The sequence below is a fragment of the Natrix helvetica genome (assembly GCF_964273705.1).
Source record: "Natrix helvetica genome assembly, chromosome: 3".
Lineage (NCBI taxonomy): Eukaryota > Metazoa > Chordata > Lepidosauria > Squamata > Natricidae > Natrix > Natrix helvetica.
The window spans coordinates 158,197,736-158,269,824 of record NC_138549.1 but is presented as its reverse complement, the minus strand read 5'-3'; the positions used below and the strand labels follow the sequence as shown (position 1 = coordinate 158,269,824).

Here is a 72,089-nt window from a genome sequence, read left to right as displayed (position 1 = left end):
CTCCAGGATCTTCCATGAATATTTATATTGTTTTATATTGTATTGTGTTGTGTTGTGTTGCATTGTACTATGGTGTGGTATACCATAGCATTGCATAATATAGCATAGCATAGCATAGTATTGAATTATTGTATTGTATTCTACTGTACTGTATTGTATTATTAAAAGGATTTAATTACAGGTAAGCAGATAGTTGCTGAAAATATTTAAGATTTCTTCAGACCCTAAAGGGGTTCTGAGTTTGCAACCACCTAAGCAGGAATGGAGGTTTGCAGTTGTGGATAACTCAGGGAAAACAAGCTAGAGATTAAAATATACGCAAATTTCACCTGGTCTAGTTTGAGAATTCAATATTCAGGCATGAGTTTCTCTGAAGGTCACCTAACCAAGTTAATTGCCTGGAATAAGAGAAGAAATAGATTAACAAAGCTTAGTTTTCCTACCATTTAGTCAGTGATTTACAATAGCTATAGTTGCAATGTTTTTACAGCAGTAGGCATGATGTACTTTGAATCACTTTGGCCAAGTACTTTAAGCAAGAATGAAGTTAAAATTTTATTGAAATTGGCACAGGGCTTTTCCAGCTAAACAGTTGGATTTTGCTTTTTTATTTATTTATGTAAGCAAGTGCCTCTACTTTTGTTGTCAGTGAACCAATACAGCATGCCAAATTTCAGATATGTGGGTTAATGGGCTGGGTTGATAAATAAGGACAAGCTGTTCTGATGGAATGGTAGTGTCATTTCTTAAGGATAGAGGAATTGATTCTAATGGGGTGAAGTGGAAACATAAAGAATTAATTTTCTAGTTTTATCAATCACTCAGCGGATCCTAGAGCTTCTTTCCCCGAATTCTCTTCATGGTGACTTACTTCCTTATCTATCTCCTTTTGTCTCTTTCTCTTTTTCCTTTCCTCCCTCTCTCTTTCTCTCTCACACATACCTAGGTCATTTAGCAATGCCATCTGTGTATTTGTAATTGAGACTCATCCAATGACTGCTGATGAAAAAAAAGCAGAACTACCAGTTCCACCCTCACTATGTTTCTGTTCCAGTTATTTCACATCTTCTGGTTTAGCTCTTTCCTTTAATTTCTAAGTAATATTAAGCAAGTTTGGCCAGGGCTGAATAAAGCCATTCGCAGTGAAATGGGGCAGAACACATGGTGGAAAAGATGCCACTAAGATAAACTTAGAAAGAGATCTATTGAAAATGGATGAATTGCTTAATAGCAAAATATATTGTATCTCATAGCACAGAATAAAATAACAGAATAACAGAATTTGAAGGAACCATTGAGGTCTTCTACTCCAACCCCCCCCCCCCCCCCGCTCAGGCAGGAAGCCCTATACCATTTCAGACAAATGGGTGTCCAATCTCTACTTAAAAACTTCCAGTGCTGGATCACCCACAACTTCTGGAAGCAAGTTGTTCCACTGATTAATTGTTCTCACTGTCAGGAAATTTCTCCTTAGTTCTAAGTTGCTTCTCTCCTTGATCAGTTTCCATCTATTGCTTCTTGTCCTACCCTCTCAGGTGATTTGGAGAATAGTTTGACTCCTTCTTCTTTGTGGCAGCCCCTGAGATATTGGAACACTGCTATCATGTCTCCCCCAGTCCTTCTTTTCATTAAACTAGACATATCTAATCCCAGCAACTGTTTTTTTTTTTAAATGTTTTAGCCTCTGCGTCCTTCAGTACTTTTCAGTTTCAGGCACATATCTAGGATTAAACTCTGCACAAATGCACAAATATTGAACTCTGCACAAATGTACAAATATTGAAAATCCTGATCTAGATTTCTTGGTTTGTTTTTCACATGCGTAAAGGTATGGTCTGCTCTGGAGTGCTGACAGCAGGCAGAGAAAATTAGGAGAGAAGAATAGCTTAAATTAGAATGGCAGGATTTTGAAATGCTGACAGACATGAGTAATACTCTGCATGACATGAATAAAACTCAAATGCCCTTGTTCCACCTTCAAGATTCCTCTTGGTTGTTCTTTTCCTCTAGTGCCACACCTTGTCCAAGAGCTGGGTAAATAATGATGATGGGCTGGACACTTGTGTAACATTTACCTGCTTGTTTTATATTGTTCTTTGTGATATCTTTTTTTTTTTAATTTAAAAAGTCCATATCTGTTAATCTAAAAACCCTAGCCCTGCATTCACACAATGCAGTCACTGACTTTCATGGGAACTTATGATCTTATATGTTTTGGTTAGTTGTATTTTCAATTCGTCTTCCCCTTCCCATTTCCTGTCTTTTAAAGTTGTTTTTCATCTCTCTCTGTAGAGGGAGAAAAATAGTGTAAAATCCAGCGTTTTGCCACCAAAGTATTGTGGCAAGCAAATTTTGGAGGAGAAAGACTGGTAAGCTAAAAATCTTATCCTGGCCTAGAAACTCGTATCTCATCATGGAACAACTAGACATTGGTAGGAAACATGAAATCCAGCAGCACAAATTTAACGGAAGGACTAGATCAGGAGTGGGGAACGATGGCCATTTTATTCCTGGCACAGGAATTCTGGGAGTTGAAGTCCACAAGTCATAAAAGCACCATCGTTTCCTAGCTTTGGACTAGACAATCAGATATGTCTTTAGTTGGTACTAACCATCTCAAGATGTGCCAAAAACTTTAACTGAAAAAAGAGGAAAAGGGGATTCAACAATTAAGCATTTATCCTGAAAATGCTTTTTCTGAGGTCATAGGACAGGCAGTCCTTAGTAATGTGGTCAGAACATTCAGGCAGATCTTTATGAGATATTTATTCGAAGGCAGCTAGTATTAGAATTAGAAGCATAATAGAAATACTGAAACCTTTTTTTAAAAAAACTAAAAAGCAGAAATGGAAATAGAGCATTAAATACCAAATTGCAGAATAAGGAAGAGCATTGTCAAATGTCTGCCAGATATAGACTGCTAATAGCCCAGTGACCACTAGAGGGCAGCAAAGAATACAAGAAAATCCTTTGATTCTTTGCTGCCATCCAGTGGTAACACAGGATAAGTAGACGTGATGTTGCATTACAGTCTAATTCTATAATACTGTCACAAATACTTACATCAAAGCTGCACTTTCTTTGCCTATTTATAACAAGCAGGATTTTAAAAGTATATTAAAACTTTCATATTTTTAATTTAAAAATTTAAAATTATGTTCATTAACTGAATATAAATGAAATCGATCTGGTGCTTCTGCTGGGATAGAATAAATGCAGTCTCAGTTTCTTTAACATTACTGCCTGTAGTAGAAGTTTCTAGGGTCTAATAATCTGATTCATTATATGGCAAATATATATACAGGTAGTTCTCACTTAACAGCCACTTGTTCAGCTATGTTCAAACTTACAATGAAACAAGAGATACTTATGATGGGTCCTTTTGGTTGTAATCCATGGCCCTATGATCACAATTTGGAATGACAATTCAAACACCTTCACGGTTCACTTCCAACAAGTAAAGTCAATGGGGGAGCCAGCAGGAGCCCACAAAGGGCGGTCATGGGACCCTAGAATGCTGCAACTACAACAGAATTTGCCAAAAACTATGACAACTGTGTCAGCTTCAACTGCTTTTCCTGGTTGGTTGGATGTTGCACCTTATGATCACGTGGCTTAGCGACAGAGTTGCTGGTTCCAATTATTGTCAGTAAGTGAGGAATGTTTGTGTAACCACATCTTCCAAATTATGAAAAGCAATCACACAATGCAAGTAGTCCCCAACTTGTAACAGTTCATTTAGGGACCATTTGAAGTTACAACCTCACTGAAAAAAAGTGACTTATGACCATTTTCCACACTTATGACCATTGCCACACCCCTGTAGTCATGTGATTTACATTCAGATGTTTGACAACGGGTTCATATTTATGACGGTTGCAGTGTCCCGGGTTCATGTGATCCCCTCTTGCCACCTTCTGACAAAGTCAAAGGGGAAGCCAGATTCACTTAACAACTGTGTTACCAACTTAACAACTGCTGCGATTCACTCAGGGGTGAAATCCAGCAGGTTCTGACAGGTTCTGGGGAACCGGTAGCAGAAATTTTGAGTAGTTCGGAGGACCGGCAAATGCCACCTCTGGCTGGCCCCAGGAGTGGGGAGGGAATTGAGATTTTGCAGTATCCTTGCCCCACCACACCCACCAAGCCATGCCACACCCATAGAACCGGTAGGGGAAAAAAAATTAATTTCACCACTGAATTCACTTAACAAATGTGGCAAGAAAAATCGTAAAGTGGGGCAATATTCATGAATTTTCTCTCACTTAGCAACATAAATTTTGGCTCTATTGTGGTCATAAGTGGAGGACTGCCTGTACAACTCCATGGCTTCCCATCCTGGTAAAGATGAGCCTGTAGAAATCTGCTTATGCATCATGCAGCATCTGTCTCTCATGCAGGATAATTTTTAGTTAGAGAGAAACCTTCTCTTCTCTTAAAATTCTCGCCTGCTTTTCCTTTGCCCCGAGTTTAGCCGAAAAGCTTTGCTTACAATCGTCATGGCTTCCTTCTGGCAACTAGAAAACAGCTTTTCATTCTGATGCCCCAATTCTTTGAAATGCACCCCCTACTGAGTTGAAACCCCATCCTTCTTCTTTTGCTTTTCAAATACTTATTTTGGGGGGATGGCGGGGCAGACTTTTAACATCCATCATTTGATATATCTTTTTAATATTGTTGTTTTTAAGGTGGCTTTCCTCCTTTATCTTTAATATTGTTAAGTACAGAGAGACTTAGGTGGTTGCTGTACCCGAAAATCTGATCAGTAAACAAATAAATATGTAATAAAACTTAACAAGGTTAGGATTTTTTTAAAAAGCAAGTACAATAAGGGTGACAGGCAAGTGTATCCCTCACACTATATCTGACTGGGGTGAGTAAACTTCTGCAAAGGACAGAAGTAGCAACCCAAAGTAAATAAATCCATTAGATAAGAGGGAAAAAAAGGTAGCTTAAATTACTTACATGGACACTATTCTCAAGAACTTTACATTGTTGGAAGTCATTCTTGCTTTCATCCTGTGTATATCAGGCTTCATACATTGTCTTTCACCATTTAGGCAGTATAGCAAAAAGACCAATATAGGTGAATATCCATTGTTCTGTGTAAGATGTTCAAAATATTTACATTGCTATAACAGGCTAGAAGGCAAATAGAATTGCTGAGTCATTACATGTTCAGATGCATTTGGACTCCAGTATTCAGGAAATAGCTACAGTGCATGTTTTTCCCTAAGCCTTTAACTGTGAAATTGTTTTAACAATACTGACTTCAGTTTTGATTTTCAACGTATTGATTTTGCTGTCGTGTTCTATACATTGCATTGTGCTTTAATTGTTGTCAATCTTCTAGAGTGCTTATAGAAGCAGAAAAAGTGGAGTGTGTTTTTTGTTAAGAAAAATAAGACTTTATTGAATTTCAAAAACTGATAAAATATTTTTTTTAAATATAGAAAAAGAATAACTTCCAACTTTCTTCAGTTCAGATACAAATATATAATAAAATAACCTTGTACTCTGAATAAAGGCATACTTCGCAAAACATACATAGAAAACAAAAGAAATAACAATACATATTATTTCTATAATTAAAACAGATTTAGTCATCAAAAAATCAAAATCTAATTTTTATGTTTTTCAAGCAAGGTCCAAAAGTGGTTTCTAAACATAAACAAAGCTGAAAGGTTTTTTTTTCCATCAGAAAGATGGGCTATGAATTTTAATATATTTTTTTAAAGTAAGACATTTTAAGGTATTTCCCAAAAGTTTATTTTAAGAACAAGATACTGCAGTGTCTTTGTATTTCTCCCTCCCCCACCTCAACAAAAAACCCCCGCTGTCTGACGGTTTTACATTTACCAGATAGAATTAATAATCTTACATGTACATGTGGCCAGACGAAAATGTAGCATTTTTTTTTTCAGGAAGACACTGGCATTCACACTTCACTGCCTATCTGAAAAGTCAATAGAAGAGACCTTCAAATTTCTAGGTTCTATCATATCTCAAAACCTAAAATGGACACCTAACATCAAAAACGTCATCAAAAAAGCACAACAAAGAATGTTCTTTCTGCGCCAACTCAGGAAGCTCAAACAGCCTAAGGAGCTGCTGATTAAGTTCTACAGAGGAATTATTGAGTCTCTCATCTGCACCTCTATAATTGTCTGGTTTGGTTTTGCAACCAACAAGACAGACACAGACTTCACAGGATAATTAGAACTGCAGAAAAGAAACAATTAATGCCAACCTGTCTTCCATTGAGGAACTGTACACTGAACGAGTCAAAAAGAGGGCCGTGAAAATTTATGTCTGCATCCTGGACATAAATTGTTTCAATTCCTACCCTCAAAATGAGGCTCTAGAGCACTGCACACCAAGACAACTAGATACAAGAACAGTTTCCCCCCGAACGCCATCTCTCTGCTAAACAAAAAATCCTTCACCACTGTCAAACAATACAATAGTAGAGTTGAATGGGACCTTGGAGGTCTTCTAGTCCAACCCCCTGCCTAGGCAGGAAACCCTATACCGTTTCAGACAGATGGCTATTCAACATCTTCTTAAAGACTTCCAGTGTTGGGGCATTCACAACGTCTGGAGGCAAGCTGTTCCACTGATTAATTGTTCTAACTGTCAGGAAATTTCTCCTCAGTTCTAAGTTGCTTCTCTCCTTGATTAGTTTCCACCCATTGCTTCTTGTTCTACCTTCAGGTGCCTTGGATAATAGTTTGACTCCATCTTCTTTGTGGCAACCCCTGAGATATTGGAACACTGCTATCATGTCTCCCCTAGTCCTTTCTCTTAAGCTAAACATACCCAGTTCCTGCAACCGTTCTTCATATGTTTTAGTCTCCAGTCCCCTAATCATCTTTGTTGCTCTTCTCTGCACTCTTTCTAGATTCTCCACATCTTTTTTACATCGTGGCGACCAGAACTGAATGCAGTATTCCAAGTGTGGCCTTACTGAGGCATTATAAAGTGGTATTAACACTTCACATGCTCTTGATTCTACCCTCTATTTATGCAGCCTAGAACTGTGTTGGTTTTTTTGGCAGTTGCTGCACACTGCTGGCTCATATTTAAATGGTTGTCCACTAGGACTCCAAGATCCCTTTCACAGTTACTACTACTGAGCAAGGTATCATCTATACTGTACCTGTGCATTCCGTTTTTGTTGCCTAAATGTAGAACCTTACTCTTTTCACCATTGAATTTCATTTTATTAGATAGTGCCCAATGTTCAAGTTTGTCAAGATCCTTCTGTATCTTAAGCCTATCTTCTGGAGTGTTGGCTATTCCTGCCAGCTTGGTGTCATCTGCAAATTTGATGAGTTTCCCATTTATTCCCTCATCCAAATCATTGATGAAGATGTTGAAGAGTACTGGGCCTAAAACAGAGCCTTGGGGTACTCCACTGCATACTTCCCTCCATGTAGATGCAGTTCCATTGAGGACTACACGTTGAGTATGGTTGGTCAGCCAGTTATGAATCCATCTGGTGCTGATGCTGTCTAACCCACATTCTTCTACTTTATCTAGTAGTAGGTTATGGTCTACCTAAACTATTCACTAAGGCTGTATTACTATTAGTATTAGTCTTCTCATCGTTCCTATCACCCATCTCCTCCCACTTATGACTGCAGGACTGTAACTTTGTTGCTTGTATCCTTATGATTTATATTGATATTGATTGTTTCCTGATTGCTTATTTGCACCTTATGACTATCATTAAGTGTTGTACCTTAGGATTCTTGACGAATGTAACTTGTCTTTTTAAGTACACTGAGAGCATCTGCACCAAAGACAAATTCCTTGGCCAATAAAGAATTCTATTCTATTCTATTCTAAGTACGAGAAAGGAAAAGACTGTAAGAAAAAAGTCATCTTAATGTATAGTGGCAAAAAGGGGATATTTTCTTCTTCTTTTATTATTGTTGGATTTCTCCTAACAGTAATAAAATATTATGAGCATGCAGGGTTGTGATCCCACATCAGCACCATGTCAGAAGTGTACAGTAGAAGCCAATTATCTACATCGGCTATTTCAGAGAAGAAAAGATGAGCTTAGCTACCTCTTTAAAGGGATCCATCCTTCAGTGAATATAGATCTGCTTTGGAAGAACAAGTCAAACAACTAGATATCATCATCAATGCTCAGGGTTGATGATGAAAAGAGAAGAGTTCTACTTCTGGAATAAGAACAAGACAGATCCCCATTTAACGGTCCCAGGGAAAGAAAGGATATAAATTAACACATTTATATAAATAAAAGGCAGATCAGTAATATGGAATGATGCCGATGACTTTTCAGAAAATACTAGAGTGTGAGAATATCAAATTATGTCTTACGGTCTGTAAAACATTTTGTCCAAAGTAAAATACATATCAATTAACTCCTAGCAAAATGTTAGCCATGTGTATGCTAAGAGAGAAGAGATTTTAAACAGTGGTTGTCATTTAAACTTCATATTCATTTGTTCAATTCAGCATTCATAATCCATATTACCAAATGAGATGTATGGCAGCTGACAAATAACGATAGGTTGACAAATTTTGGTTTCTGATATGACACAACTGTTCTTCCTGAAGCATTTATAAATTGACCCCATGCTGAGAGACTTGAATAGATGGAATTCATCTTTTGTTTCCCCCCCAAAAAAATGCTTCTCCTGGCATCATCTTTCTTATACAATAGCACAACTGGAAAAAAAAACCACTACTTTGTGCCTTTATTGCTCCACCAGAATTCATTAAGAAGGTGGATTTAGCTAATAAATAATTTCTGATTTGCTAGCTAGACTTCTGAGACAGAAAATTAGGAAGGACTTTGGAAAACAACGGTTTCTCCAAGGGTGTTACAATTAAAACAAAAAATTCCAAACCAAACAAATCCTAAGGGTAGGAATGGACAAAACCAAAGAAGCCTGCATAACATCTCCAAGAGAGACTCAGACAAGATCTCTTGACTGTCCTCTCTAAGATGCTAGGGGAACAAATCTTGATATAATCAATAACTTACAGGTAAACCAAATATTCAAATTCTGCCTACAGAGGCGTTGCTTTCTTTTATTTTTTTCTTATACTTCCTCCCCCCCCCCCCCAATTAACTATTTTGTGGGTCACAGTTTAGAAGTTCATGGAATCACAGGACTGGAAGGGACCTTGGAGGTGTTCTAGTTGAATCCCTCACCCAACACTGGAGACCTTATACCATCCAGGTCAACTGGTTGTCCAGTCTATTATCAAAAACCTCCAGCAATAGAGCTCCCATAACTCTTGAGAGGCAAACTATTCCATTGATTAATTCATCTTGCTGTAAGGAAATTTCTCCTTAGTTCCAGATCGGATCTTTCTTTAATGAGCTTCCATCCATTGCATCTTGTTCTACCCTCAGGTACTCTGGAGAATAAATCAATTCCCTCTTCTCTGTGACAGCTCCTCAGTCTTTGTTAGGCGACACACACACAGTTCCCTTAGACATTCATCATATGGTTTTGCCTCCAGACTCCTTGTTATTTTTGTTGTTCTTCTCTGCACTTTTTCTAGGGCCTCAGCCTCTTTTTACATCATGGTGACTCAGGATTCAGCTAATATAGAAATGAAATATAGAGCAGTACTGTCACTTCTTGTGATCTTGATGCTATCCCTCTGTTGATGCAGTCTAGGACTGCATTGGCTCTTTGGGCTGCTATAGCATACTATTGGCATATTTAAGTGGTGGTCCAACAGGACAACAACCCCCACCCCCAAATTACTACTAATGATCCAGCTACTTCCTATTATATAGCTGTACATTTGTTGTTGTTTTTTCTTGGCTAAATTCAGATGCTTATTTTTCTTACCACTGGACTGCTTCTTGTTGGGTAGGGCTCAATGCTCCAATCTGTCAAGGGGCTATGGAGATTCTCGGTCATCCAGGTCATGGTTGTCCCAAAGATGCTTTTTCAGGAGACAACTAGATTGCCTGGTTTTTCTTTGAAACCGTTTTGCTTCTCATCCAAGGCATTTCGCTTCTCCTCATGGATGAGAAGCGAAACGTCTTCAAAAAAAAAAAAAAAAAAACCAAAGTCTAAGCTGCCTCCAGAAAAAGCATCTTTGGGACATCTGCCAAGAGCCTTTTGAATCTTGAGTCTATCTTTAGATTTAGATTTAGTTTAATTTTGTTTAGCAACTTGTATCATTAAAAATTACCATGTGGAAGGTTATACAGTCCCTTTACCTTTTAGGATTGGTATAAGGGTTTGTTGAGTTCTTCATTTGGGGTTTTGGGCAGCAGGTTTGCAAATATTTTCTGTTTTTCCTAGAATGAAGGGAGACTAAGAACTTCCCATTTGGTAAAACTAAGGATGTCAAGAAAGTTCAATTTAAACAGTAGCCTATTATAAAGGTCTGCTAGTAAATATAAAGGTTCCCCTTGTACATGCATGCTAGTCAGTGCTGGGTTTCAAATTTTTTATAACCTCTTCTGTAGGTGTGGCCTGCTTTGTGGGAGTGGCTTACCAGCCATGTGACCGAGTGGGAGTGGCTTGCCAGCGATGTGACTGGGAGGGTGTGGCCACTTAACAACGCTCTTGCTTAGCAACCAAAATGTTGGCTCAGAAACTCTGGCATTTGAAGCAAGACCCTTGCACCCCTAACCCTTTAGGAAAAAAAAAACCCAGGGGTGTTCAAACTTGACAGCTTTAAGACTTGTGGACTTCAACTCCCAGAATTCCTCCTTTGCTCTTCATCTTGATGATGTGCAGACGGGCAGGGGGAGGGAGCTGGAACCGGTTCTAAACGGCACTGCAGATTTGTGGAACCTCTTCTATAGAAGAGTTTAGAACTGGCAGGAACCCACCCCTGGTGCTAGTTGGTCCCAACTCTAGGTGGGGTGTGTTCTCATCTCCATTTCAAAGCTGAAGTGCCAGCACTGCCCGAAGACGTCTCCGTGGTCATGTGGCCAGCATGACTAAACACCGAAGGTGCATGGAACGCTGTTACCTTCCCACCAAAGGTGGTCCCTATTTTTCTACTTGCATTTTTACATGCTTTCGAACTGCTAGGTTGGCAGAATGGGAGGAGTTTGACTCTGTTGCCCCCGAGGATTTGGACAGGTTACGTGGACGGCTGCGACCCACCACATGTTCAATGGACCTGTGTCCCTCCTGGCTGGTACTGGCATCCTGGGAGGTGACACGAGGCTGGCTTCTGGGCCTGGTGAACGCCTCGTTGGGCGAGGGATCCTTACCAACTGCCTTGAAAGAGGCGGTGGTGAGGCCCTTACTCAAGAGGCCTTCACTTGACCCGATGGAGCTAGCTAATTACCATCCAGTCTCCAACCTTCCCTTTCTAGCGAAGGTTGTAGAGAATGTGGTGGCACAGCAATTTCCGCGACACCTTGACAAATCCAAATATCTAGACCCACGCCAGTCCGGCTTCCGACCCGGGCACAGCACGGAGATGGCCTTGGTCGCATTGGTTGATGATCTCTGGAGGGCCAGAGATAGAGGTTGTTCCTCTATCCTGGTCCTATTAGATCTCTCAGCGGCTTTTGATACCATCGACCATGGTATCTTATTGCGCCGGCTGGAGGGGATGGGAGTCGGAGGCACCGTTTTGCGGTGGTTCGGCTCCTACCTCTCCGACCGGACGCAATGTGTGTTGGCAGGAGGGCAGAGGTCGACCCTGAGGCCACTCACTTGTGGGGTGCCACAGGGGTCGGTCCTCTCGCCCCTTCTGTTCAACGCATATGTGAAGCCACTGGGGGAGATCATCCGTGGTTTTGGGGTTGAGTATCATCTGTACGCTGATGATACCCAGTTGTACATTTCAACCCCAAACCACCCCAACGAGGCTGTCGAAGTGATGTCCCGGTGTTTGGAAGCCATCGGGGTCTGGATGGGGGACAACAGACTCAAACTCAACCCCTCCAAGACTGAGTGGCTGTGGTTACCGGCACCTCAGTTCAGCCAGTTGACTCCATCACTGGCCATAGGGGGCGAACAATTGCCCCCTGTGGAACGGGCGCGCAATTTGGGCGTCCTCCTAGATGCCCGGCTGTCAATGGACGATCATGTGGCAGCCGTGGCAAGGGGGGCGTTCCACCAGGTTCGCCTGGTGCGCCAATTGCGCCCCCTACTGGACCGGGATGCCCTACGCACGGTCACTCACGCACTGGTGACGTCTCGCCTGGACTACTGCAATGCTCTCTACATGGGGCTTCCCTTGGGACGCGCCCGAAGACTACAGCTAGTCCAGAACGCAGCCGCGCGGGCTGTCATGGGGAGTACTAGGTACTCCCATGTAACACCTCTCCTGCGCGAGCTGCACTGGCTGCCTGTGGTTTTTCGGGTGCGTTTCAAGGTTTTGATTACCATCTTCAAAGCGCTCCATGGTACAGGACCTAGCTATCTGCGGGATCGCATCCTGCCACACACATCCCTGCGACCAATCTGCTCTCACAGGGAGGGACTTCTCCTGGTGCCGTCCACCAGGCAATGCCAACGGGCGACGCCTGGGAGTAGGGCCTTCTCTGTGATGGGCCCAACCCTCTGGAATGACCTCCCCCCCGACATTAGAACCACCACCGACTTCCGCTCCTTCCGACAAAAACTGAAGACTCACCTGTTCCGATTAGCTGGCCTGGCACATTCATAACTTCTACCTCCTGGCAGATATATTTTAACTGGTATTTTAGGGGAACTGTTTTTAAATTTAACTTATGGGATATTTTTTAGGGGTTTTTAAAACTATATTTTAGATATTTTACTTAGATGTACAGTTCTTCTTTTAACCTCCTCCATAACTATTTAACTATTTAACTATTTAACTATTTAATTATTTAATTATTCATGTTATGTATTTTTATGTATGGACTGTACACCGCCCCGAGTCCCTTCTGGGAGAGGAGGCGGTCTATAAGCGCAAATAAAGTAAAGTAAGTAAAGAAGCTGGGACAAATAACGAGAGCTCACTCGGTTACAAGGCACTAGGGATTCGAACCGCCGAACTGCTGACCTTTCTGATCAACAAACTCAGCATCTTAGCCACTGAGCCACTGCATCCCTTTTAACTTAAAGGTCTGCTAGTGAGGTATTAAATTACACCTTCCCCAGTTTGTAAGTCAATATAAGCTACATAGGAAATTAAATACAACCCTATTCGTGACACCATACCAAACAGTTAAAATAATAGCATAAATAATAATCAAAAGGAATAAACATTTAGCATCCGATGAAGATTACCCACAAAAGTTTATATAAAAGTAAAGGTGTAACAAGACTATTTAATGAAGATAACACTTTTTAAATTAAAAGGACATCTAGCAAGAATTATTTCAAAGAATTATTTAAAATAGGGGAAGAGAAATTGTACAGTACCTTATCAAAAAGTATCATAACAAGTTCAGCCAGAGAGGTTTGTGGTCTGAGCCATTCTCCCTTCAGATAATCAAAAAATATTGGGAAGACCAATTCCCCTATGTGTAGACATTTGATCCAGTAACGATTAATCTGTCACCAAGTTCCTATTCATCACGTCTATGATTGTGGCTGAAGTAATCCTAGTTTCTCTCCAATGGGGATTATCTGAATAACAGCCAGTGGAAGAGGTATATTTTGTGGTCCATCATCATTTTCAGGATGCCAGGAAAGAGGATGGGGAGATAACTTGCTTTCTTTTGACTGCAGGATTAAGTGCATACAATGTTGGAGTGTGTGTGTGTGTGTGTGTGTGTGTGTAGGGAGAGAGAGAGAGACAGATAGTGACAGAGCATGTATATACACACACACACACAAACACACACACACAGTCTTTATATATGTATGTATGTATGTATTTTATGTATGTGTATACACACACACATATATTCTTTGTCACTCTGTCTCTCTCTCACACACACACATACACACACACTACTATATAGAATGGAAATTAAAACATATCTGTGTGTGTGTGTTTGTGTGCTATAATTTTCATTCTGTTAACAACAGCAATAGCACCATTTTTATTAAGTTATTAAGTATTATAAAATACAAAAGTAAATAAAAGAGCAGTGAGGAGGGAAAGGAAAGAGAAGTGAGGAAAGTTAGAGAAAAGAAAAGAAAAAGAAGCATTGACCCAACTCTCTCTGTGGCAGTAGAGTTGACAATCAACAATAATCCTTGTACTTTACATAAAGTTTTGGTGTAGTTTTCTTCCACTGTTAAAAAAAATGCAGATGCAAATGTTGTCTTCCCTTCTTAACTCCTGGAGAGCAAGTTCTATTGATATGCTAATATTGGTGGGGGGAGGAATTCTTTATAAATTTTTCAGGACCAAGGCTTGTAGTTTCTATATTGTAGAATTTTCATCTTCAGCTGCAGGGAATTTTATTTATTTATTTCTTAGATTTTTAGACCGCCCCTCTCCCAAAAGGGACTCGGGGCGGTGTACAGTCAATACAAATAAAACCAGTCATAATAATAAAATACATTTAGAAGAATACACCCGGGAGGAGGAGAGGTGGGGAGAGAATTCTGTGATGGAATTAAATGTTTTCTATGATGGAGAACATATAGACTAAAAATAAAATAAAGATGGGGAGGATTTATTATTATTTTTTAATAAAACAATGCAATATTAAAATATGCCTTTGAATTCAAATAATACAAAATGTGTAATTTGATATTTAAAAATTGACGTTAACTCCTGAAAATGTACAGTAAAGCTATATATTATCACATGAAGACAAATTAGGGAAAGCTGCAATATTTGTAAGGATCAATCCAGATTATTTAGAATTGCTGCTTAAAAATTAAGATGCAGCAATAAAATAAAATATTGTCAGCATAATGAGAAAGAAACTTGTCTCATTTTTTTATTTACGATAATTATCAATAATATTATTTTATGCTACCATATATTCATATAATTCTATTCCAATCTATTAGCTCTCTTGGTAATTTGTAGTCAATTTAATTTCATTGAACAGTTTAAAACTGTAATTTGATCATAGAATTTCATTAAAAATAGCAATATTAGCAACAAATTCATCAGAACACACCCTTATCCACAACCAGAGTAAAAGAATGCACACTACCGAATATATACAAACTGCGCATCTAAATTATATGGACAAAAATAGTCCTTTACTTTAAAGAGTTTGCAGTCTAAAACAAGCTTTTGAAAGAGAAAGGAAGAGAAAACAAGAATTTGTAAGAACAAGTCAATATGGACAACTGCATTTAAGATGGATGAGCATGCATACAATAGTGGATGGGGATTTAAGCAATAACAAAAAAAGTTTTGAAGGGACACACAGACACAGAGAGAGAGAGAGAGAGAGAGAGAGAGAGAGAGAGAGAGAGAGAGAGAGAGAGAGAGAGAGAGAGAGAGAGAGATGGAATTACATTACAGTTCAAGAAAGCAGTTCTTGAGAGCAAAGGGAAATGTTCTAACCAAATCCACTGCTTGCTTTCCTAATGTTATCACTTTTATTTATTTAATTTATTAATGTTTCATAGTCCTTAACTGCCCATCTCCCTCTGAGAGGGGCTCTGGGCAAAATACAATATAATCAATAAAATGAACACTAAAATTGACATAATTTAAGATTTAAAAGTTTAAAATTATAAAAGTAACATTAGAAAATTTCAAAAGGTGAAAAATTCCAAGATCGGAGGAGGGAGATATTAGCAGTTGCTAATACAGACAGAGGTGGAATTCTCATGGGGCCAGCCAGCCTATAATAAATAAATAATGGATTATATCCAGATTGGATTTCCATGAACAAAATAGTTTGTTGGAGACAACGGGGCTTTGCAACCAAGGAAAAGGTCCCTCTTCCCTCTGCAATTCTCCACCCCTAATCACTTTCTCATAGAGCTCTTTCGGAATTAGAAACACCAGACAGAATATGAGCAAGGGGAGAAGAAAAATCCGCTTTCCTTTTGAAATCCCTCCATTTTATTCCATGCAATTCTGGATTTCGCCTTCAGTAATCAAGGCGAACACTTCTGTGAGCATGTTGAAGCAAGTGCAGCTAAAGCAGAGTGCCTCCTTCCTCCTTCATCAAATATTTTCTTCCAATTGGTTTCTCAGGTACATTTTTAAAGGCAGTAACCAAAAGGATTTTGCTGTGGTTGGGCTATAAGACTCTGCACCGCAATCTATTTTGACATATTTTCTTTCATCTCAGAGGCCACTGAGATCGAAGAGATGTTTTTTTTTAAAAAAAAAAATCATTTGCACCTTAGAGGAAAAGATTGCCTCCCAATTCAAAGGAAAGAGTAATTTTTATCTCATACAAACATGATTAAGCAGCCAAATTTAGCTATGTAAATTTCTTTCTCAGATATTATGGCCATGATACCCTGTTTCCCTGAAAATAAGACCTCCCTGGATAATAAGCCTAATTGGGCTTTTGAGTGCATGCGCTAAAATAAACCTGCCCCCCAAAATATTGCAACACAGCTGCAGCCATGAGGTGACCACACTTGCCGTCTCCTGCACCTCAAAAATAATATGACCTCCCCCAAAATAAGGTAAAATGCTTATTTGGGGGGGTGTCAAAATAAAATAAGACCCTGTCTTATTTCAGGGAAACACGGTATTGATCAGATAGCTCATCAGAAAAAAAATGAAGGTGATATTTTTACTAAGACGAATCGGAGATCGTTATAAAGGAAAAAAAGAAATGAGGTGCCTTTCAGATGTGCAGAAAAGGTAATAGAGATTCATATTTCTTTGCAAGACTAACTGAAAAACCTTAATACGGGTTAGTAACTCATAGGGCTTGAGGTACGGCTCCCTTCTTTCTGAGAGCGATTTCTGAACTCAAGTTCTACATTTTTCCCCAAGTTCAATTTTTGTTCTTATATTTATCATATCATATGTATCATATGGCTGTTTATTTGTTTCTTTTATAACTGACTCCCATACAGTTCTGCTTGACTAATAACTAAGAAACCAATAGCAATATAAAAGCGTATAAAAGATAGAACTGGAAGAGCAAAGTATTCAAAACAAAAAGGAAAAAAGGAAAAGAGACAAAAAGAAGAAAAGGGGGGGGGGATCCACACTCCAAAGCTTGGAAGAACAATGAAATCTCCATTAATTTCCTGAATAAATGTGGGAGCCATAGCAGGGAAGTATCTGTAAGTATTCTGTCTTCTGCTGTATATACTATTCTCCTCAGAGATCTGACGCCTCCCTAGTTCCATTCAGACCCCAAAAAGACTCAATTTCTTCAGAACAAAGAGCTGTAGACAACTAGGGAGGCTGCAGAGCGAAGAAGAAGAAGAAGAAGAAGAAGAAGAAGAAGAAGAAGAAGAAGAAGAAGAAGAAGAAGAAGAAGAAGAAGAAGAAGAAGAAGAAGAAGAAGAAGAAGAAGAAGAAGAAAACCACCTGGCATATCTAATTTTTTTCCAATAATAAAAACCCCAAGAACCCCAAAAGAAATCTGACATAATTAGGTTAGAAAACAGACACGTCTTTCCACAAAGGAAGAAAACTTCCAGGAAATTTTGTCACAATACTGTATCTTGTCCTTCCTCTGCTCTGAGGGTCTCAGTGTGTCTTAAAAGTATTATTTTTAAAACGATTTATTGCCAAGGATGAGTGACTTCAGCTCCAGGCCTGCACACGATCCCTAATCTTCTTTTTCCCCAGCCCACAGAATTCCTTCTGCAATTGTCAAAACTCAGCAGTGTTATTTCAGGCTATTCCGAGACAGGAAATCCATGAACATGGCAATGTCAAAAAATAAATAAATGTTTGTACAAACCTATTTCCCCAAATATAAGACAAGCCACATCAAAATGATGCCAGCTTTGCCTTTGGTCATGATATGGCCCACCCACCTGCTATGACTAAGCAATTCTCAGCTCTTCTCAAGAAGTGGCTTATGGTCCCCACACTACAAAAGGTATATTCTCTGGGATCTGTTGTGTTTTGTTCTTTGGGGGTTTTGTTTCCCAAGGAAAAGAGACACTGGGATAATGTGTTTTCCTGCAATGTGGGAGAGTTACAGTACTCTTGAGTTAATTTAGTTACAGTACTCTTGAGTTAATCAATTGTTGGAAGAAATGACCTTCTGGGTTCAGCTCCAAGTGGGGAAAAAGACACTGGAAACATGGAGGCTGCTTGGAAAGGTGGTTTAATGATGGTCAGGACCACATGGTTTGAGGTCCTGAACAGAAAAGGTGACCACATGCTTCCAGATGTTGGGGAAAGAAAGAAGAAGAAAAGAGAAAAGAAGGGAGTTGCTGAGAGTTCCTGGGTTTTTTTTTATACTCTGTTTGGCACCACCTCTCTGTTTCCTGTTCCTGTGTAAGAAATGTGTTCTGATTGCTTGCCAGACTCCCAGGGCAGCGGCGGTGTGTGTGTGTGTGTGTGTGTGTGTGTTTGTTAGCTAACTTTGTAGGCTGTGTGCCTTTTTGAGTCCCAAGCTTGGTTGAGTTCCCATATGCCATGTGGTGAGTTTCTGTAGAGGGCTAATTCTATCTTTGTTATTTAGAGTAAACTAGCTCAGGGCTAATGGCCCATTGAGAAGGGTGGGGGCTATTAAGAGTGAGTCTGTTTCCTGCCTAAAACATGTTTCTCCATTTCTGATCCAGGGAAATATAATATTCTGCCTTTTCAATATTTCCCAGGATATTTCATTTTTTCTAGGAGAAGGGTGGGTGCTAACTTCCTACACAATCAAACATATGAATAAATAGAACAATGTATGGCAGATACATCCAGGAACTGAACCATCTTCTCTGTCCTTCTAATGGTCCCTGCTCGCTTTATCCTTTGACGGTGGCAGTTCTCTCTCCTGCCCTAGGAAGATTCCAAGGTATCAGGGTTTCTTTGTTCTGGCCCTAACAGTTGGGAGCAGTGAAACCTCCCCCATGGAAGGATGTTAATGCAGTTTAGTGAGAAGTTGTAAAACCAGCCAGGCGGGTTTCAGCCTAAGCCCAGAGAATGTAAAGCTTTATTTATTTGATTGATTTATTCTACCGCTAGATATACTAAACTCTAGCAGCTAGAGCAACTTCATGAAGAGGAAAAGCACGAGTTACATAATTGTGGTCTCCAAACTCTCTGTGCCATGTTGAGCTCCCTGCCCTGTTCTTTATTTCAAAGATCGGAAATGTTAATGTTCTACCCTGCTGTCCTTTTCCTACACACTGAGGCGGTGGTGACAGCCGTTTTCAAAGGAACGCAAACGCTTTTCAGGAGTTGAAGAAGGTTGATGCACAGGCTTGGAAAACAACAGTTCAGCAAAGGATGCAGTTTGGTGGGTATGCCTGTATTAGCCTATTATCTTGCATAAGAAGAACCAAGATTAAGGGGAGGAGAAAAAGATAAGGTGTTCTTTGGCTTACTTTGAGTTAATTAACATTTAATTTTAATTTAACCAATATAGCCCTATATTGTGATGGCAAACCTATGGTACGTGTGCCACAGGGAGCACGTAGAACCATTGCTGAGGGCATAGTGAGGGGTTGCCCTATCAGCTGCAGCACACATGCGTGTGCTGGCCAGCTAATTTCAGCCTTCATTCCCCCCCCCCCCATTTTTCATCCTCCAGAGGTTTCCGGAAGCCCCTAGAGCAGTGTTTCTCAACCTTGGCAACTTGAAGATGTCCGGACTTCAACTCCCAGAATTCCCCAGCCTGGGAGTTGAAATCCAGACATCTTCAAGTTGCCAAGGTTGAGAAACATTGCCCTAGAGAGAGAAAAACGGCCTAACGGGCAACCTGGAAGTCCCTTCCCGAACTTCCGGTTTGGGCTGTTTTTCACCTTCCAGAGGTTTCTAAAGGGCCTCCAGGGGCAGAGAAGGCTGTTTTTGCCCTCCCCAGACTCCTAGAAAGCCTCTGGAGCATGGTGAAAAATGGGCCCACCATGTCATCACACACCAAGAGCGGGGAGTGGGGGTGGGTGGGGGTGTCGCATGCAAATGCACAGGGGGGAGGGGGCATAGAATTATGGGTATGGGCATGGACACACACAACCTCCTGCATCCCCCCTGCTTTTGGCACGTGATGGCAAAAAGGTTAGCGATCACTGCCCTATATTATTAATATATATTTTTTCTTTTCCCTTTCAAAAGTATAAGCGGGCTTCATTCAGGGAGATCATTTAGAAATGTAAAATAGATTAGATGGATGGATAGAGACAGAAAGACAGATAGCATTATTCCAATATCTCAGAGGTTGCCACAAAGAAGAGGGAGTCAAACTATTCTCCAAAGCACCTGAGGGTAGAACAAGAAGCAATGGGTGGAAACTAATCAAGGAGAGAAGCAACTTAGAACTGAGGAGAAATTTCCTGACAGTGAGAACAATTAATCAGTGGAACAGCTTGCCTCCAGAAGTTGTGAATGCCCCAACACTGGAAGTCTTTAAGAAGATGTTGGATAGCTATTTGTCTGAAACGGTATAGGGTTTCCTGCCTAGGCAGGGGGTTGGACTAGAAGACCTCCAAGGTCCCTTCCAACTCTACTATTGTATTTCTTAGCTCCTTACAGTCACATTCTAAAATTCTTAGTGTCGTACCTTGCATATCTCCATATGAAGTTATATGATGGTTTGTTTGATTATAGTTTGATTATGCTTCAGTGGCCTTCTTCAAAAACACTGATTAAGCAAACTATGGCTGATTGTGTTCTCTCTTTGCCAGATTACTCCCTTGTAGCTTAATTTCCTTGCAGGGTTATTATGACACCAAAATCACAAGGAGACTACAGTAGCCAATGGAATGAATCCATAAACACTCCTGCTCTTCTTTTCTCCAAGAAAAAGCAGATTAAATCCCTTTTTTAAAAAAAAAATATACATCTGATGGATTCCTATGTTGCTTTTATGATACCTGGTTCATAGTTACTGTTTACATCTTGAGAAGTATTCCTGCACTTTCAGAAAACAAGGTTAGTGGAATTCCAACATTTCTGGAAACTGGAGGATGCAACCAACTCTGTGTTGGCCCAGCACATTTTGTTTGGTCTCAATCTCTCTTAATTTTACTCAAAGCATACAGATAAGAATGTTTGGTTTGTAAAGAGAAATGCAAGGACAGTATTTGTGGATTGACCAGTTGACTCAGAAAAGGAATACAGCATCTCCATGGGAACAGATGGAATTGTCTTATGTTCAGGTGTCAGAATCCACAACTGTCCCTTTAAGTTGTTTGCAGACATGAATGATGATGAATGAACATTGCAAGGGCTTTTAAACACATATTGCAATAAGCAGTCTTTTTTTTCTGGGTTAAAACAAACATTAATAATCTGTGCTTTCAACAAAATTTCAAGCCACAGGAAGCTGGAAATTTAGATGCAACATTTTTTTTAGTGTGCTTGGGAGAAGAAATTAAAATAGATTTAAACGTAGCCCATTACATGGAAGAACAAGCATCACACTGCTTCTCACACTTCTCAATCTAAAAATATGTGATCCCTAGCTACTTGCTGTAAACATGTTTATCTGGGAACTCATCCCACAGAACTTAGTGAGACTAATAGCGAGTAATTAATTACTACCAGTGAATATTTAGAGAGCAATCTTGTCCCACTGAAGAGATACTGCTGACAAATACATTGTTGGCAAATGTGTGTAGTAGTAATGCCACTGCAATCTTATGTAGACCAGCTGTTTATAATATCTGACTGGAATGCTAGTCATCAAGTGTGTGAACACTACAGCTATTGTATCTTAAGAGAGTTGATTGAATCTGGGATAATTGGCATGTTACCTTCTCTATTAATAGTGCAGAGAGATATGTGAATTAAATGAATGCCATGGACATATGCCATGCATTAACTAAAAAAGCTTTACAATCCTCATAACAACTTGGCGAACAATTCCACCGGTAATTATCCTTTAGAACCGGATAGGATCAGAAGAGTGGGGAAAAAAGAAGAAGAAAAGCAATTCCTAATTTGCTGGATCAATGAATAATCAATCCCATAAAACAATGCTGCAAAGATTAAATCACAAGCATTGTCTGGCTACTGAAATGCATGGATTTTGATTTTTAACAGCTGTTGGCATAAATATCTTTTTCTGTATTTGAAGTTGGAACATCCATACTGTTTAAAATATAACTTGGGCTATAAAGTAAACGTGATATGCAAATGAATAAAATTTTATCATTGTGTGTGTGTGTGTGATAGCATTTTGCTAACTTTACTGCAACTCTAGAATTTCTTTAGAATTTAGGATGAATTTGTAACGCTTAATAGCAATTGCACATAGACTTATATACCGCTTCACGGTGCTTTACAGCCCTCTCCAAGCAGTATACAGTGTCAGCATATTGCCCCCGACAATCTCGGCCATTTTACTGACCTCAGAGGAATGGTAATGCTGATAGAGATTAAATTGTGGTTCTCACATACTGTACTTGGGTAATGAAATGTCTGCAAACAAACATCCAAGCTCAAAGAGCACCAAGGACTCCAGTTCAACCCTGAGCGTACATATATTTTCTTCTATGGGGGATTAAATTAACATTAACTACATCGGTGATATGTGAAGCCTTTATTCTGATTTATATGGAATATCTTAAGATAAATCTCAATGCAGTAGTAATTTTTCACTAGAGGAATTCTCACCTATAAAGTCCTCCTGATGTAAGAGTTAAAGTTAAACATATATAAAGTCCAATTGTGGTTTTTGTCACATGCAGGCAATTGGATGGAGCCGAAGCAAGTGTTGAATTGGCGTTATAGGCAGTCCTCAATTAAAGACCATAATTGGGGCCAACAACTCTGTCACTAAGCAACACAGTTGTGAAAAGAAAAAGAAAAAATACGTGGCCATGCCAACTTACAACAACAGTTCTGGTTGTAGTCATTAAGTGAATCATACACAGTTGTTAAGTGTGACATCACATGATTGGGACTGACAATTTCAGAAGCCAGCAGTGAAGATCACAAATAGCAATCACATGACTCTGGGAACACGGCGACAACCACAACTTCAACAACCCCATTTAAATTCTCCTTCGTCAACACCCTCATAGCTTAAAACAATTGTTGAATGAGTGATTGCTAAATGAGGACTATATGTATATTTTATAGAATTTTTATTTTGTCTATCCAGGACTGTCAAACTCCTGGCCTGTGGGCTGGATGCATCACACCAAAGTGGGGGGGGGGGCTTCTGCTCGTTCGCCACAGTTTGGGTGAACCGGTAGTGGTGGGGGCGGGAGGCTCTGCCCACCTGCCCAGCCGTCATCACAGATGCTCTGCGCATGTGCAAAAGGTTCTGAACTGGTAAGACATTTCATGCCTGGATCACATGCTGGCCATGGCGATGCCCAGTTTAGTGAAGGGGGGGGGAGTCGCGACATGTCATGTGATGACGCCCTGATGATGCGAGTTTGACACCCCTGGTCTAACCCAACCGAACATTGAAAAGAGAAGCTTGCAAAGGGATCAGGATTCCGTGTGTCCATCAGTAATAATTCTCTAAATACTGGGAGTAGGAAATAAAATCCAGGAAAAAAAATCCTAGTGTATCTGTGTAGGAAAGGCAGCTACCGGGCAGTGGCTTGGAATGAGTTTATGGCTGCTTCAATCTAAGCTTCCCTCCTTCGTCTCTTCTAGTCATGTGACTTAGAGCAGCAGAAATGCAGCCTGCCTTTTCTGGTACATAGTATAATTTAAGTTTAAGCCAGCAGTCCTCAACCTTTTCCGGCTTGGCCTGGCAGGAGGGGATGGTTCTGTGTGAGTGGCAGGCAGGCGTGTGAGCGCATGCAGCTCCATTTGTGCAAGTGGTAGGCACTTGCATGGCCCGGTTTAAAACAGGTTGTGGCCTGGTGGTCAGAGACCCTTGCTATAAGCTGCTTAGAGCTGAATAGGTTTTAAGTAGTGGACAAATTGAATGAATGAATGAATGCACAAAACATATACAGATGCATGATGAGGGGGAAGCAGAAACCCAGAAGTATACATGCATATACACAGATGCAACATATTATTTCATTACACAGAAGAAAACGCAGATTCCTTCAAGTCTGCTACTGGTGAAGGGTTTGGAAAGAATTCCAGAAAGTATGCTCTGCTCTGCATACTTTCTCTCTCTTGTTTCCTTTGTCTAAGACCTCCTTCCCTCCCCCGCCCCTCTATTTTTCCCTTTCTAACATCAAGTCTATGCCTGTTACACCCAAACAAGACAGATAAATGATAAGATGATTGCTCCCTGTCACTTCAAATTGGCCCTAAAAATTAGACCTCAATTCTATAATGCCTGTCGCTGAATCTAGTTCACAAAAGGATTAAGGTAGCCCTTTTTGCCTAGGCATTTAGCCAAAACAGCCGCATGTGCATGCTGTACAATCCTAACTTGGGCAGCTGAAGAAATCAGATGCATATTTATTTACCCAACAGAAGGAAATCTATTGTAAATTTCGGATCACGTTTAATTGCACATCTACACAACTTTCTGCTCCTGGTACGAAAGCATTGCTCATACTCAATGCTAAAAGGGTTGGGGTGGGGGGTGCAGATGGAAAGAAATATCAGCTGCAAATAACTGAAACCTTAGAAGAAGAGCAAAGGTTGAGAGTGAAAAAGCAGTCTAACCTGCCCAGATCTGTGAGATGGGCAATCTGTCTGGAGCAAAAAGAACAAGCAGTCTCCAATTCCAAAGAAGGAAGGCAGGAAAAATCAATAAAAACTACCTTTCTGAGAAAACAACTCAGCAAAACGGCAGGTTGAAAATCAAAAGTATTAAAAATTTCCGAACAGCATCTATGTCTCTATAGAGTAAAACAAAACAAAAAAACCCCACAAATTTTTCCTCCAAAAACATTATAGAACAGGGTGTGCCCTGTGCTGTTGTGTAATACTTTAGGGTTCTTCTTTAGGCTAAAACATAAGGTGTGCAATTACATCTGTTGCAAGGTGAACCGTTCCTGCTTAGCATTTCAATGAGATGCTGGGAACTTCCTGGTTCTTATTCCATCCCATTTCATCCCAACAAAAGCTTACTCTTCCCTTACCAAAGGATTTTTCCAAAAATCCTTTCCGCCCCCACTTATGGAGGGGTAGCAAGGGAGTTTCGTGTTTTCCTGGGCGAGATTAGAAGCCCTTATCAGCATTTGGGACAAGAGAGAGAGAGAGTTTCACTGGCAGAAGCATATGTTTAAATATAAACCGTGTATAATCATGTTAAACAACCCCTGCCCCGATTTCAAAGGGAAAACCTTTGGGGAGGGAAACCACCACTGCTCAGCTGAGGCCAATTTACCTAGGCCTCCCCTCCCCTCTCAAGTGTTTTCATAGAATTGAAGGGATTTAAAAGGTTTTCTAGTCCAACAAAACCACAATAGAAACCCTTATACCAGAGGTGTCAAACTCGCGGCCCGCGGGCTGGGTGCGTCAACACTGGCCATGCCCACCCCTGATTTAGCGAAGGGGGGGAGTCGCAATCCATCACATGACAATGTGATGCTGCAAGTTTGACACCCAGGACTCATACCATCCCAGTCAAATGGTTTTTCAGTCTATTTTTGAAAATAGTGATGGAGCACTTCAGGGGTGGGCTCTGGCGCTGCTACTGCCGGTTCACTCAGGGATGTGCTGCGCATGCACACATGCGCAGTACTAAAAAAACCAAGATGGTGGAGCCTACGGTGCCGCCGAGAGAACTGTTCGGGGGCGTGGCATGCCTAGTTACTACCTACTCGTCCGAACCGGTAGGAACCCACCTCTGGAGCACTTACAACCTCAGGAAGAGTTAACTGTTCTCCCTATCTGAACATTTCTTCTAGCTTGGGTCTCCCTTTAACAAGCTTCCACCCGTTACTTCTTGTCCTGTTGATTCTTTAGGACCATGATTTCTTCTTGGTTTCTAGTATGGAAATACTACAATGGGTGACCTTCAGCCCCAGAGCACCTTGCTGTCCCAATCCCTCCCCTAGCAGCCTTCAGAGCTGCCTCAAACATCCCTACGAGATCATTTGAAGGTGGGGAAGCATTCAGACTAGTTTAACCCATGAAACCAGGTTCTATATATCACAATTAAAAAGAGAAACCTTCAGATACTCTGCAAAACCAAGTTCTTCCCAGATAAGTTCCAAAGGTGCTTTTTCAAGAGGCAAGTAGACTTGCTGGCTTTTCTTTGAAGACGTTTCACTTCTCATCCCAGAAGCTTCTTCAGCTCTGACTGTCAGAACTGAAGAAGTTTCTTGGATGACTGTGAGATCTGAAGAAGTCCAGTTGCCTCTTGAAAAAGCATCTTTGGGACAACCATGACTGAGAATCTCCATAGACATCTACGGGATAAAGCTCTATCCATAATATAGGAATTGGCAAGAGGTTTCAAAAGACAAGATGGCACTCACTCAGTGGAAGCTTTGCCATTTTCTTAGATATGACATTTAAAAGGGTGGGATTTCAGTTACAGCCACTACCTTGCCTTTTTTTAACCAGATCCCACCTCCATGGACTTCTCTATTCAGCCTCTCAAAAAGTGTTCCCTGTAGCCCTTGCTCAAAACACTTCTATTCTGCAATTGGTCCTTGATTTACAACCATATTTGGGACCAGAACATCTGTCACTAAAGAATGTGATCATTGAGTGAATCTGGGCTAACCCATTAACTTTGCTCATCAGAAGCCTCTTGGAAAGATGGCAGGTGATGATCACAGGGTTGCTGCAACTATCATAAATACAGGTTAGTTGTCATTCACTTTATCACTTTATAGGAACACTGTTAGAGACATAAGTATGAGCATTGCAGGCACGAAATCCTCTTATCTTCGCTCCCGATTCGGAACCGGGAGATGGTGCATGTGTGCTTTGCTCGCGCAAGGCCCTTCTGTGCATGCGTAGAGCGTCTGTAATGACATCTGGGTAGGTGGACGGAGCCTCCCGATTCCGCCACTACCAGTCCGCCTGAACTGGGGCGAACCGGCAGAATACTTACCTCCGGAGCAAAGATACAAGTCGAAGATACTTATAGTAGAAAACAGCATCATTTCCACAAATACAACATTCTAAAAATGTTACTAATAGGACAAAGTGTCCTCTTTGACACACACACACACACACACACACAGCACAGACTCCTATGATGATACCACCTATGAATATAAAGTTGCCGATGTTTTATCACAGGTTGCAAAGACCTGTACGATCTTAGGAACAATCTCCAGTTATATCTTTTAGCTATATATGATATTTGCATGTCATATATTCATATAGTATGTCAATTGACAACCATATGCTGATCACAAGCTATGTATCAGGGTTGCACAATTTCCAGCTCTGTGGACTTCAGCGCCCAGAATTATCCAGCCAGGATGACTATTGCTAAAAATTCTAGCAATTTTAAGGAAAGCTTTCTCCAGCCTGGTACGTTCCAGAACAGTGGTGGGTTGCAGGAGGTACGCCCTGGTACGAGCGTACCGGTGCCTGCTGGGAGCACCAAGTACGGTTCCGGTACGGTGCTTCGGAGGGCCCACCTGTCTGCCCGCTCTCCTTACCGGTATTTGAGCTGTTCGGGGCTTCTGCGCACAGAGCGTATGGCACCTGCGCGACGCTCCACCAAGCATTTCAGGGCGTCATGGAGGCATTGCGGAGCGTCGTGGGCGGTAAGTACGCATGTGCATGCTGTGCATATGTGCGTGCGTGCTGCACGTGTTCATGTGGCAGATGCCCAGTCCCGTTGCACCGTACCGATTGCAACGGGATCCGGAAGCCACCACTGTTCCAGAAGTATTTTGTTCCTATTAACCAAAGTCAACAAACTGGTGGGTAGGAATCACTCATTTGGAAGTAATCAGGCTGGAAAAGAATAATTTAAATCAGTTTTAATAAGTTAAGACCTTGCTGCCTGGGGAATTCTGGGAGTTGAAGTCCACAGGTTTTAATATCGCCATGGTTGAGTGATTTAAGTGATTCTTAACAAGTCAGGGCCATATTGGCTTAGGAATTCTGGGAGTTGGAGTCTACCACTTCTTATGGATAGTTTCAGGTGATCTCACTTTTGTTGTTGTTGGAGGAAATGTCTTGCTCAATAGCCCATCTGTTTATTTGAATAACTACTGACATGTTCACTCATCTGAGCCATCTGGAAATGCTTCTGCATGTGTAATCAGTTCCATGTTTTCTATAGCATATTTTAAATACCTATTGGCTTTGAAAATGAAACACAACAGCAAAAGACACTGGCTAGTCAAATTCAGGAGAAGACCCAGGTTGGTGACAGCATGTAGCCAGCTAATGGTTGCTCTTGGAAAACTAAGTCGGATCTTTTTACCATTTGGATGGGAGACCACTAGGAAATCCTACGGCTGTAGAAAAACATCCCAGAAGTCAATGGGAAGAAAACCCCACAGGTATTTCCATGAAGTCATCCAGATGCCGAGTTTAACTTGTTAAGTAAAAATATGTTTTTAAAAAAATCTCCAAAAGAATCAAATGACATTTTTCCAGTCTAAACAAAGGAATATATCCCCTAGAAGTTCTCTCCCCTCAAAGTTTGTTTCTAACAGGCGATAGATATGAATCACTATGGAAGAGACTGTTTTGTGTCCCTATGTGTCATCCTACAATGTTTTGCTTTCAATGAAGACCCCAATTTACTCTTCTTGTATTAATAAGCCCATGCAGATGTAATGATACAAAGCAGAATGTAGTCCAAATGCTTAATCTAAAACAGTTTTTGGCGTGAAATAGCAAATAACATGCCTCCTGTTCTGTTCTGTCTAAAAACAGTATCATTTATTAAGAATTAGGTACTCTGTCTAGGATTTTAACTTTACTGTCTAGAATTAAATTAAAAGCAGCACTAGACAGTATTTGAGAAAGGAATAATGGCTGCATGCTTATTAAAGACAAACAGGGAATGTTGTGATGAAAATGTTACAGAGATCTGATTTTACTGATTTTAGGAAGGGAAGACTTAAGGTCATGCTGAATTCTCACACTGGATTTAATAGGCTTTCCACATGTCACCTTGGCAGCTGAATCAATGCCCTCTTTGTTTCTTAACACAGATTTATAACTATTTCAAATAGTGGGCACAACTCTTATCCCAGCTGATTATACCATGTATGACAACAACCACTAACATTCAGAGAGTCTGGGTGTAGAATTACACATTCAGTTTAGATTAGGAAAACAATAGTTTCAGAAAACAGAACAAGAAGGACTAAGTTGAACAGGAAGTAGTTTTCAGCTGAATATCAGGGAAAAGGTCTGTTATCATAGATGGAGCAATGCATGGACCCAATTAAGTTGCAATCAATAAACTGTAGTTAAACAAATAAAGGCTTAGTATGAAGCCTTTATTTGATGAAGCGGTGGACATCTTCCTTTGGAATCTAATGAGGATCTAGGTCAGTGATAGGTCCTGAAAAGGCCGTGCAGAAACATTGCATGCATGTGAGCATGCTCATTGGGGCCATGCTTCAAAAAAGCTGAACCTCTGGGTTCTAGCGTGCATGCGTGCCCGACAATCAGCTGGCCAGTGCACATGCTCACACCGGGTTTTGGCACTGCCGTGCACACAAAGGACAGCTGATCATCGCATGCACACCAGAAATCCAGGAGACAAACAGGCAAGGCCGTGCATGCCGGACGGCATGGTTTCGCGTGCCACTTTGAGCACACATGCCATAGGTTCACCATCACAGATCTAGGTTGTTATATATATACAAGCCAGTGGTGGGTTTCAATTTTTTTTAGAACCTCTTCTGTAAGTGTGGCCTGCTTTGTGGGAGTGGCTTGCCAGCCATGTGACCTGGTGGGAGTGGCTTACCAGCCATGTGACTGGGTGGGCATGGCCAATTTATAAAATGTGGTGAAACTCACTTAACAACACTCTTGCTTAGCAACCAAAATGTTGGCTCAGAAACTCTGGCATTTGAAGCACGCAAGTCTTAAAGCTGTCAAGTCCCTTGCACCCCTAACCCTTTAGGAAAAAAACAAACAAACCAGGAGTTTTCAAACTTGACAGCTTTAAGACTTGTGGACTTCAACTCCCAGAATTCCTCCTCCACTCATGTTGGCTCAGGAACTCTGGCATTGAAGTATGCAAGATTTAAAGCTGTCAAATTGCAAGACCCTTGAACCCCTAACGCTTTAGAAAAAAAAAACCCAGGGGTGTTCAAACTTGACAGCTTTAAGACTTGTGGACTTCAACTCCCAGAATTCCTCCTCTCTCTCTCTTCATGTTGATGATGTGCGGACGGGCGGGGGGAGGGAGCTGGAACCGGTTCTAAACAGCACTGTAGATTTGTGGAACCTCTTCTTTAGAAGAGGTTAGAACTGGCAGGAACCCACCCGATACAAGCACACTTTTCCTGAGCAATGGGCTTGAGGAGAGTGCAATACCCAAAAGCTTGGCTTGCTATCAGATTAAGCATGAAAAACTGGTTATTTTCCAAACCAGGAAAAAGAACATTGAGCTACCAGAGGGTTGTGCTTGCCAAGGTAAACCACAGAAAGCAGTATATGGCATAAATTAGAGAAAAGAACCTTCATTATACCAAGCTGTCTTAATTTGTTCCACCAAGTTGAAATGGGAAAATGTCATTTTTGCTTTCCTTGTTAAATTACTGCTACATGGATGCATTGCAAGCCATTTATTTATCTACATCTACTTTCTCTCAAATATTTCTGTGTGCATGTACACTTGTCTGTATGTTTAATGATACAAGTATTTGAGAAATGTCTAATAATATTATGGTGGAATCACAGCACAAAAGTCATAGTAAATGATGTACTATTTATTGACATCACAGCTTTTGTAGATTGGTACCTAGTGCTCCCGGCAGGCACCGGTATGCCCGTACCAGGGCGTACCGGTCATAACCCACCTCTGGTCAGACACAACTTCGCAACTAACAACAATATTTCCCTTCTTTAAAAAATCGTACCGTTAAGAAGAAGAGGAAAAGGAACTAAAATCTCAGAGAAGAGTGATAGCACTCATCACTTTTTTTTTTATTCTGAGGGGGAAAAACCCTCTCTGGACCTCAAATAGACATTCTGAGAAAATGGACATGATGGATGACAGCAACTCAGTGCTTCATCCGGCAGTGTATTTACCTGTTTAGGAAAAAGAAAAATGGAACAGGCAATAATGAACATGGGAGAAGGAAGACTGCAAAGGAATATCCACATCTGTTTGCCATCTAATAAATGAGCATTTTGTGACTGACCACACCCATCACTGTCACCAGTTAGGAATTAGGCCAATTCTTCCAGTTCTGTGTCAAGTACGTGAATGCCCACGAAACATTGTCAAGTTCAACATTAAACAGAAAGTTAAAAGGTGTATTTGAATAGATACTACTTCTATCTCCAAAGTCTGACTCTTTTGTATCACAATTTAATTTTTCTCACCCTGCAACATTCCTAAACTTGCCACAAAACTGTTGGGAAAAGGTGTTGCCTTCTTAGATATTCATGTGGTCATGTTTATCAACCTTTTGTATGTAGCCAGATTTCATTCATTATGCATAATCTCTCAACAAAGAAATATTTAATGATACCTTGCAACTCCTCTTATTCTAACTCTGGCTGTAAGCTTCGCAAGAATGGGACGGATTGTCAAATAAAACACAACATTAAGTTATACTAGTTTATGTTACCTGAGAAAACCTAATACAAAAGGAATACTAAGTTACATGGGAAAACTTGATGGACTGTATCCCTCCATTGTATTATTCTGTTTTTTCAGATGTGGCTGGGTCATTGCTGGAATATTGTGTGACATTTCAAAAAGATATATAATGAACCTAAAGGAGATTCAGAGGTGGGCAATTAAGATGATCAAGGATCTGGAGTGGCTTTCCTCAAAGGCAACACTTGGGCCTTTTTACAGTAGTTTAGAAAGTTGATAAAAGAGAAGAGATTTAAAAAATTATGGATGGTATGGATAAAGTGGACAAGGGAAAGGTAGTTTTCCTTTCTCAAAACACCAGAATCAGAGGTCACACAATGAAATGAAATATTGGGAGAACCGAAACAGAGGAAAATACTTTTTTTTTTACACAACATGTAATTCAGCTTTAGAATTTGCTACCATGAAATGTGTGCTAGCTACCACATTAGTTGGCTTCAAAAAATAAAAAAGAGGGAGAGGGGGAGATAGAGAGAGATGGACCAAATCATGAAGTCATAGGGATCAATGGCTATTAGCTATTAGAACCGGTAGTTCTGGCGAAAGTTGGCCCCGCCTTGCCTGCCCACCTGCCCCTGTCTGTCCTATATTACCTTTGTTTGAAGCCCAGCTGATAGGCCCGGCAGAACGGATTGCTGCATTTCAGCCATTCATCACTCACCGGGGCTGCAGTAGAAGGTAAGTTTTAGACCTGTTTTCAAACCCACTGCATGCATGCAGAGCATGTGTTTGGTGGGCGCATGTGCAAAGCGCGTGCTCAGAGAACCAGTTGTTACACCAGTTGAATCCCACCACTGATATGAAGGGCTTCTGCTAGAGTATTACTGGTAGACCTTGACCTACAGTTGGTCCCTTAGTAATGGTTTGAAGTTACAATGGATCCCCAAAAGATACTTACGACCCGGATTCAAAGTTCCAATGGCTGTGTTCTGTCCCCGGGTTATATGATTGCATTTTCAGCTTTTGGCATCTACCCTGAATTTATGGCCGTTTGCAGCAACCTGTAGTCACATGGTTATGATTTACAATGTTTACGGGAAAAGTACTCATTGCAGACAATGGGTAATGAACATACACTCATGCATGGAGACTCACTTAATGATGAAAACAAAAAAAATGAGTCACTTAACAGCCGGCATGATTGCAACTGTAATTCTGGGCTCAGTAAGATTCATAGGTCAAAGACTGTAGGTAGTCCTCAACTTACGACAGTTTGTTTAGTGATTGTTCAAAAGCACTGACAAAAAGTAACTGATGACTTTTTCACAGTTATGACCATTGCAGCATCCCCGTGGTCAAGTGTTCAAAATTCAGATGCCTGGCTACTGGTTCAGAAAGGTTCATACTGGTTCAGAAAAGTCGGCAGTTTGAATCCCTAGTACAGGTCTCCTGCGTGAGCAGGGGGTTGGACTAGATGACCTCCAAGGTCCCATCCAATTCTGTGGCTGTTAATCTGTTAATTTATGGGGGTTGCAGTGTCCCGGGACCATGCAATCACCTTTTGTGACCTTGAGAAGCCTTGTTCACTTAACTATTGTGTTACTAACTGAACAACTGCAATGATTCATTAAAGGTCATACAATGAGGCAAAACTCAAGAATAGTCATCATTAGCAAAATAAATTTTGGGCTCAATTGCAGTCATAAGCTGAGGACATGTAGTAGGCTACTGTACTTCATGAGCAAGGATCCAATCCAGCAGGCCACTGTTTATGTTCTTATGCTGAAGTATAACTTACAATATAGATCTAATTAGGATAGCCACTTAGATAGCCATTACTGGTGTGTCACGCCATCCCAACAGATCTGAAAGAACATTTTTGGAATTTGTCATCTTAATGTGATCTTACAATTACAATAGCAGAGTTAGAAGGGACTTTGGAAGTCTTCTAGTCCAACCCCCTGCCTAGGCAGGAAACCCTATACAGTTTCAGACAAATGGCTATCCAACATCTTCTTAAAGACTTCCAGTGTTGGGGCATTCACAACTTCTGGAGGCAAACTGTTCCACTGATTAATTGTTCTAACTGTCAGGAAATTTCTCCTCAGTTCTAAATAGCTTCTCTCCTTGATTAGTTTCCACCCATTGCTTCTTGTTCTGCCCTCAGGTGCTTTGGAGAATAGTTTGACTCCCTCTTCTTTGTGGCAACCCCTGAGATATTGGAACACTGCTATCATGTCTCCCTTAGTCCTTCTTTCTCTTAAGCTAAACATACCCAGTTCCTGCAACCGTTCTTCATATGTTTTAGTCTCCAGTCCCCTAATCATCTTTGTTGCTCTTCTCTGCACTCTTTCTAGAGTCTCCACATCTTTTTTACATCGTGGCGACCAGAACTGAATGCAGTATTCCAAGTGGGGCCTTACCAAGGCATTATAAAGTGGTATTAACACTTCACGTGATCTTGATTCTATCCCTCTGTTGATGCAGCCTAGAACTGTGTTGGCTTTTTTGGGGCAGCTGCTGCACACTGCTGGCTCATATTTAAATGGTTGTCTACTAGAATTCCAAGATCCCTCTCACAGTTACTAAGTTAAATCCCAAGTGATTTACCCAAGTTAAATCATGTGGGTAATTGGTTTCCCCTCTAGAATCGAAGCTATTTTAATTTTATAACATTTAGATACTTTCTCAGTATTAATACAAGTATCTGTTACCCATTGCGCCTCTAAAGAAATGCTTCTCAACCTTGGCAATTTTAAGACTTGCAATCTTCAACAACCATGCTGGCTGGAGAACCCTGGGAATTGAAGTCCATGCACCTTAAAATTGCCAAGGTTAAAAACAGTGCTCTAAGTAGATAAGGCAAGATACATATCTCCACACCACTTTATCCTGACTTGTAAAGCAGGACTAGTGCCCAGTTACCCAAACAGCTTTCTTTCTGTGGGGAATTTAATCCTAGATTCTTTGTTTTTGATCCAACATATGCTGAGTGGAAGTTAGTAAGCCCAGAGTTGCCTTATAGGTGTGATAAGTAGAATAAAAATTAATATAAGTTAATAGTTAATAGCTAATGTCCATATGTATTGTATGTGTGTTTGAATACTTCCCCCAAAATCTGTTTTTTGTTGCTTTTATTTCTTTGATATAACCAAATTGTATACATAAGAAAATAGGTTTACCATTTGGGCAAACTTTATTTTTTATTATGTGCCATTGAATAAGAGATGACTGCATGGCAATCTATCCCTAACCTGGTCTTTCAAGTTTTCCAACAGTGCACCCATCGCCACTATTACTATTTTAGCCATAATCTTATGAATCTTGGGAATATGGCAACAGCTAATAAATATTAGATAGTGGGTGATAGGAATATATTCTTCCGTACAGTTGCAGCAAAAATAAAGCTATTAAAACTTTCTCCATAAAAAAACCATTGGATTCAGGTTCTTAAGTTACTTATCTGTAGCTATGTTACTTCAACCAGTCTGATTTGCTTCTTTCCCTTTTAAAAACAAAACAAATACAAATCTTAAAAGTAACAACAGGGAGAAAAAAATGGAAGGAAATACAGATAACAAAAATGTAATTATAGCATATTCTATCTCTGTCTCTCTATGTATTCAAGATGGACAGTGATTAATATTTATATGTATTTCTATATTAAGGTGTAGGTATATGCTTATATATGTGTGTCTCTGTGTGTGTGTTATGTATACCCTTTTGAGAGCAAGCAAAAGAATTTCATTTTTAATATGTGCCAGAGTGCCATAGAAAAACATGACAATAAAGGTTAACTTTATCTTTAGCTCTGATCTAATCTCACTCTCTGTCTATAACTTTTCATCCAATCCATCCTAATTTTAAAATAATAACTACTATACTGCTGTACATACATTTCATGACCCAAAATTTATGTCTACACACAGGAAGCTTAAGGATCTGGTTAATGCTTGGATGGGACACCAACAAGAAATCTCATGACTATACAACACACCAGGAAGTTGAAAAAATATCACAGTAGATAGCAATGGCAAAGCAGCATTGTCAATTACACAGACACACAGACACATCCAGGATATCAGTTTCCTTAATGGCATAGTTAACTTTACAAGCAAGGCTGCTGCCTTCCCCTTCTCATCCATTTTTCCTTACAGCTATCGCCTGCTTGTTTTCCTGGCTTTTACCCCATGCTGGCTCTTGTCTGGGGGGCCTGGCGCTGGAGCAGCACGTGCGAGCAAAGGCAACCCTGGAAAAGCTGACCTTTGCTGGCCCAAAAGCAACTTTCCTTTCCCAGCCTAGGAACTGAGCCAGCCCGTCAGCTTCGCTTTTGCTGGCGGGTGTGGGAACGGTGACTCAATCCACTCTCCTCAGTCTGGCCGGAGGTCCAGGCGTCCTAATGAGTTCCTTTGCCAATTGCTTTGCCTAGCAATGGAAAGTTATGGCTTGTGGCTTTATGAGAAGGCGGACCAGAGAGTGAAGGTGATGGGCAGCCGAGAGAGGAGGATTTCTCCACCTTCCGGAGAAGAAAGCAGGGCCGTGTAATGCCAGGGCAGAGTTTCTATCACCCATTTCTGCAGGACTGTAACTTTGTTGCTTGTATCCTTACAATTTATATTGATATTGATTGTTTCCTGGTTGCTTATTTGTACCCTGTGACTATCATTAAGTGTTGTGATTCGTGACAAATGTATCTTTTCTTTATGTACACTGAGAGCATATGCATCAAAGACAAATTCGGGGAGAGGGGGCGGTCTATAAATCAAATAAAATAAAATTCATTAATTAAATTAAATTAAATTCCTTGTGTGTCTAATCACAATTGGCCAATAAAGAATTATATTCTGTGCTGTTTTGTTCTGTTCTGTGCTATGCTATGCTATTCTAATTCTAATAGTAATTCTAATTCTATTCTCAACCTCAGCAGCTTTAAGATGTGTGTACTTCAATTCCCAGCATTCCCCAGCTGGCACTGTGAAAATTTAGAGTTTGCAAGGATTTGAAGGGGAGGGGGGCGAGGGCGAGGAGGTAGGTGGTCTGCCAAGGCCTAGAGGGCAACAAGCAGAAGAAAGCACCCGGACATCAAAGGAGCAAGAACCCTGGCAGGGCAAGGAAGTGGGAATGCAGAAACACAATAGGAGAACAGTAGCTAGCAGAAGGATCAATATTCTGCATTGGATTTTCCTAATCAGTTATAATATAATCCCATTTGGGGTTTCCCTACATAGTGATTGATTGGTCTCTCTCCCTCCCTCCCCTCCTTCTCTCTCATAAAAAGCACACACAAAGGAGGAAAGAATAAAGTGCAGTTAGAGAGATACAAATAAGGGATCAAAAACATCACATAGATTACAAATTGTTCATTGTATCCCTACAAAGGGATGGAATGTGTTGCATTGCTTTTTTAAAGGAAAAAAAAACCCTGAATATCACTAATAAGCTTTAAGAGTAGCTGGTTAACAATGTAAATCAGTGATTCTCAACTGGCATGAAATGGTGCGCAGGTGAGCCAAAGGCTTTTTTCTAATGTGCCACAGAATTTGTGTTTTATTTCCTAAATCCTAAATGAATAACATAATAAAATTTGTACACCCCACCAAGATATGTAAAACCATATCTTACATAAAAGATACATTAAAAATACATATAAGTTGCCCTGTGATCAGATGAGTGGCCAATAAATTTGATAGATGGATGGATGGATGGATGGATGGATGGATAGATGGATAGATAGATAGATAGATAGATAGATAGATAGATAGATAGATAGATAGATAGATAGATAGATAGATAGATAGATAGATAGATGATAGATAGATAGATGATGGATGGATGGATAGGCAGGCAGGCAGGCATATATAAGGATGTAAGATTAATACTTTTCTGGTGCACCACAGAATTCCTGCTATGTTCAATATGCCTCAGTTTCATAAAAGTTGAGAACCATTTAGTAGTTTAAACCACTAATTAAAATTGATAGGCTACAAGAAATGATATTGGCAATAGAATTACAATTTATCATAACGTCGGGATACAGACCCTAAACATAGGCAATTGATTTCAATAGGGGATAAAAGAGATGAAAGGAATCAAGAGTGTGTTTATGAAGAAAGTATTCAGAAATGACTTCTAATTTTCAAAAGTCCTCCTTAGATAGCTAGGTAGATGTCCAGCATGTTTATTAGATTTTTATCCTGCCTTTATTACTGTTTACAACTCAAGTTAGCAGACATACGTAACATTCCTTCTTCTTCCTCTTCTTCCTTACAATAAAGTGGGTTGGGCTGAGAGAGTGACTGTCCCAAGGTCATCCAGCTGGTTTTCATGCCTAAGGGAGGACTAGAACTCACAGGCTCCTGGTTTCTAGCTTGCTGCTTTAATCACTAGACCAAACTGGCTCTCTTGTACAAGGTGGAAAATGGAACAACCAGGTTAAACAGGCCTCTGAACTATGGCGCTGGAGAAGACTCCTGCGAGTCCCTTGGACTGCAAGGCGATCAAACCGGTCAATCCTAGAGATCAACCCTGATTGCTCTTTAGAAGGCCAGATCCTGAAGATGAAACTTTGGCCACCTAATGAGAAGGAAGGACTCCCCGAAGAAAAGCCTAATACTGGGAACAATTGAGGGCAAAAGAAGAATGGGACGACAGAGAATGAGGTGGCTGGATGGAGTCACTGAAGCAGTCTGCGTGAGCTTAAATGGACTCCAGAGGATGGTAGAGGACAGGAAGGCCTGGAGGAACGTTGTCCATGGGGTCACAATGGGTCAGACACGACTTTGCAACTAACAACAACTCACCTTCTGCCCCCTTTCCTCCTTATCTGGCCAGACACAAAACTCAGCTCTGTTTTTTGCTAATTAAACATCCATTTAGAGGTCAAGCTAAAACACAGGGCTAGGAAAACCATTTGCACCACTAGGGAAACTGATCATCATTAAAACTACACCAGAATATCAAATCATCATTGAGGTTCTGTGCAGAGGGATGGAGGCAAGCCCAAAAGACATTAAATGGAACAACTAGTATCAACTAGTATCTAGTAAAGCTCCAACAGGGTTCTAATAATGAACAACTAGGAAAATGTGAGCATGTATCTGAATAGAACTGAATCCAAAAGTTGGCTGAACCATTTGGTCAACTTTTTACCCCTTCCTGAACTTTCAAGAGAGATTTACTAGAAGGAGGAGGGGAGAATCAGTAGCAAACTTAGTAGAAATTTGGGGAAAATATAGTTAGCTTGCTCTACATTCATAGTTTACATGTTGTAGCTATTAATTACTCAGAGTAAGCAATAAAGGTTTCTCTTGTCAGATGTATTTGTTTTTGTACTTGTGCTATATGACATCTGCAAAAGGTTTGTCACAAGTTGCATTGGAGCAGCTTGTGTTTCATTCAGTTCAGTAATTTGAAATAAATTCATGGCGTGTGAGTCATAAAAGTCCATTTAAAACTTAGGCTGCAATATATTTTCAAAAACCCAACCACTAATATTTCCTAGCTGTTCTTCATGAAAAGTTTATAGCAACTATCCCCAAGGTATCTTTGTTGGACAACAGCTAACAAAGAGCTACTTAATAGATGGATTGAAATTAGATCTGCTAGGAGATTCCTGGTTAATTTATATCAGGGGTGTCCAAACTTGGGAACTTTTAAGACTTGTGGACTTCAACTCCCAGAATAGTTCCCAAGTTTGGACACCCCTGATTTATATGAACTCACAGATTATTGACACTTTGATTATGACAGTAATATACTTGCCATAAATTAGACTGGGGAAAATAGAAGTGAATTTCACAGTAGAACAACTGGTGTTTTATTTAGTTCAGTAATTTGAAATAAATTCATGGCATGTGGATTCTTTTAACTCTATAAACATATGGTTTTTTTTTTTTTTTTGCATAAGGTTCCAGTTGGTAGATCTTACTATTTTTTAAAATCTTTAATTTTGTAAAGAATTAAAATAGATTCTTCCTCACAGGCTCAGTGTCTACTTCATTTTCTTTCAACTCTGAGTCAAAAATTATGCTTCTGCACTTTTGTATTTTATCCTAATCCCTTTTTCAGGCTTCATTTGAATGGTCTATCCATCCTCCCCCACACAAACCCGCCCTCTCCATGTCAAATCATCAATTCTTTAGGGCAGGGGTGTCCAAACTTGGCAACTTTAAGACTTGTGGACTTCAACTCCTAGAATTCCCCAGCCAGCTGGCTGGGGAATTCTGGGAGTTGAAGTCCACAAGTCTTAAAGTTGCCAAGTTTGGACACCCCTGCTTTAGCGTAACCACAGCAGCTATGGGGAGTGGGAGGGCTATTGGGAAATGTAGTATTAAGACTCTACAATCCCAGGTAGCCCTCGACTTACAACAGTTTGTTTAGTGACCAAAGTTACAACAGCTCTGAAAAAAGTGACTTAATTCACACTTGCAACAGTTGCAGCATCCCCATAGTCATGTGACCAAAATTCAGCCACTTGGTAACTGACTCTTCTTGAGGACCGTTGCAATGTCCCAGGGTCATGAGATCAACTTTTACGATCACCTGATAAGCAAAGTCAAGGGGGAAGCCAGATTCACTTAACAACCTTGTTACTAATTTAACAACTGCAGTGATTCACTTAACAACCGTGGCAAGAAAGGTCCTAAAATGGGGCAAAACATACTTAACAAATGCGTCAGCAGTGGCAATGTTGGACTCAATTTTGGTCATAAATCAAGGAGTACCTTGTAGTCTAGCCAACATGGGAGCCCAGAGAGATATGGGATTACAATTACCCTTCACCCCTAACCACGTTAACAACAGAAAATTGGAATTGTTCTGCAAAACATTTGCAAAATGCAGATGGAAGATGTTAGCAGTAGCCAATTTTAATGTCCCCCCCCCCAATGGCAGAAATGCAGATCACCCATTACTATTTTAAAACCTGTTAGCGCTTGACAATTTCCCTGTTTTTGTAGTTTCAGGTTGATGGAAAGGCCTTTATTGATGGACTGTGTTTTGCATGGCAAGTTACAAATTACATGGGCTAAACCTCTTTTCTGCCCATTGTTTAAACTGTAATTGAAAAGTATGATTCACTTGGTGACTAAGGACATTCACCTTATTTAGAGGGATGTACGGGAACTGAATTGGATACCCATTAACAAATCCATCTTTATCTGGTAATTACTTTGATTCCTTGACTTCGGTTATTAACTCTCTGGTCCACTAATTTATACAAACTTTCCATCAACGTGCTCAACAGTCAGTCTACTTTGACTAAGATTTCTCTAGTTGCCAGTCTCTCTTCTAAAAGGGAATTAAATGGACTTTGTTTTTCAACAAACCTGGCTTTATTGCAAGAGCACGCACATTGGCAAAATAATTGGTGAAATAATATAAATTAAGAATCAGACTTACATTGTACTTTCAGAATTCTGGCTTTGAACTGCTGTGGTTTTCAGAAAAGCTGCATATGACATGCTGCATTGTTTTTTTAAGCAGAAGTGAGAAATAATGATCTTGTAAACAAGTACAACCACCTGCCATGAATGTTGCAATGAGGAAGAATGCTTCTGTTCAGAGATTCAGCTAACTAGTCAGAACTTTTTTTCCCCAGCATATCCCATTCCAATTTCTTTTCCAGCACTTCCTTTTTCTTAATACATACACTGTATTGCCAAAAGTATTCGCTCACCCATCCAAATAATCAGAATCAGGTGTTTCAATCACTTCCATGGCCACAGGTGTATAAAATCAAGTACCTAGGCATGCAGACTGTTTTTACAAATATTTGTGAAAGAATGGGTCGCTCTCAGGAGCTCAGTGAATTCCAGCCTGGAACTGTGATAGGATGCCACCTGTGCAACAAATCCAGTCGTGAAATTTCCTCGCTCCTAAATATTCCACAGTCAATTGTCAGCTGTATTATAAGAACGTGGAAATGTTTGGGAATGACAGCAACTCAGCCACGAAGTGGTAGGCCACGTAAACTCGTCCAACATCAGTGTGTGACCTCACAAATGCGCTTCTGGAAGAATGGTCAAAAATTCCCATAAACACACTCCTAAACCTTGTGGACAGCCTTCCCAGTAGAGTTGAAGCTGTTATAGCTGCAAAGGGTGGACCGACGTCACATTGAACCCTATGGATTAGGAATGCGATGTCACTTACAGTAAGTTCACATGCGAGTAAAGGCAGGTGAGCGAATACTTTTGGCAATATAGTGTAGGTTCACTTTGCTAAGCCTGCTCATTCAGATAGGTTTGTGAGAAGGCTCTCTAATATTTCCTCCTAAAACATTTTGCATATGGCAAATGTTGCTTCCTTTTGTGGAACTTGACTAAACCGGAATCATGCTTGGAAAAAGTTCACTATTACCAGAAGGAAATCAGGAATTGATATATCTTGATCTCACCAAAGCATTTGGCAAGGTCTCCCATTATAAGCTTGATAGGCAAGATGGATTAAAGTGGGCTAGCAGATACTTACAAAATCAGTCAAAATTAGCTAGGTCTTGCTATCTGTTGTGGCCCGCCAGCGGCCAGAGGAGCTGACAGCAGATTTGGACAGTGAGGAGGTTGGGGAGGAACATGGGCCACTCATGGAGTCTGGGGAAGGCTCTGATGAGGGTTCTGTGTCAGAGACAGAAAGGTGGCCAGAGCCATATGCCAGTTATCAGCTGCCTTCACAGTCAGACATCAGTGAGGCAGATGAACAGCTGGAGCCTGTTCTTAGTGTGTGAGTTGCCAGACAAAGGGAACAGCTAAAGAACAGAGGTCGACTTGGGAGTAAGGCCACAGGTGGATGATGAATGGCCCCTCCCAGAGGTTATAAAAGAGGAGCAAAAGGGGAGTGGAGTTTGCAGGAGACAATTCGTTCACTTAATTGGTTTGTCTCTCCAAGACTCCTTGCCAAGTTTTGCAGATATTGGCCGCTCTCCAAGCCAGATAAGTTCTGTGACTGTAAATCCTCCCTTGAAAGACTTTGTTGTATGTGAATGAGAAGAATTCACAGTAAAAGCCGCTCTCCAAGTCAGATAAGTTCTGTGACTGTAAATCCTCCCTTCCTTGAAAGATTTTGTTGTATGTGAATGAGCAGAATTCACAGTAAATTAATAAAATGGGTTTTTGTTGGGACAAGGAGTTTGCTTCATGCTCTTAGGAAGTCTCAGTCAGAACACTATCTGCTGTGATTATGGTTTCCACCAAAGTCATAAAACCATAGCACTATTCATCTCCAGCACATTCCAAGGGTTCCTTTCCTTGAATTAAGACAATTCATTCAGAAGTTGTGATGGTGCTGAAAAAGTGACTTGTGACAGGTCCTCACTCTTACAACCATCCCTGCAGCCTTGTGATTACAATCCAGGCACTTGGCAACCGGCTTATATTTACGATGGTTGTAGCATCCCAGTGTCACATGAATGTCATTTGTGACCTTCCTAGCTGGCTTCCAACAAGCCAATGGGGAAACCAGCAGGGAAAATTGCAAATGGCAATCATGGGAAGTCCTGCCTAAAGGTGCTGATTCACCTTTAGAGCCCTTCATGGTTTGGGACCAGGTTATCTGAGGGACCGTATCAGTGGTGGGTTTCAAATTTTTTTAGAACCTCTTCTATAGGTGTGGTCTGCTTTGTGGGTGTGGCTTGCCGGCCATGTGACCGAGTTGGAGTGGCTTGCCGGCCATGTGACCGGGTGGGAGTGGCTTGCCAGCCATGTGACTGGGTGGGCATGGCCAACTTGTAAAATGTGGTGAAACTCACTTAACAATGCTCTTGCTTAGCAACCAAAATGTTGGCTCAGAAACTCTGGCATTAGAAGCACGCAAGTCTTAAAGCTGTCAAGTTACAAGACATTTGCACCCCTAACCCTTTAGGAAAAAAACCCCCCAGAAGTGTTCAAATTTGACAGCTTTAAGACTTGTGGACTTCAACTCCCAGAATTCCTCCTCCAGTCATGTTGGCCCAGGAACACTGGCATTGAAGTGTGTAAGTCTTAAAGCTGTCAAGTTACAAGACATTTGCACCCCTAAACCTTTAGAAAAGAAACCCCAGGGGTGTTCAAACTTGACAGCTTTAAGACTTGTGGACTTCAACTCCCAGAATTCCTCCTCTCGCTCTTCATCTTGATGTGTGGACGGGCGGGGGGGTGGGGGAGAGAGCTGGACTTGGTTCTAAACGGCACTGTAGATTTGTGGAACCTCTTTATAGAAGAAGTTAGAACTGGCAGGAACCCACCCCTGGACCGTCTCTTGCTGGTCATATCTACCCTGCCCATCAGAGCAAAGAGGCAGGGAAAGTTGTGGGTCCCATCCCCAAGGGAGATACACCTGGTGGGACCCAGAAGTGGTGGCTCCCTCTCTCTGGAACATCATTCCCCTAGAGATAAGAATGGCCCCCAGTCTAATACACTTCTGGAAGGTACTAAAGACCTGCTTCTACCAGCAGGCCTGGGGAACCCAGAAGGGGATGGAGCCAATTAAATTAAGTGATCTGCTGTCACTGGGGCGGGGGGGGATGGAGGTGATTTTATTATATTGTAATATATTTATTTATTTCATTCTTGTTGTTAGTTTTTGTTTTAAATGTGGTTTTATATTTTCTGTAAGCAGCCTTGAGTTGGCATGGGCAAATAGGTGACAATATAAATCCCATAAACAAACAAACAAATAACTATAGCAAAAAAGCTGTAAAATTGACTGTGGCCACATTATGCCTTACTTAAGAACTACATTGCATAATGGCACATTTTTGGGTCACAATTGGTCATGAGTCAAGCATTCCTTTATCAACAGGACTCGAAGTCTAAAACAGCAACAAATTAGTAACATCCTATTAAATCATAGTGGTGCAGATAGGCACTAAAGTGTCAATTTAGTCTTCGTGTCTGCTTATGTACTTGTTAAGGGACATAATATGGTTCATGCATCTGATTTTCCAGTACGATATATGTTGCTATCTGACAGCAATTATTTACCCCCCACAACACTTCATAATGGACAAACGAGCTACTTCCTATAGCAAATAAAAAAATACAATTATGAGATTAAGGTCACAAAATTTAAAGAAAAATTAGTGAGGGAAGATTTCAACTCCTCTATGGCTTCAGAAGAGTTACTCTTAAGCTAAGAAGTGACACAACCAATTTCATCAAGAAATAGCACAACTGGGATTTAATAGGTGTAATATCATTCACCTTACAGCAGGGGTGTCAAACTCACAGCCCATGGGCCAGAGTGCATCATGCGCTGGCCACGCCCATGCCCGGTTTAGCGAAGGGGGGGGAGTCATGATATGCCATGTGACAACAGTGATGACGCAAGTTTGACACCCCTGCCTTAGAGTGATACGAGCAAGACCCCTGTTTTTGGTCCACAGGTGTAACTTGCCCAAAAATGCAATAATACATGACACACAACTACTTTTGTGAATAGCCACAATAGTTCAGAGATAGTTGGCTCTGAACCATAGGGTTTCCTGCCTAAGCAGGGGGTTGGACTAGAAGACCTCCAAGGTCCCTTCCAACTCTGCTATTGCATTGCATTGCATTGCATTGCATTGCATTGCATTGTATTGTATTGTATTGAACCTGTTGTATTTACAAACTTTCCTTCTGAATTTCCCTTCTACGATTCCACCAATATGAACTGCAAAAGCTTATCTGTAACAAGACAGGAACAAACTATGAAAACCCACTTCTGAAAATGATCATGCAACGTTATATGGTTAAGTTCAAGCTCAACAGTCAGTTGCTGTCACCTCTTCATGATCTGTGGACATCTGTTCACCAGGGTTGTTATCAGTATCTGCTTGAACGTCTTGTAAGCTGCTTCTCATGTCATCAGTGATAGAATCAAGCCACTTTCTCTACACTCAGCCAGTCTTTTTTAATTGTTTTCACTTTTTCCAGGGCATCGGTGTTTCCTTGTGCATTATGCTTGTGCATTTTGTAGCCAAAATAGTGCTAGCTTATTTATTAGCACTTCCTTAACAAGCAGCCTGGTTTGACTTCCTCTAGTGTTGAATGACTTATTCTTCTTCTCTTACAATCCAAAGTAACCTCACTTTTTTTTTTCAGCACCACAATTTAAAGGCATCTTTTAACCTTTATTCAGCCTTTCCAGTGATTCAGCTTCCAGTCACATATTACAACTGGGGAAATCCATAATCTTGACATTAAGTATCTTTGTAGTTATTAGAAGCTCTCTGCACCTTAATATTTTGTCTACATCTTCCATTGTCTCCTTCCACAGGAGCAGACATCGCTTTATTTCATGGTTACAGTCACTGTCTTCGTGAGTTTTTAAGCATTGGAAGACAGTGTCTAGTCCTCTTTCAACTTCTTTTCTCCTGTTTGCATTGAGCTGCTGTTGATTTCTCTCTACTTGCTGTTCAAAGAACAATTCAACAATTTTCCACAGCACATCTGCTGGCACTGAAAAGGGAGTGTACGGTATCCTGTCTGAAGTGTGGATCACAGGTTTCTTTCCTATGGCAAAAACAGGGATTTCAATTAAGCGAAAAGAGGGAAATTGAGTTTGAGTTTTATTAAATTTATATACCGCCCCCCTTTCCCCGCAGGGACTCGGGGCGGTGTACAGACAGTACATATAAAACAACAAAGCAGGAACAACAAAACATTAGACAACCAACATAAACATACGGTCTGTATAATGCCCGAACTCATTTCAATTACTTGCCTTCCTCAAAAATAGAGCTGCAAATGTCCTGCTGGTGGTTTTGCCTGAATCTTTCACTGAAGGAAAATGTTTTTACAGTATTTGCAAAAAGAAACCTACGCTTTAAGCCTCTGCAATTTTGTATGCATGAGTTATGTATGGGTCTTTGTGTGTGTGTGTGTGTGTGTGTGTGTGTGTGTGTGTACGTGCATTGGCTAGTTGAATGGAGTCTATTCTTCTGTATGGTATGCATAGGATCACATCTTTGGTGAAATTAGATTTTTACTTTTGTTGAGCAAAGCAAATTGATGGGTGTGAGTAGCTTAAAGGGAAGTAGTGTGTAAGGTATACATGGTATTGCATTAGGAAGGGTTGGTCTGATATGCCAAGGTATGTCAAACTGGTAGGGCTTGCTCGATTTTGTTACGTGCAAGACTGCATAAAAGTTTGGGATGCGTGGGTGTGGATGCTTGTTTAGGAATCAAAACTTTTGCTGATTCTGTCTTCTTCAAATCTATAAAAATAATGCTACTTGCTAACTGCACTATCTGGACTTCCTTGGGCAAAAATGGGATCTGGACCTTGCAGATCTCAAAAGAGAATGTTATTCTAGATTTATCCAGCGACAGCAAACATAAAATCCAAACATTTCCTTTAAAAAAGAACAAGGAAAATGTTTTACAGCAGGTATAATAGAAGCTAAATATTGTAGAGCAGGCAAATTACCTGCAGATTCCAGGAAATCTGGCAAACAACCTTGTGGATCTTTTAGCAAGGCAGTTTTAAAAGCCATTTGTGATATATGGCATAGAAACCTGATAAAGAACCAAGCTTTCCATTATATATTATTTTCATTTACATGCATATTCCCCCTTCCTTGCATGTTGCCTTGCCTTTTCCAATTTTGCCATCAGAACTGTGAAATACCATTGTATGAAGTCTTGCCCAAAGTCAGCCAGCAAAGGTTGGACTTGTGTTCCTAATCTGTTTTTTGTGGTGCTGTTTTTGATAGGTTGGACTGTTTTTTTCCCTTTGTATAAAGACAGATGCAAAAAATGAGTTAAGTAGTTCTGCTTTCTCCCTGTTGCTTGTCACCTTCTTGCCACTTTCTCCTAGCAGTGGACCAATTGTTTCCTTAATTTTTTTCTTGTTTTTAATATGTTGGAAGAAGCTTTTTTTTGTTATTTTTTACTTTTGTTGCAAGCCTTTCTTCATTATGAACCTTAGCTTTCCACACTTCATCTGTACAGGCTCGGGCTATTTGCTGATATTCTGCCTTAGTTATGTGCCCCTCTTTCCACTTTTTATACTTGACCTTTTTGTCTTTCAATTTGTCGAATAATTTTTTATGCAGCCATGCTGATTTCTTTTGAGAGCTGGTATTTTTCTTCATTGGTATTGTGCTAGACTGGGCTTTTATAATCTCACTTTTCAAAATTTCCCAAGCTTCTTGAGTTGTTTTCCCCTCATCCATGGAATCCTTTCCAAACTCTCTCTAAATTTACTGAAATTAGCTCTCTTAAAGTCCAAGACTCTAGTTTGACTTTTTTCTGTTATTTGTACTTGCATAATGTTGAATTCCAATATTGCATGATCTCTTGCCCCCAAGGTACTGTAGATTCAACACCTTCTATCATTTCATCTCTGTTAGTAAGAATTGAGTCCAATATGGCGATATGACTGTTCCCTTCTCTACTTTTTGGGAAACAAAGTTGTCTGCTGGGTTTGTTAGGCAACTGTTGGTTCTTCCACTTGGTGCAGCGTTTTTCTCCCAGTTGATGTCAGGTTAGTTAAAATCCTCCATTACTATTGTGATGTGCTTCCTACATACCCCTTAGTTAGCTGATTAGCCAAAAGTTCATCTATTTCCTTTGGTTGGGTGGCCTATAGTATAGACTTATGTCATTTTCCCTCTTTAAAATATTGACCCATATGCATTCAAGATAATTTTCATCATTGTTGTGCTTTAGTTCTGTAGAGATGTAGTTATTTCTTATGTATAGTGCAACTCCACCTCCTCTTTTATTTGGTCTATTTCTTTTAAATAATATGAATTCCGCTAGCTGTATGTTCCATTTGTGGGTTTCATAATTTATTTTTTTATTTCTTGGATTTCTAGACCGCCCCCTCTCCCAAAAAGGGACTCGGGGCAACTATATCATATCTGCCCTCATTTACTTGGATTTCTAATTCACCCTGTTTATTCCTCATACTCTGTGCATTGATGTATAGACATTTGAGTCCATTTTGATTGACTCTGTGTTTACATAACCTGTTGTGCCTGACTGCCCCTACTTTATTGCCACCTGTTTGATTAGTGCACATGGTATGGCACTCACTATTAAATACTTGGATTTACTTGACAGCAAGGTTGATAATCTTACTCACACAAACATCTATGTTACATGCACAGAAAACCCTCTCAGATAATCTCTTAGAAGTTACTTTGCTTAGTCAGAGGTAATTACAGCAGTGTTGTAGGCAGAAACCTATGGAACAAAGTTGTATAACTGAATATAATAACAGTGTTTTCTCTGTTTCTCCCTCCCACATCTTAAGTTTTGGTATTCATGCAAGCACTTACAAAGTGTAGCTTCTTTTCTACTTTCACTGCCTTGATAGAAAAATCCAAGCATTCTTGTCTAGGAAAGTTCCCAAAGGCATACTACTCTACACAGTAATAGTTCCTTCCACGCTTTAATCATTTGGAAATGCTGAAACACATTTTCAGGAAATAGGAATGTACGTACAGCAGGAAAGCTGACTATATTGGACCCAAATCTGCCTTTTCTTCCATTGTTTAAGCAGTCCAGATGGACACAAAAACAGGACTCTGATATTTTAAACTGAAGTGCTCAATCTTTAATGTGATATCTTTAAAATAAAACTGTATTGCTTCATCTCCTAAACCAAGCATTGCATTATATTACTATGTCCAACAATTTGCTTGCTGGTGGCTCTTGAAATTTTTTCAACTACAATTTCCAATATCCCATTGTCCCAAATATAAACACTTTCCTTGGCCTTCAGAAGCAGCTCTTTACTGCAATCAGGCAGCCACATTTCAAAGGGATTAACTCCCAGTTCAATTTCACCATATCCAGTTAATTATTTACCTATGGATTGCTTTCATATTCCCAGAGCTCCCTAAGATTTATAAAAGTTGATTCGATAAAACCTTAATAATTTTCAAAAAATGAGAAGAGGCATGGATGAACAAGGGAAGTTTAAAAGTACAGGCTGAAAGATCAAATTCTTAAACGATACCAGTGAAAGGATATTGTCTTTAAGAATATTATCTCTATACCTTATGCTTGAACCAAATCTTTCTCATATGAGTAGATAACATCTCATCACATTCATCTTTTCAGAGGTGAAGTTTATTAACATTTGTAATGTCGTGGTTAGAATTTAAACAGAATAAGAAGTAAACAGTAGTCAGAGGAAAAGATTTATCATCTTACAATACAATACAATACAATACAATAGTAGAGTTGGAAGGGACCTTGGAGGTCTTCTAGTCCAACCCCCTGCCTAGGCAAGAAATCCTATACCGTTTCAGACAAATGGCTATTCAACATCTTCTTAAAGACTTCCAGTGTTGGGGCATTCACAACTTCTGGAGGCAAACTGTCTTCAAAGACTAAGGTTGTGATGATGAACTTATGGCACAGGTGGCACAGGTGGCATGCAGAGCCCTCTCTGTGGGCACGCAAGCTGTTGCCCCAGTTCAGCTTCACCGTGCATGTGCACGCGCCTCCCGCTGGCCATCTGGTTTTTGTGCCTCTGCCAGGGAATGGGAGCACACACGCATGCCTGAGGGTCACAGGCATGCATGGGACACATGTGCACATGCACAAGGGGAGTCACACGTGCATGTGCAGGGGTCACATGTGCATGCACGGGGCACATGGGGTGTTGCGCATGCACGCATGTGGGGTATAGGGGGGTGTCTCACACACATTGTATTATGGGTTTGTGCGTGCGCTTTCAGCACAGGGCGCATGGGGTGTTGCGCATGCACGCATGGGGGGTATAGGGGGGTGTCTCACACACATTGTATTATGGGTTTGTGCGTGCGCTTTCAGCATGGGGCGCATGGGGTGTTGCGCATGCATGCATGGGGGGCATAGGGGGGTGTCTCACTCACACATTGTATTATGGGTTTGTGCGTCCGCTTTCAGCACGTGATGACAAAAAGGTTAGCCATCACTGGGCTAAGGCGTCTTCCTGATATCCATGGGACTATTCTTTTTTTTTTTTGAATTGTAGGTCAATCAGTAAATTTTCCTGGCTTGGTTACTGGATCATCTGCCAATGACAACAACCTGTCATTTTTTTCCTAAGGGGAGTAGGGTGAATTAAACGGACTTGGAAAAAGCCAGATTTAGACACCTGTCCCATTATCTGACTAACAGGTGGCAAGCAATAAAGATGTGGGAATAGAATAGCAGTATCCTTCTTCCACTATCCCTCACGATTTGTCTTCCGTTCCTATGGCTTATAAACTGGACCCTTTCTGAACAAAACACCCTTTCCAAAAAGTGTTGAATCTACACTGACAGGTAAAGAGCCAGTGAAGGCACCAGGCTAGAAAGTAGGAGACTGCGAGTTCAAGTCCTACCTGAGCCATGAAAGGCAGCTGGGTTTACTTTAGGCCAGTCACTCTCTCTCAGTCCAACTCACCTCACAGGGAAAAAAGGAGGAGGAAGAAGGGATGGATATATTTGCCGCCTGAAGTTATTTGTAAAAATAATAAAGCCAGCACACAAACAAACAAACAAAAAGCCCGAGATAATGTGTCAACCCTGAAGCTAAACAAGATTAGGAAACATATACCACAAGAATTATTGGACCTCCTCTTTAGTGTTATAGGCCGGAACCTTTCTATCTCCTCTTATACTGAAGAGAATCAAGATGAAGATATCTTGATATTTTTTCCTCATGCCTCTTCTGTTTATCCAACTATAGAATAACAGAGTTGGAAGGGACCTTGGAGGTCTTCTAGTCCAACCCTCTGCTCAAGCAGGAAAACCCTACATCACTTTGGACAAAGCTGATGTTTACATAATGGTTGTTGAATTTTTGTCTTCAAGATCATCTCCATATTCTTCTACAGGGAGGTATGGCGTAAAACAAGAGGGAGCAATCCATAATGGACAAACTCCAGTTTGGACTGGTGCTTCAAAGGAATAGAAGGTGTCACGGAGAGAGAAAGACCAAGGAATCCCTTTCTGTCTTGTGTGTAGCAGTTCCTGGAAGCAACTGAGAAATGGCCATGCAGAATATGCAGGTAGAACAGACCACTGAAATTCCTGTGCTTGTGACCAGTGTGTATTCAATAAGAATTAGCGCAATAGCACCAAAGCCAGAGCAGAGAGTGCAAAATAGCTTCCATTCCATATCCCAGATTTACATAATCACAGAGCCTTGAATAAATTACTGTGGAAAGTACATGGTTACTTATTGTCAACCGCTGGAGATAAACCTAGACTGGAAAACAAAAATTACGCAGCGTTGTAGAGTACGGTTACGGTGACGGAATCTTGTTAACCTGAATATGTTTCCCCTTCATCTTCATGAAAATCAGGAGAGTCTTGCCTGAGACAATTGCTCAGGTTCTGCCTCAGATTTGGATTTTTTTTATCTGATCATTGTCTTGATAGCGACTCTTCCTCCTGTTCTGCATTAACAGAGGAATAGCATCAAGTTCACGAGAAACGATAATGCTGCTGTATACTACTCGAGGCCAGACTTGGAAAACTGCACCCAATTGTTCAAAAAAGATGCTGAGGCCCTAAAATAGGGGTGTCAAACTCGCGGCCTGCAGGCCAGATGCGTCATATGCTGGCCACACCCATGCCCGGTTTAGCAAAGGGGGAAAAAAATTCACGATACGTCATGTGACGACACCATGACAACGCGAGTTTGACGCCCCTGCTCTAAAAAGAGTGCAAAGAAGTGCAACGAAGTTGATAAAGATTCAGGAGGTTAAACTGTAGGATGAACAGTTAAGGGAACCTTGGTGTGACCCACCTAATGAAGAAAAGGATTGGGGTGATATATGATAGCTGTCTTCCAATAGTTGAGGGACAGTCATAGAGATGAGAGGATTGACTTATTCTCCAAAGCACCTAAGGGAAGGACAAGAAACAATGGATGGAAGCTCATTAAAAACAGATCCAACCTAGAACTAAGGAGAAATTTCCTGACAATCAAAACAATCAATGAAATACTGTATTTTTAGGAGTATAAGATGCACCTTTCCCCGCTAGAGTGAAAATTTGGATGCGTCTTATACACCAAATATAGCCCCGCCTACCCGCTGTCCCCCACCTTTTGGCCTCTGCCTCCCAGCAATTTTCTTCCTTGAAGCAAACATCCTGTTTCAGTTTCAGCACAGCCTGATTAGCACAAGCAGCTGATTGTCGGTTAGATCAGCCTCCATTTTAGACTGCAGGCATTGGCAATCCCTGCAGCCTGAAACAGCTGATCGTTGGGCTGCTTGTGCTAATCAGGCTGTGCTGAAACTGAAACAGGATGTTTGCTGTTTGCTGCAAGGAGGCACATTGCTGGGAGGCAGAAGTAGTGGCAGGATTTTTTTTTCTTGCTTTCCTCCCCAAAAGCTAGGTATGTCTTATACTTCGGAGCATCTTATACTCCGAAAAATATGGTAGCTTGTCTCCCAGAGTTCTGGATGCTTCGTCGCTGGAGGTTTTCAAGAAAAGACTAGACATCCATTTACTTGGGATGGTATAAGGACTCCTGCCTTAAGATTAGATGACCTGCAATGTCCCAGCCCTATGATTCAAGGTTATTCTTTTCTGCCCATTACACTTAACTACTCCTTCCTGGGGTTGGGAGCATTGCCTCTCTAGGGTGTCACCTGTAGTGCTTTTGCATAACCCCATGCTAGCAAATCTTTGGCACGCGTGCCACAGGTGGAATACGGAGCCATATCTGCCGGCACACAAATCGTCAGCTCCAGCTGATTTTTGGCCTTCTGGAGGGCCGGGTGAGGCCATTTGTATCCTCCCTGAACTTCTGGTAGGCCTGTTGGGCCATTGTTTTGCGCTCCCAAGGCTCCAGAGGCTTTCCTGGACCCTGGGGAGGGTGAAAACAGCCTCCCCCAGGCCTGCAGAGGAAATACCAAGCTCAACTTGGAGACAAGCAGTGCGGCGTGCGGGGTTCTGCATGCATACGCATGTGGGTGGCAGCACACACGTGCACTATCGCCTGCGCACGCTCGCATTTTTGGCACCCAACAACAAAAAAGTTAGCCATAACCTATCAGAAATAATAAAACAAATAAAAACAGTCAAGTGTATAGCCATATGAAACTCCTTGTTGGCCAAAGCAATGAAAAATCTAGACTACATAGTAACACACTGCTGGTTGATCTCTCTTTCTTGTTTTAAATTAGCCTGTGCAGCACATGAATAGTGCTCTTTCGGAATGGTGTCCAACCCAAATTAAAACAGAAGATTAAAAAAAAACAGAATTAAAAAACCCTTGAAGCGGACAAACATCATTGTCCAACTGGAACAGCTTAGGCACAACCTTAAGCTACCTCAAGTCTGGGTTGTCATGAGGATACCATTGGACAAAAAGTTTCCGGGGCATATTTGTGCTGTGTCTGGGAGCAAGTGAGAGAGAACTCTTTACAAGACCTTTTGGTGAGTCACAAAAAAAGCTAGGCAATGAATTCACCTGGGCATTCTGGAGAAATCTAGATTGTGCGAATTAACAAAGCAGATTCAGGATATTTTTGATAACCAGGCTGCATTTCCTATTTTGCTGAAAACCAAGCTACTGGTTTTTAACTACAGCACCATTTTACTGTACAAGAGCACACACCTGCCTGGGTTAAGAGAAAAGGCCCTCAGGAAGATGTGGTGACTAAGCAAAGAAAACACAGGGAGAGCTGGCACCAGAAAGCATGCATGTACGGAGTTGTTTTTCTGTAGATAAACCTTGCCTCTAGATATTATTCACCTCTGCCTGGCTTCGTTCCCCCCTTGTTTGCTTTCATTTCTGTATGCATGTGGTTATTGCTGAGAGGAGTGGGAAAGTTCATCCATTACTCTTAAAAGCAACCCATAGACTGTTTTCCAGGTAACATACCTAGGTATCTTCGTAACAGTGTTCATTACTGAAGAAGAGAAAACAGTAAACTTGGTGGCATTGGGTAGCATTTGCTTAAAATTAAGAAAGAGGGAGAAAACAAAACAGCAATAGCAATAGCATTTAGACTTATATACCGCTTCAAAGTGCTTTACAGCCCTCTCTAAACAGTTTACAGAGGCAGCATAATTGCCCCCAACAATCTGGGTCCTCATTTTACCGACCTTGGAAGGATGGAAGGCTGAGTTAACCTTGAGTGAACAGATGCAGCCTCAGTCTCTCTAAAGTATACACACCCATATATCAAATTATTTCTCCTCCCATCTTTAATAAGTTGTTTTATAACTAAATTTGTTTCACCAGTACCTCTGGGGCCATCTCATTTCTCTTCCACAAAACTCTGAATTCCGAATGCAGCATTGGCTACCTTAGCAAAATTATCCTGCCCCTCTTCAATTCTGCCAGCATAATACATACTGAATAATATAATGAGATTTGGGGCCTGGTTTAAAGTAATCTCTCACCACAATTTCATTTTCCATATTATGGCACACTTTTCATATGATGAGTATCATAGTGAACCAGGAAGTTGCTTCATCAGACAATAGTGGTTGACAGAACAGTGAAGATAGAATCACTTCTTAAAAAACAAATGGACAGACGGGTGGTTTTGAAGCTACCACATATCTTCCTGGCTTTAAGAAGGATTAGCTTTTTCAAACTGAACTGGAAATCTGATGATTATGATTTATTAAGCAAAGAGGCAGCATGATATAGTGGTTAGGATATAGGATTAGCAGTGATCCAACCTCAGCCATAGAAACTCACTGTCTCTCAGAATCACTACATTCTTCATTATATAGTACAGTTCTTTATTTCAGAAAGTGGGTTTAATTATTCACTTCATTGTTTTGTTCTTGAATTTTGCTTTATAAAGCAAAGTTGCAACCAATTTTTTGTTATCCTCATGAACGTCTGTCAGATTTGACCCCTTTTCAAGTTTGTCCGTTATTTTTTCCAAGAAAATAAGATCGTTATACAGAATCACACAAGTGCAGGTCATAGTATTGCAATTTGTGGCGCTTTAGATGCTGTGGATTGCAATTCCTGTTGTGTCTCACACTTTGCAAAGCTTGATAGAAATAGATGAAAAGAGAGCTCATCTACTATGGGTTCCACCTCTAAATAACTCCTCTTCTGTTTCTCCTTGTGCCATTAATTACTACACACAGTTGGCCCTTCCAAAAGTTTAATAAAGTAATACATGAAGTTTTTGACTTATGACTGATTAGTTAAAAACAGTTCTCAGTTATGACTGACTACCTTGGGCTACTTACACACAACAAAGTCCAGTTGCCTCCTGAAAAAGCACCTTTGGGTTTCACAGGTGTAATCCATAGCATGGCTCACTAAAACGCAACTAGCAAAGATGCATCTTTTTTTTACCAATATAACACAAAATATTTCCACACCCCATGGGTTTTGTTTTTTTATTTTGCTTTTGTTTTGCTTTTAGGGTTCCAGTGCAAAGAAAATATTTTCCAATTTATCTGGTTGTGCCAACATTTGGGATATTAGGTGGGATTCATTTTTTTTCTTTACTACCGGTTCTGTGAGTGTGGCTTGGTGGGGTGTGGTATGGCTTGGTGGGCATGGCTTGGTGGGTGTAACAGGGGAAGGATACTGTAAAATTGCATTCCTACCCCACTCCAGGGGAAGGATACTGCAAAATCTCCATTCCCTCCCCACTCCAGGGGAAGGTTACTGCAAAATACTCCATTCCCTCCCAATCAGCTGGGAGTCGGGAGGCAGACAATAGATGGGGGCAGGGCCAGTCGGAGGTGGTATTTACAGGTTCTCCAAACTACTCAAAATTTCTGCTACCAGTTCTCCAGAACTGGTCAGAGCCTGCTGAATACAACCTCTGGATATTAGTTGCCTAAGATAAGTTACCAGACAGCTTCTGTAGCTGGTGGCAGGGTGGGGACTCTATATATCAGCTGATCTTTAACACTCTCACCTTGTCCACTTGCTGTGAGATGAGGAACTCACTGTGTATAAACTGAACTACAATCCTTAATAAATGTTTCAAAGATCAAAAGAGAATAGGTTGTTATAACTGGATTGGCTTTCACTTTTGAAATGAAGCTTCTGGTTTAAATAAAAGTAAGTCCTTTCTTTTGAAGGATCTTGGTTACAGCACATTTTTAAAAAACCTGGCAAACCAGTGCACTTGGCAATACAACAGTCACTTAAAAATAGATGTGACAATAGATATGGTACAATAAGTCTCCTTTAATAAGGTACATAGGCCTGTTGTTAAGAGTTCATTTATTTGCTGAATGCACAAATAGGACTGGCTCGGGATTTTATCTTCCAATATCTACTGTATATGAGCCTCAGGTAGTTCACTGCAATCATTGTAGTCGAATTACCATAAAAGATGTCTCTAGTGGTTAAGGCACAAGGTTAGAGAGCAGGATACTATCTCATCCTACCTTAGCCGTGAAAGCCAGCTGGGTGATCATGGGCCAGTCACTCTCTCTCAGCCCAATTCACCTCACAGGGTTGTTGTTGTGGGGAAAATAGGAAGAGGAGGGTGCATGTGTGTGTTGGATATATTCACCGCCTTGCAAAAATAAGAGAAGGCAATCAATGAAATAAATAAAAAGACCTGTTGCTCAGGGCTGAAGTTCTTGGTGGTCCCTGAGCTTAGCATTTGCTTGATCTTACCTAGGAAGGTGATGAAATACCTGCAAGCAAACAAGATGAGAGAGCACCAAGAACACTGCAGTTGAGCTAGAGTTCAAAGCTGGTGTAATAAACCCTAGCAAGATATAATGACCAGTTCAGTAATTCATACTCTGAAAAAGATTTTAAAAGAACGAAGGATGACAAGGACCCATCCATTCAATGATGTCAGCATAACGATGATGATATTCAAGATGTGACCCCTCATTGGTTTGAAGTTGTCCCCTATTTTTGGATAAGAGTATTCTATTGGAGAAGGACGTGGTGGCTCAGTGGCTAAGACGCTGAGCTTGTTGATCAGAAAGGTCGGCAGTTCGGCGGTTCGAATCCCTAGCGCCGCATAATGGAGTGAGCTCCCGTTATTTGTCCCAGCTTCTGCCAACCTAGCAGTTTGAAAGCATGTAAAAATCCTCTGTAGAAAAATAGGAACCACCTTTGGTGGGAAGGCAACAGCTTTCCGTGTGCCTTCACCGTTAAATCATGCTGGCCACGACCACAGAGACATCTTCGGAGAGCACTGTTTCTTTGGCTTTGAAATGGGGGTGAGTACCGCCCCTTAGAGTCGGGAACGACTAACACATATGTACGAGGGGAACCTTTACCTTTACCTTAAAGATGACTAAGACCCATCCATTCAATGATGTCAGCAAGCTTGTATGATGACGATACTCAAGATGTGTGTCCCCTGATTGGTTTGAAGTTGTCCCCTATTTTTGAATAAGAGTATTCTATTGGAAGACTAATAATGGGCAAAACTGAAGCAACCAACCAACCAACCAGAGTGGTGCCAGGACCATTCTCTTCTTAATACCCCTTTCCATATGTTAATGGAGGGCAGCTCTTATGTAAAAGGGGCTTTCTGTAAGTAGGCAATTCATAACATCGAAACACCGGAAGTCTTTAAGAAGATGTTGGATAGCTATTTGTCTGAAATGGTATAGGGTTTCCTGCCTAGGCAGGGGGTTGGACTAGAAGACCTCCAAGGTCCCTTCCAACTCTACTATTGTATTGTATTGTAAAAATTAAAAGAGCCGAGGTGGCGCAGTGGTTAGAGTGCAGTATTGCAGGCTACTTCAGCTGACTGCTAGCTGCAGTTCAGCAGTTCAAATCTCACCGGCTCAAGATTGACTCAGCTTTCCATCCTTCCGAGGTTGGCAAAATGAGGATCCAGATTGTTGGGGACAATAGGCGGACTCTGTAAACTGCTTAGAGAGGGCTGTAAAAGCACTATGAAGTGGTATATAAGTCTAAGTACTATTACTGTTTCAACCCTGAGCTACAAATATTTTCCTTAATCGGTTCCTAATTTTATTTGCCTGGTCACCTTCTTTGCTGTTTTCTGCTCCTCACCTTTTGTAAACTGCAGAGATTTATTTATTTTACCATTGCACAAAAGCTTTCCCATTCTCTTTATCTCCATGATTATTCTTTGTTTAGTAATGCTTATTAGCTTAGAAAACTATTTCCTCATTTTTTTTGTTTCCTCTAAATCTCTGAAAGGAAGTACAGTGCAGTACTGCATTCCTTTAACAATGGGAGTTTAATTTTTTTTTTGGGGGGGGGGAGAGCACTTGATCCAAGGGAAAAATCCCATCAAAGTGCATTCTGCAAGACTACAGCACTGGTAGCTGAAAGCTATTCTGCATTTTTTTTTCTTGTAATGTTTATAAAATTGAGATGCAAAGAACCCTTAACATACAGATACAGAGTTCAAGTAATTACACATGCATTAAATTAGGACGCAGAATGATTTCAGTGGCAAAGGTCAGCTTTCTTCATGTAAAGGTTTTTTTTCTATTTCTTAATTTATGAGTTATGTGTCTTGAGGAAGCTCTCAGCAACTAAGTTCCCTTCTGTCGCATGTGCACCCTGCTGTTAAAGAGAACTTTCAGTTATACTTTCAAGGTGAATCATTGGCTTCTAAACCATAAGTCATGCAATTCCCTGGATTTTTATTTTCACCAGTACAAATGCAGACATTTCCTTTATCTCCATAGCAATAATACTTGGCATCAAATCGCGGCAATAAAAAGCCAGAGATCATCCCAACAAGTTTGAAATTTGCAGAAGTCTGCATTGACTTGTTTCCTGGTTCTGTTTCTTAGAACGCCAGAAACTCCCAAGACAGATCTGTAAGATAAACTTCCTTGAAATGCAAAAGTTTGAGAACACAGGAAGCTGCTTCCCATTTCCATTAATTTGCATATAAGGGACACTAGAAGCAGGAGGGCCGAGAGGATTATTAAGTGCTGGAACAAGACTAACATGGGCCCCCTGAATTACACATGGACACATAAATCAATAATATCACAATTGTACATTTATTAATTACATTCAAACATACTTGCAAATATATTAAAATATATTTTTAAATATCTCCTCCTGTTTTGTCAGTGAAGGGAAACCCTGCCCTAAACATCAATAGCACTTTTTTTTCTCCTTTTTTTTTGACATCCTTCCTAAAGATCTACCTATTCCACATTGCCTTTGACTGTAACTCTTCCTTCAAACCTTAATTGTACTCAACTAATATGCTGAATTTTCCTCCCCTCTTTTGTTCTTCCTTGTTTACTGTCTATTTGGGACGGTAAGATCCAGATTCCATACCTGCTGCCTGTGAAGTTTTAACATATGCTTTAAATGATCCAATATTGTTTTTCTTCTTAAAAATTTGCTTTTGTAAAAATTTAAAAATTTTGCCCCTTTGAGCTCCATGGGCCCCTGAACAATATACTCGCTGCACCCCCCCTGCCTGCGTAGCAGCTGCTTCAGGTTTTAAACCTTTTTTAGGCCTTTCTCAGCGCTACCTCCATCTGATATTTGTAGTGCATGGAAACCTGCTAAACTATAGCAAATTGTTCTGTATTTAATAATAATAATAATAATAATAATAATAATAATAATAATAATAATAATAATAATACTTTAATTTATAGACCGCGACTTTTCCTTGACAGGACTCGGGGCGGTGTACAGTCATATTAAAACAAAGTGGATACAAAAATATAGATATATATTTATTTAAATTTATTTATATAAATAGAGATATATTTATTTATTTTTAATGCCACTCTTCCTCCAAACAGAGCCTGGGGCAGGGTAGATAAAACAATAAGCTGCAGGCCTATCCATATTAAAAAAAAAAAACAAAAAACCCAGTTTGGTTAAAGTAGTCAGCCACAAAATAGTGAAGAGTAATCAAACATGCAAGCCATTACAGAATGTGAAGCATTTCATATAAAAGGGCAGAGCTGGACAGAGGTTACACTACAGATACCTCATTCCTTACAAATGAAATCAAGTTGACCTTTGAAGTAAGACATTGTGAGGTTCGCCATTCTGTACCAAGAGAATGTCCCAGTATGGGGCACTGCCATGGAGAAGACCTTGTTTCTGTGTGGGACCATGAGTGGGGCCCTCCTCAGCTAATCTTAACACAGGGTGTGTGACAAACTGAGAGGAGGGATAACTGGCAGATCTCTTTTTTCCGAGGTTTTCCAGAAATTTATAAGTTGTAGTTCTATCAGTCAAGTGCAAGCTTTGCCTTTCTAGCTTTCTTAGGTGTTTTACCAAGACTTTTTGCTTCAGCCCAGTTCTAGGAAAATAGAAAGGAGGAAGGTAATTTGCATCTTCCTGCTGAAAGCTAGGAATGTAAAAAGACTTGTGCAAATGGCATGGGGGTGGGGTGGGGCAGAATAGCTGTGCAATCATGCAGTCTTGCATATTGGGAAGGCCTTAATGGGAAAATCTCTTCTTAAACCAACTGAACCCAAATCCTAGATGTAAAAAGGAATGTAGATGGGAATAAAAGAGAAGAAGAGAAGACAACAATCACACATGGAGAATTCCAAATATAATAAAGGCAATCAACCTAACTAAATCAGTTACTAACTATTGCTTGCGTTTAACAGGTCAGTTTCAGCACATGTTCAACATTTACCAGGGAGGGAATAAGCTGAGTCTCTTGTTGAAGGTTAACAGGCAGGCCCTTATTACTGCAAATGTTGGTTTGTTTGCTTTTTCTCTCCCACTATGTGGAACATAAGTGAAAATATTGAAGTTCCACCCATCTTAAAGTTGTTGAGATTGAGAAAGGCAGGCAAGGGCTCCATAGGATTCAGGGGCAGATATTACGACTTATCAAATTTTAGCTTTTAAGGCACCTGTCTGAAATGGTATATGGCACGGGTGTCAAATTCGATTACGTCACATATTGTGATGTAGCGTGATGTTTTTTGCCTTTGTGGAGCTGGGCATGGCCTGCGTGTGACACGTCCAACTCCTGGGCTGCCAGTTTGACAGGCCTGGTATAGGGTCTCCTGCTTGAGCAGGGGATTGGACTAGTTACAGTGGTCACCCACCGGTGGTCCATGGACCACTGGTGTTCCATGAGAACATTTTGGTGGTCCGCAGAAAAATTATTTGCATTTTTTATATTGCACTAAATACTATTTATCTTTTTTAAAAAAAAATTCATGTTAGTGGTCTGTGGGATTTAAAATTATGAATTTAGTGGTCCCTGAGGTCCGAAAGGTTGGTGACCCCTGGATTAGAAGACCTCCAAGGTCTCTTCCAGCTCTACTCTGATTATTATTAAGTGTTGAGTTTGGCATTTGGAAGCTGAGGATATGTAGTGGGGATGGAGAATTAAGACAAGCAATATCAGAAGGAGTACAGGTCCTCCCCTTATGCAAATAATAGGCGAAGACTTAAGCAAATTACTCAGGATGTTCTATTTATTTTTTCTCCATGTTGCCTGTCCACCAGCTTGCAGCTCATGATGGGGGGGGGGAGGGGGGATCAAGAAAAGGAATTCCCTTTTCTCATATCTTTTCTATTCTAGCCCACTGTCTGTTTCATACATATCTTCTCCAAACCCACAGGGCCTCAATAGATGGGCAAAAGATCAGAAGCGACTTGAAATTCTAACCAAGATAATCTGAAGGTAGATTGTTTCAACAAATAGAGCCCTTAACAATCACATCTCTTAGCATTGGCTATTTCAGTCCCAATTAGATTGTAAATCGAAGACCACCAGAAAGTTAAATTGTTGGATTAGAACTGGAAACCCAGATTCAAAATTTCACTCATTCAATAAATATCCTTATGAATTGAAAGAGCCACTTTGGTTTAGTGGTTAAGACACCCAGACTAGAAAAACCAGGTGACTTTCAATTCCAGTTATGCATGAAAGTCAGCTGGGTGACTTTGGGTCAGACTCTCAGTCACAGGATTCTTATTATAGGGGAAATAAGGAGTCAGGAGCATTAGGTATGGATGCTGCCTGGAGTAAACCATCAATAAAGACAGAATAAACATCAATCAATAATTAAACCATTGATTGTCCACCCATGGGTGCATTGACCAACTGCAAGTATTCTAATGTAAAAAAGATGTGGAGACTCTAGAAAGAGTGCAGAGAAGAGCAACAAAGATGATGAGGGGACTGGAGACTAAAACATATGAAGAACGGTTGCAGGAACTGGGTATGTCTAGCTTAAGAGAAAGAAGGACTAGGGGAGACATGATAGCAGTGTTCCAATATCTCAGGGGTTGCCACAAAGAAGAGGGAGTCAAACTATTCTCCAAAACACCTGAGGGTAGAACAAGAAGCAATGGGTAGAAACTAATCAAGGAGAGAAGCAACTTAGAACTGAGGAGAAATTTCCTGACAGTGAGAACAATTAATCAGTGGAACAACTTGCCTCCAGAAGTTGTGAATGCCCCAACACTGGAAGTCTTTAAGAAGATGTTGGATAGCCATTTGTCTGAAACGGTATTGGGTTTCCTGCCTAGGCAGGGGGTTGGACTAGAAGACCTCCAAGGTCCCTTCCAACTCTACTATTGTATTGTATTGAATTGTAATGTCGCGTATGGAAATGCCCTCAAAGAGAAAGGGAGGAAGGCAGTACTCTGAGTTGCTATTTAAGCCTAACCTTGCACATTCTGTAAACACGAGTTTTGCTTCAAAACAGTAGGAACGAGAGAAATGTCTGTGAAATGTTAAAATATGATTTATTCATTCTAGAGGGATGAAAGGAGATGAATGATATCACCTACTTTATCAGGGGTGTCAAATTTGCGGCCCGCAGGCTGGATGTGTCACACGCCGGACAAGGCCACCCCACTCCTGTTTTAGCAAAGGAGGAAAAGTTGCAATATACATGTGACGAAGCGAGTTTGACACCCTTGTACTTATGATACAATCAAACGGATGTAATACGTAATCTGTATCAATTCCACAATGTTGTCATAATATGCATGATGTCTTTTTCCCTTGGGTTTGTGTGTCTATTTGGGGGGTGGGGGTGGGAGTCTTGATTTAAAAAATAATAATTTTATCTCTATTTTACAGTGTGCGTTCTGCCATAAAACTTTCAAGCAATTTGGAGGAGGAACTGAATGAATGAATAAACTTGTAACTCTAATCATGTTCTTATCGCAAGAGTTAAAAATGTTTAGAATTGGTATTGTCATTATATAGATTCACGTGTGTTTATTGCAGAATTGGGGCAAGCCAAAACACATCTCCAGTCTAGAAAGGAATTCTTAAGAAGGGGGTGGGGGGATACTACTGCATAATCTTTACTTTCTCTAAAAGCATAAAATCCAGATATACAGGAATAAATCAGAGGGAATGTCCTATTATGTAGAAGATTCAGAATGTATTATATTTCTGGAATGAGATTGGTTCATGGGTTTCTTCATATATAGCCAAGAGTAGAAATTTACCTATACAGAGCTGATTCAGAATTTCTCTGAGCCAAAACCTTTGTATGTATGTATGTATGTATGTATGTATGTATGTATGTATGTATGTATGTATGTATCAGTGGTGGGTTGCAGGCAATGCACTCCGGTACACCTCCGGTATAAGCGTACCGGAGCCTGCCCAGAGCACTGGGTACTGTTCCGGTGCGGTGCTCCAGAAGGCCCACCCACCTGCCTGAGCTCCTTACCTGTCCTTTAAAGACTTCGGGGCTTCCATGCATGGTGCATACAGTGCCTGCGCAATGCTCCATCAAGCAGCTGGAGCATCACGGAGGCATCGCTGGCAGGTACGATGCGTGTGCCGCGCATTCATGTGGCCGATGCCGGGCCCGTTCCAACCGGTACAGATCCATAACCCACCACTGGAATATATGTATGTATATGTGTGTGTGTGCTTGTGTGTATGTATATATATATATATATATATATGTGTGTGTGTGTGTATGTGTGTGTGTATATATGTATATGTATATGTATGTACCACCTGAAACTTATTTACACCTACCTACTGCAATCCGAAGTAATTAACCCTGATTGTCATCTAATCTAATTACCACTCCTGTAATTGCTCTATCCCCATTCCCAATGCAGACATTTTACGTTCAGGAAACAAGAAGCGACTCTTACTCTGACTCTTACCTCTGATGAAATTGCTTTTCTTTGAATGCATTACATGTATTAAAAACTGGAATGCAGACAGAAAAAATATATATACCCCAAGCCTCCCACAGAGCCCATGTTTTCTTTCTTCCTTCCTCTTCGTTTGGTTCAACTAATCATTTAACTTGTACTTTAAAAAGACAACCAGGAAACCTGTATGCTTATACACTGCTCTGCAACCATTTAGATAATCATAATAAAATGTATTTTCCTGTCACATGAGGGCTTACAGATCTGGAAGTGCAAAACTGTGCTGAAGCAGAATTTGTATATCAAAAGTGTGTGGGTGCTCCTTCAGTACATTACAACACTCTCAAGGTTATTCTTCACAACTCTAAAATGAGCTCGTGTATAAACCAAACTACTATAGTTTGTTCAATAAACAATGATAAAACTAATTATGGACATATGAACCAAGATTTTGGGGGGTGGGGATGCTTTTAAATAGTGCTTCAAAAATCCACCAGTTTAAGGTAGTAAAGATGATATTATTATACCATGAGTAGATGATAATTTGGCACACAGAAGTTGAAATGTCAGACTAGATTTTGGGGGGTGGGGATGCTTTCAAATAGTGCTTCAAAAATCCACCAGTTTAAGGTAGTAAAGATGATATTATTATACCATGAGTAGATGATAATTTGGCACACAGAAGTTGAAATGTCAGACTAGAAACTGGGAGGCTATGAGTTCTAGTCCTCCCTTATGCATGGAAGCTGGCTTAGTGACCTTCTGTATCTCTTCTTGGCCCAAACCCAAACCTCACAGGGTTGTTGTGTGGGGAAAAAAAAAGGGGGGGGGGAAAGAACATTATGCATGTTGCCTTTTTTACAAAATAAAAGCAGGTTGCAAATTAAATATGGCAGACAGATTGCTCTTTAAAAATACCTTTTGAAACTTTTAATAAAATCCTCAATGGTCAGGAATCCACTGCTTAAGATAACTCACCCACTCGCCACAGAATTCCTTTCTTGAAGATGGATCTGTATGCAAGATCATTCAAACCCATATTGATACATTCACCAAGGAAATTCTGTGGATGGAAAAAAACAAAGAATGAAATTTTCTGTGATGGCACAGTTCATGTGTACCTTACCCTTGTGCCACCTAGGTGAGCAATAAAACATTACTATTCTTTGTGGTTGCTTTTTAACCCTTAAAAGAGTTTTCATTATACATGTAGTCCTTGACTTACAACGACAACTGAGCCTAAAATTTCTGTTGCTAGGTAAGATCATTGTTAAGTGAGCTTTGCCCCATTTTACAATGTTTCTTGCCACAGTTGTTAACTGAATCACGGCAATTGTTAAATTGATAACACAGTTATTAAGTGAATCTGGCTTCCCCATTGATTTTGCTTATCAGAAGGCTGCAACAGTTGATCATATGACCCTGGGGACACTGCTACCGTCATGTTTCCCCAAAAATAAGACAGGGTCATATTTTTTTGACACCTCCCCTCCCCAAAATAAACACTTGGCCTTATTTTCGGGGAGGTCTTATTATTTTTGAGGTGCAGGAGGCGGCGAGTGTGGTCACCTCATGGCTGCTGCTGTGTTGTGTTGCTGTGTTTAGGGGAGGGCTTATTTTAGCGCATGCGTTCAAAAGCCCGATTGGGTTTATTATCCGGGGAGGTCTTATTTTCAGGGAAACGGTAAATATGAGCCAGTTGCCAAGTAGCTAAATTTTGATCATGTGACCACGAGAATGCTGTAATGATCATAAATGTAAACAAAAGTCATAAGTCACTTTTTTCAGTGATGTTGTAACTTCGAACGCTCACTAAATAAATGGTTGTAAGTCGAGGACTAGCTGTCATTTTAAAATTAATTAAGGCTTTGATTGGAATTGGAACTGTTCACAATATTTTGTTGCATTCTGAAATCTGCTTCCAAGGCTCTTATGAGAGCTGAAGATCAGGGCAGAAATGTGTTAGGTAAATAACAGAAGCATACACATAAAAGACTGCCAAATCAGGCATAGTGTTGTTCCTGCTTTCACTGGAAATCAGCTGTTTTATGGTGGCGATATCTGAATTTAGCTTCTCTTTTCCAAATAATCAGAACTGGCAGAAAAGCAACTATTTACTTAGGAAGAACATATTACGTGTGTCTCTCTCTGTGTCAATATTTCTAGACTGAGACCTCCCAAATTTGTTTTTTTTAATTTAAAAAAAAGTTACGGAAGAAAAATGAGTAAGGAAGAGAAATAAGATTAGACAGCTGGAGCATAGTTCTAAAGTTCAGCTTTTGATTTGCACCATGAATTAAATTCCAAGCTCCGATCCTCACAAATGACCCTGTTATGGCACAGTCGGACAGTGGTAAATATTTGTGGGAAATGTGCTAGACTTCAACTCCAAAAGTACCGGAAGACTGCAACAGGAAGTATTTTTAGATGCTCATTGTTTATACAGTTAGTAGATAAAAATATAGCCACATAGGCTGATGGTTCAAAATCTGAAAATATTCAGGATTTTTTTCTCTTTCTTTGGCTGTACCTTTGGACATATGCAATGATTCCTGTTGCCTATAGGTTGTAATAAAACTACTCCCTATTTCTCTTGATTAATAAAAAGCATATTTTAATTTGGCCTGCTCCAGGTATAAATCTCCCTTATCCTATCTTTCTCCGCCTTTTTGCTCTCTAGATGCCTTCCAGCACCTTATTATGTTCAGGGACAAATTGGACACTTAACTTTTTAAATGGGGCAAGTGGTAGAGTACAGGTATCCCATCTGGGTTGGTCACCAGGATCAGAGGTTTTGTCTTCTGAGCTTTCGGACTTGTGCTGGAGCTCATCTTCAGGGAACTTCGAAGCTAGAGAGAAGTTCTCTAAAGATGGGCTCCAGCACAAGTCCGAAAGTTTGGAAGACTAAACATCTGGCCCCAGTAACAGACCCAGATTTGACCCTGCAACATTATTCTGGGACACGTATATTCTCCTTCATTCGTGAGAATACAGGTAGTCCTAGACAAGTAATGGCTAACCTTTCTGTAGTCACATGCCGAAGCGCATACACGCACACACACCCATAATACAATCCGTGCGCCCCTGTGCATGAGCATGCAAACCTCTCCAACGTGCATGCAAACCTGCGCTCCCTCCACACATGCATGCGCAACTCCCCTGCACTCCACCTACATCCACACAACCTCCCCGCATGCGGCCCGCCCCCTCACCCATTTTTGGCTTTCAGGTTGGTGCAGGCGGCTTTCCAGGCCCTAAACAGGGCACCCGGGCACCGCACGAGGCCCCAAAATGCAATGAGAGTGCACCCAGTGCATGCGCCCCCCATGCATGTGCATCCCCCACCTGTGCCCCACCCCTCGCGCATGCGTGGCAGAGACCCAAAGACCAACTGGCTGTTGGGAGGTGCACACACATGTGCAGTGGAGCTGGGCTGGTGTGCCAGCAGAGAGGGCTCTGCATGCCACCTGTGGCACGTGTGCCATAGGTTCGCCATCACGGTGCTAGACGTAAGAACCACTTGTTCAGTGGCTGAAAATAATGACTTATGACTGTTTTTCAACAAGGATAGAGAAAGCTCGAACAGCATTCTTCAAAATGAAAAAGGTCTTCTGCCTCACGACATAAGCCTAAGATTGAAAATCAGGCTTGTCAGATGCTACATCATTTCCATCCTGCTCTACGGAGTGGAGAGTTGGTCTCTGGCAGAAAGCCACTTGAAGAGACGAGAAGCATTTGAAACATGGATTTACAGGCAGCTGTTACGTATAAGTTAGATTGACAAAATCAGAAATGAGGATGCGAAAAGCCACCTGGGAAAGCCAAGGGAAATTATCAAAACCATAAAAAAGCAAAAGTTAGAAAAGTTGGGCGTGTGATGAGACACCCAGAAAAAATACGGCATCCTTCACTTAATCCTCCAGGGAAAAATTGAAGGCAAAGGAGGTCCAGGCGGAAGAACAACATCATGGCTTCAAAATCTAAGGGACTGGTTTGAACAAAACTCAGCAGCACTTTTTCATGCAGCTGTTGATAAAAATAGGATCGCTAACATGATTGCCAATGTCAATGACGGATATGGCACGAGAAGAGTGTTTTTCACACTTACCATTGGTCCCGTGATCAAAATTAAGATGCCAACTCATCTATATGACAGTTGCATGTCCCGTGATCTCGTTTTCCAACCTTCCGACAAGCAGTGTTAATTGGGAAGCCAGATTCATTTAACCGTGTTACCAGAGGTAGGCGGCACATGAATTAACAACCAGTTCGCCCAGCACTGAAAATATGAGTAATTGGCCAAAATCAGATTTGATCCAGAATTATCCACTCTTGCACTTACTGTTCTTCTTGTGCCATATCTGTCACTCAGACTGTTACCCCATAGTAATTACTACTATCCCATAGTAGTTCAGGTTCCTTCAGGCATGACTCCAGCAGGAGAAATAAACAGTAATAGATTCCAGTCTAGCATTCTCCTTAGTCATTGGAAAATTGGCAGCAGAGATCCCTTGATAATATCACTTTCAATCTTTGTGTGTGCATTTCCTTCCGTCTTAAAGGGCCAGTAAGCAATCTAACAAAAGGGAAAGAGGAAATCAATGGATGAGGAGTAACTTCAGTATGCATTTCATCTCCTTGCATTCAATTAAGTCAGAATTTCCCTGGGTTAAAACAAAAGCAGAATTCAACTTGGTTACATACATCGGCTATTCCCCCCCTCAAAAAAAATTGGCAGCTGCAGCTGTGATCAATGCAGCAGTGGTTGCAATGTAGTACAACATTTCTAGCAAGATGTAACTTTTGCCCATTTCCTTTGTGTCTGTAACAGCTCTTGAATTTGCATGTGCATACAGGTATACATATGCACATATTTAATATATGCATCCTGTTTTTTTAATTTAAAAATTGTTTCATACTGACAACACATTTGGTAATAAAGCATGGCAATCACATTTGCAAGAAATGCTTAACATTTACTTTCAACTTACCTGGTGCGGATGATAGGTGACCCCCCCCCCAACTATACTTTTTCTATAGCCCCCCCCTCCTTTTGCATTAATGGAGGCTATGTGGGTGCCTTTAACCGTGCAGATATTGAAAGCACCCATTCCACCTCTTAAAATTCCTGAATCACCCTCGTTAAATGGAACCTGGCCCCATTCATTTTGGAGCATATCCCTCAACATACCACTACACAAGATCTAATGTGGCCTTCAGGCTGACAGAGGATATACTCCTTAATTATAGAACAAGAGCACACAGTAAGCAGCCCTAACACTGCATGTTCTCCTTTATGGATCCCATAGCGCAGGGGTTCCCAACCCCTGGGCCGCAACCTACTACCGGGCCATGGCCTATTTCAAATTGGGTCACATGCCTGGCGGACCTTGACTTGCATGAGGAAGGCGCATACACGTGTGCAGAACTCAACTTACGCAAGTTAAACTGCACTCGCATGCACCCCAGTTCCCCTCTCCCCCACCTCCAGCTGGGCCACCAAGCTGCAAAGGTTTGGACTATTGCCAAGCAGATGGATGGATGGATGAATGGGAAATCCTCTCCCCAGATAAATTGCTGAATATAAAAAGAGGGTGAACCCCACTCTCTTCTATATCCTGATGATATTCCCTAGTTGGGTGATGAATCATTTGCTGAAACGTATCAGGAATGATTGCAGGAACTGGAATGACATAATAGCAGTCTTCCAATATTTGGTGGGATGTCAGAAAGAAGAGGCAGATCACCCTATTCTTCAAAGCATCTGAGGGCAGGACAAGTGGTAATGGATGGAAACCTATCAAGAAGTTGTGGCTTTTCCATCACTGGAAGCCCTTAAGAAGGGTTAACCAGTGCAGTTAATTCCAGAAAGGTGCTTTGGATTGTGTAGGGTGTGAATATATCAACTACCTGCAGATCTTTAAAGCAGTTGCATTTTTTTCAAGGATTATATGGCAGCTGTAAAGGGCAGTCCTTCCATCCCAAGAAAAGACGAGTGTTTTAAATATTTGCAGATAGGAACTACATATACAGACCCATTAACTCCTATGCGCCAATTATTTCTGTAGCACAGCACAGCTCTCCTAAACACAGCTGATGCTGCTTAGCTTTTTTCCATGACCACCCCAGGTTGCTGAGCTACTGTTAGCTATTGTGACCAAGATTTGGTAATACAGAACTCTTTGAAACCATGAGGTCAACCATCAAGGTCACATCAAGAAGATCAGAATTTGCAGAATTTGGGATATTGGGGAAAGGGAGACAATATACAAGGCCTGACCCAGTGGGAATAAAAGAAAGCAGGGTTTCTCAACCTTGGCAACTTTTAAGATGTATGGACTTCAAGACACCAGGCTAGAAGCCAATTGATTAGGCTTTTAATCCCTCCTTTGGCATGGAAACCAACTGGGTGCCTTTGGCTTAGTCCCGTGATGGTGAATCTGTGGCACGTGGAGCCCTCTCTGCGGGCACGTGAGTCCTTTGGGAGAAGGGCGGCATATCAATCCAATTAAAAAAAAACAAAAAACGTGAGCCATCATCCAGCTCTGCTCCATCACGCATGTGCGTATGCCTTCTGCTGGCCAGGTGATTTTCGGATCATGCATGCGGGGGGGGGGGGGAAATGCGGGGGTTGCATAGGGGTTGTGGCACCCCTCCCTGCGGCCCGTTTTTGGTCCCAAGAGGCTTTAGGAAAGTGGGGGGAGCGTGCACACATGCATGGGGAGAGAACAGGGGATCATGTGCACATGCACAGGGGGGGCACGCAGGGGGGTGCCACTTGTGCATTGCATTATGGATGTGGGTGAGCGCTGATGCACACACTTTCAGCACGCGAAGGAGAAAAGGTTAGCTATCACTGGCCTACTCACTTTCTCTAAGCCCAAACCATCACAGGGTTGTTAGGGGGAACTAGGAGAAGAAAAGATTATTTATTGCATGTATTCACAGTTGGGTTATTTATAAAAATAATAATGGTGAGGAATAAATAAATAAATAAAAATAAATAAATACTCCCAGAATTCTCCAGTCAGCATGGGAATTGAAGCGCACTCGTCTTAAAGTCACCAGGATTCAGAAGCACAACTGAGCAGCATTTCTTAAAGTGGGGGGCCCTAAAATCCCTGTGGGTCCCAGAAGAGCCCCTCAGTTTCTCGAAATCCAAATTATTTGCCAGCCTATGTTGAAAAGAAAACCATATTGAAATCACATCAAACAACTGTGAGAAGTAGTAGTGAATGTGCCCATTTTAATTTTTGATATGTTAATTATTGATGAATACAAACAAAAGATCTTTGGGGGGTTCTCCATAATTTGTAAAAATGGGGAGGGGTCCTGAGAGCAAAATCTTCAAGGAACCCTGGAACAGAATATCCTGGGCTGACTAAAACTCTAAACATAAAAATTTCTTACTGTGGTCATTAATTGCAAGTTCCCACGAGAAAGAATCATTTTGAATGCCTTCTTTTTTGGCTTAAGATCTTCTGCATTTATTGCACAATTTTTAAAGTAAATAAATCATTCTTTATGGGGTGATTAATTAATTACATTCAAATATTTTGTATTATTGTACTAAATGCAGATTATTTGCATTTGAAATAAAACTATTTTTTTTGAAGGGGGG

General features: G+C 40.8%; 1 long non-coding RNA gene across 1 annotated transcript; it reads right to left on the bottom strand.

The window, feature by feature from the left end:
* Positions 1 to 60,214: 60,214 nt before the first annotated feature.
* Positions 60,215 to 68,996, bottom strand: LOC309389310. Its single transcript, XR_014174929.1, has 3 exons — positions 68,811 to 68,996; positions 65,447 to 65,531; positions 60,215 to 60,662 (listed from the first exon to the last, which is right to left on the bottom strand). It is a non-coding gene; the product is annotated as an uncharacterized lncRNA (long non-coding RNA).
* Positions 68,997 to 72,089: the final 3,093 nt, after the last annotated feature.